At 43.5% G+C, this 72,089-nt stretch overlaps 1 protein-coding gene across 1 annotated transcript; it reads left to right on the top strand.

Moving 5' to 3' along the window:
• The first annotated feature begins 35,216 nt into the window (after nt 1-35,216).
• Nucleotides 35,217-65,970, top strand: LOC146189522 (carboxypeptidase B-like). The gene is made up of 11 exons (XM_084604308.1): nt 35,217-35,426; nt 38,608-38,683; nt 42,100-42,236; nt 43,625-43,712; nt 44,150-44,248; nt 47,331-47,429; nt 49,760-49,870; nt 53,905-54,001; nt 56,905-57,107; nt 64,088-64,172; nt 65,400-65,970. Exons 1-11 carry the CDS (start codon nt 35,323-35,325, stop codon nt 65,582-65,584), a joined length of 1,284 nt encoding a protein of 427 aa, XP_084460434.1. The 5' UTR covers nt 35,217-35,322; the 3' UTR covers nt 65,585-65,970.
• The last annotated feature ends 6,119 nt before the right edge of the window (nt 65,971-72,089 follow it).

The following is a 72,089-nucleotide window of genomic DNA, read 5'->3' as shown; positions in this document are numbered from 1 at the left end:
CATAGCGATTGAACCCCTCCTGCAAAAGATTGTTAGAGATGGCGGCATCCACAAAACACCTTTGCCAGCTGGCCCTCCCTGCACTCCAGTGTTCGCCTACGCGGATGACGTTTCTGTGGTGGTGCCAGACACAACATCACTGGAGAGACTACTTGAATTAACTACGGAGTACTGCCAAGCGAGTGGGGCTCGCCTCAATCACAAAAAATCCACTGTTATGGCCTTGAACGCGACCCCCTCCCCTACCACTATCCAATCGATCTCTGTTACTCGCGAGACACGAATCCTCGGATATTTCTTCGATTCGGCTGGGCCAGCGCCTAGAAATTGGAATAGGGCTGAAGAGCAACTGAGCATCAAAACCCACAACCTTGGTGCTCTAAAATGTCCCCTGACTGCGCAGGCCACCATCATCAAGACAATGCTGATTTCTACCCTCAGCTTTGTGGCCAGCATTCTTGACATCCCCCCAGACAAGAAAAAACAGCTCCAGAAACACATATACCGCTTTTTGTGGCAGGGAGCCCCCGATAAGGTAAAACGAGCCATTGTCTGCCTGCCCAGATTCAAAGGTGGCCTGGGGCTGCCCGATCTGGACATTCTCGCAAGGGCTCTGCACATCAAATGGACATTCAGAGCCGTCGAATGCGACATGCCGCTAACAAAAACTATGGCTTCGTACTATCTGTCGACACGGCTGCGAACATTCACTGAGAAGGCCCTACAACACAACACCCCGCATGCAGGGTCGCCCCTATCATTTTACCGAACCGCAGCCACAGACTTAGAGTACCTGAAAGAAAACTCGTCTGACGTTGACCCACGAACCATGCACCTGAAAGATATTATCAATATGATCACCCCTCCGCTCCCTGCCCGCCTATCAAGATACATGCTATGTGCAGAAAGACCCAGTTGGCAGTACATAACCGCCCATTTCCTCGACGCACGCCGAGCCTCCCTGATGTGGAGGTTCGCAAGAGGCATCTTACCTATCAGAAGGCGTGCCTTCGTCCCTGCGACGTCAGGAATGATTGACCTGTGTCCCTTCTGCTTGGCCCGAGAGACAGCGGAGCACATCTTTCTTGACTGCCTAATTCCCGCAGCACTCCTAGAGCGTCTGAGAGATATGTTCGGCCTCCCCGGGATCCCATACCCCACCGTGCGCTATTTCAACCCGCTTCCAAAGGAAGGGCGCAAACAGTTTGTCTTGACACTGGCAGAGGTCAACTATCAGGTGTGGTTGGCCCGCTGCAAAGCGGCCTACTCGAACAAGACTCCGAGCCTCCATGAAGTGAAGGCCAAAATCAGAAAAGAACTATGGTTCCACCTAGAGAGAGAGAGACGCCACTTAGGGAGAAAGAAGTTTTTTGAAGAATGGGGACACCCCATGGTGATCTTCAAAGAAGAAAACGGAAAACTCGAAGTGAGATATTAGAAGACTTGCTCGCGTCAGGCTTCGACCCACCGGGGTGGTGCGGACGTGGTGCATATGCACTGCGACCCCGCCCCGGTGGGAACAGGCCGGATTGCATGAGCCCCTTGGCTGGGAAAAGCCCGCTCCCCGAAACAAAAAAACCCCCAAACCTTATGGTGCGGGAGGCCTTGCCTGGGGTAGCCGTAGGATGATGATGGTCGCAGGTTGAGGTCTGTACCCTCACAGGAGGATCGCACCTAGTGCATCCTTCCTTCCATCTGACAAGGCAAGAATGAGTGTGAAGCCAGCGTGGCGGGTATAATATGTTCTGCGTGGGATTTCAATCTAATATGTTGAAAGCACAACCGGTAAATTATAGACGAGACATCAATAAATGCAGCCTCTGCTGTCGCCAGTAAGAATGAGTGTGAAGCCAGCGTGGCATGTATAATATGTTGTATGCAGCCTCTGCTGTCGTCAGTAAGAATGAGTGTGAAGCCAGCGTGGCAGGTATAATATGTTGTGCGTGGAATTTCAATCTAATATGTTGAAAGCGCAACCGGTAAATTATAGACGAGACGCGCCTTGTACGCATTTTGAGGTCAAATTATATCTCGTCCAGCTGAAAACCAGTGAGAAAATACCTCTTGTTATTCACACTCACTCAAGCAAGGGCGAGTGTTCTATCCCAACAAAAACTTATATCTTAGGCTTCGAAACCGGCAGCTATATTTCTGCAATTTTAAGGACTTATTATCAGCCTTGAAATTTGAAGGGAAAGATGCTGACATTTAGAAATTGAAACGTTTCTCGTTCAAATTCTACTTGCGCTGACTGCTGGTCAACTTCATAAATGTGTGGTAATAATCGCCATATTCCTATATTATTTACGATATATTTAACATCGTGTGTGCCCTGGCTGTCCTGATGCCATTTTTAGCTTGGGGTATGGTTCTTGCCCAGATCCTTGTCTCACCCTTGGGTCATGCTCGCCCTCTTACAGAAGGTAAACGTCTCGCCTATTGGACGCCATCTTTATTAGAAAGGAAAGAGTGAAGGGGCTCTTTCTGTTTTTAAAAGATTTGGGGTTGAGTTCTACGTATTAAGTGCACGCTCTCTGCCCGCATTTACTATTGATCTGCGGACATGTATTAGACTCATTTTTTTAGTGATCTTTCTTTCCTTTTTCTCTCTTTGTTCACCTCCCCCCATGTAGTGTAGCCTTGTTAATCTTCCTGCATAACTATTCTACCATCTCTCTCTTCTGACACTAGAGCAAAATGAAGCACTCTACTTATAATTCAGTGCACCAAAAGGGCTGATGATCACGTTTAAGTTTATGATATGTGCGGCATTAATAACTACCAACTTAAGTGCTGTATTAGAAAACCGCCGACGTAGCTACTGTAATAGGGAACCAAATGCAATGGTCGAGAGTGGTGGTTTACAGTTGCACCTGAGGGATGCAATCATATTTTTCTTCTTTGTAATCAATCATCATTTCGCTATAAAAGTTTCGCTTAATTTTTCACTGATCATATATCACATGTGCTTTTATTGATGAACCTCACAAATTAACAAAAACAACAATAGTACCAATTTCTAGTGTCTGTTACCGTTTTTGGAGAACGTAACCTTCGATAATTCATAGTTTCAAATTTATACGCACACGAAAAGCAGGGGCCAGAGCAAAATTCAACTTCGCCAAGAAACCGGCATTTCTAGGCAGGATCATTTCAGATGTACTTCAAAATAGTTTACGCCTACAGCGAGAAAGCCTGAAAGCTGCTGCTTTTAACACGCGCGAAACCTTTCTTCAAAGCAATAAAACGTAATCATGTGGCAGACTGCTAATTCACATCCTCATTTTTACGAGAATTGAACACCAGCTTTTTAATGTGCGTGTCTGTGTTGTTTTTTTCTTCGCATCATTTTGGGTTCTTTTTCTTCTAAATCCCAAAAAGAAGACGTGTCTGAAGTTATCCACGTCAGCGAAGGAACTAACTAGAAAAATCATTTTCCTGCTCGATTTTGAGCTCGAGAAGAAGTGTTTATCAAGGAAGTTGCACTTCTTTTTTTATCGAAAGCTGTATGCTCTGCTTAGAACTGCATAAAAAGGTAAGTCATTTTTACATGATGGATATATTTGGTCACTACCTTCATCCAGAACCAACGTCTGAGCTATATAAAACAAAAAAGTAAAACTAGAAAATAATATACCAATACAAGCCCACTTGACACAAACAGCTTTACATGGACCTGGCAGTGTGTAGAGGGAAACGTATTGCAGTTTGTTAGAATACTGTCAGAATGTTTTGGGCGCTTGTTACATAAAATCGGCCACTAATTGAGGATACACCACTCTGATATATTTGCTTCAGGCGTCAACAAAACTTAATTCGAATCTAAATTAATAAACTAAGTATTTTTCTAAAATGTTCCAAATGTGGCCTACTTTGCATTGAAAAAGACTGCGTGTTAGAACCCCGAGATATGAAATTAAAGCTGCTCAAAGTCAAGTAGACTAAGCATTTATCCTCTGTAGATACTCTTTGTTTTTTATTCACGTTTGTTCTGATTTGCAACCTGTAATACAATGGGAAGCAAGTAAAACTGTTAGCGAACTGTTCCCGTTATAACTTACAGCATAAAAATAAATGCAGAAATTAACCTTTCAAAGAGCTAGCTGTAACGCTTAGAGAGTCACCATTCATGTGAAGCGCCATGTCAATTGTATTCAAAGTATTTAAAGGGAACACACAGTACAAAAGCTTTTATTCGTATAAAGATGAAACGCCCCTTCCCGCAGCTAGCAGGTTGCCAAGTGGACAGGTGGAAAGTATTTCGATTCATGAAGAGAATATAGAAATAGTACAAGGCAAGTGTTTTGACAATGACTGCATAATGTGGATAGAGCTGTGGAAAGCGAACGGGAAGAACGAAAATTGCAGCAAAAGAAAGAGTAGAATATCACTAGGCTGAAGAAAGCCCAACACAAAAATGTTGGCAAACTAGTATCAAAGCAGGCGTTCGTGTTGAAAAATATTTTTCCCATATGAGCGGAGTTTATAGACGAGCAATAACCATTAACTTATGTGGACTCCTGATTCGGGGAAACTGCTGGACTATTTCGCTACTCACGGCCTTATCAGCGCTTAAGTTGTAAATACAGCGAATTGCAGCGGTGGAGCGTTCAGCAGCGCCTCCTCTGAAAATTGTGGGAAAGGCGCAGATTAAAGGGAGGAAGGCGTTGTTGTGGCTGTAGGAAGAAACAAAAGAAAATTAACGGGCCTGCTACCGGCTCTATTGCTGAGGGCAGCGCCCATCTGTATTTGGTAGAGGCTTGTCAGGTGTGCTGCTTCATGCCAAATTGTTTACTTTTTTGCCGTCTTTAAGTAAATTTGAAATCAGCTACACTTTGGCTACTTTTAGGCACATTTCAAAAGAGCAAAGAACGTTCACCACATCGACTTTTTTGAAGGAACTAGAAAAGCTTTTTTCACAGCGTGATGATTATGGTAATTAAGTCCTATGGGCTGTGGCAACACAATACAAACAGATTTTCGCTAAGTTTGCAAACCTCCAGCCTTTTATGTAGGAAAACCTACACTTGGCAAGTAGAAGCACATTTCCCGGATCCGGGCAGAGGCCACTAGTGCGCATGAGAAGTTACCATGGCAATCAGGTGTGACATTATAATTTAATTGGTTCACAGGAAGGGAAAGGCGCAGTATCTGTCACACTTGTGTCTGTGGACACCTGAACCACGCCGTAAGGGAAGAGAGGAAGGTGGGAGTTAAAGTGGAAGGAGAGAAAGAGGAGCCGTAGTGGAGGTCTACGGAGTAATTTCGACCACTTGGGGATCTTTAACGTGCGCTGACATCGCACAGCACACGGACGCCTCTTCGTTTCGCCTCCAGCGAAACGCAGCCGCCGAGGTCGGGTTCGAACCCGGGTACTCCGGCACAGCAGTCGGGCGTCTTACCGCTGCACCACCCCCGGCGGGGCAAACATTGCTGCTGTGTCTGTAGGAAGAAAGCACTGTAAGTTTGTCAATAATACCACGCCACGCCTGTGCACCGCTCGAAGAAATGACATGATAGTTGCAGCCTATCGATTCTCCCTTGAGGGGCGTGGACATGGAGACTTATCGAAAATTAATTGCGAACAGTGCAGCACCACCGGTATCAAATTGGTAAGAGTAGCTCTGAACAATAGAGAAATATAGTAGTAGTCAGGAAACAAAGGTGTTTATAGATACTCCACATTATTCTAGAACAATATGTGATCATATAGATCATATATAACGCCAAGAAATGACGGGACGTCAATCCTAAGGTTAAGTGGATTCTTAGGAAATTAACGCTTACATCGGAGCCTCGAAATAGTGTAAGTATAGTGTAAGTATAAGTAGTCGGGCGTCTTACCACTGTAACACCCCGGCGGGGCTGTGACATTTCAGAAGCCGCTGTGCTCGCTACAGAGAAGATGCGAAAGTAACGGTATCATACCAGGTGCGCGCGCCAGCGTGGAGGGAAGGGTAGTGTCCACACTGCGCATGCGCGCGCCGCCGTAGAGAGCGGACCGAGTTGAGCAGGATAGCGTCAGCTGGTATCGCAATTACAGAGCATGAAAGTGTATTTTGCCGAGAACGCAGGTGAACTTTCACGTGTTCAGCGAAACGCTGGTTATGTTCGATGCAGGGCTCAGTCGCTTGCTGCCAATGCTTCCGTTTCACATTTAGGTCAGCCGTGTGAACCTCTAATTTTTAACGTTCAAGACGTGGACCCGAAAAAAACGTTTTCCAAATTCTCCTTGCCCCGCCGGGGTCGTACAGTGGCAAGACGCCTGAATATTGTGCTGGAGTACCCGGGTTCGATCCCGACCGCGCCGGCTGCGTTTCGACTGAGACGAACAGAAGAGGCGTTGTTGTTGTGGCTGTAGGAAGAAGGAAAAGGAAATGCACGGGACTGCTACCGGCTCGGTAGCTAAGCCACCTCCGCTGCCTCGTACGGACAGAGGAGAGAAAGTAAAGAAGAAAATTACCGACGATTACGTTACTTCCTAATGGGAAATTTGAGCGCAGCAAAAGGGCTGTTTCACCTTTTCGATAGATTGAGGCAAAGAAATCGAGCAACACATGTATGCGCTATCACAGAATTTTTTTTTTATTTTTCACATGTATTCCTTTAACAAACACTCCACTAACAGTTCTTGACAGTCATGAAGGAAGCTTTGTGGTCGGAGAAATAGACTGATATATGTTCGACTTGGTACACCAATGCTTGATTCTCAAAGACGAGATCTATACAAGTGCCTCGCGAGGTTGTCACAGCCGTGGGACGCGTTACGAGCGAGAGGAACGGGATACGAAGAGGCGTCCGTGTGCTGTGCGATGTCAGCGCACGTTAAAGATCCCCAGGTGGTCGAAATTACTCCGTAACCCTCCACTACGACAACTTTTTCTCTCTTTCCACTTTCACTCTCGCCTTCCTCCCTTCCCTTACGGCTTGGTCGCGGTGTTCACAGAAAACAAGTGAGACAGTTACCGCGCCTTTCCCTTCCTATAAAAAATAAATCAGTTTTTCTACGCGGTCATGCCCCGCCGGGGTGGTACAGTGGTAAGACGCCCGACTACTGTCCGGAATACCCGGGTTCGAACCCGACCTCGGCGGCTGCGTTTCGATGGAGGCGAAACGAAGAGGCGTCCGTGTGCTGTGCGATGTCAGCGCATGTTAAAGATCCCCAAGTGGTCGAAATTACTCCGTAGCCCTCCACTACGGCTCCTCTTTCTCTCTTTACCCTTTAACTCCCACCTTCCTCCCTTCCCTTACGGCGCGGTTCAGGTGTCCACAAACTCGTGTGACAGATACTGCGCCTTTCCCTTCCTGTGAACCAGTTATTATTATTAGCTACGCGGTCACGTTGTCTTGACTCGCTGGCGGAAGCAGCGGCATCAGACAGTCGCTGCTAGCGCTTCCTCCGGCAACCCCTCCCCCCCCCCCCCCAAACCCCCTTCCTTTCCTTGTGTTCCCCCTTCCTTTCCTTGTGTTATCCGGCTGCTCCGCGCTTCCTGCGAGGCTTCGGTTGCCAAGCGCCGGCTCGAAAGGGGAGATGAAAGTGGGGAGGCGCTGGTTACGAGGCCGACGTCGACGCCGGCGCAAAACCCAGGAACGAGCGCCAAAGAGCTGCGCTCTAAAAAAGAAAAGAGATAGATAGACGCGCACTGCAACAGCCATCGTCCACCACCTAAGCGGGGGCCAGGTGCAATGACGGCCTACAACAGATAAATTTTTGGTGGCAGGCTCGCCCCAGCCACAAATCCCCAAGAGGTCGAAATTACTCCGTAGCCCTCAACTATGGCTTCTCTTTCTCTCTATCCACTTTAACGTCCACCTTCTTCCCTTCCCTTACGGCGCGGTTGAGGTATCCACAAAAAACAAGTGAGCCAGTTACCGCGCCATCCTACTCCTATAAATCAATCAATCAGTTTTGCCTTACGGTGCGGTCAGGTGTCCACAGAAACAAGTTTTGACAGATGCTACGCCTTTCCTTTCTTGCGTACCAATTATTATTAATATTAAATCGTCTTTTTTATTCACCTTTGACTACTGTGTCGGAGTACCCAGGTTCGACCCCGAACGCCTGCGGCTGCGTTTTGATGGAGGCGAAACGAATTGGCGTCCGTGTGCTGTGCGATGTCAGTGCACCCTAAAGATCCTGAGTTGGTAAAATTACTCCTGAGCCCTTCACTACGGCACCCCTTTCTCTTTCAATGCCATCAGCCCTGCCGCCTTCACTCCCAACTTCCTCCCTTCTGTTATGGCACGGTTCAGGTGTCACCAGAGCAAGTGTCAGGGGGCTGGAGGTGTGTGTCAAGGGGCTGGAGGTGGTGAAGGGAGGCAGTTCCTCCTGGTCCTGCAGGGCTAGGGCGGTGGGTCGGCGCCGCTTGGGACGGGGGCTGGCTAACCACCGAATTTTATCTGTTGTAAGCCGTCATTGCACCCGCCACTGCTTCGGTGGTGGACGGCGGCTGTGGTTGCGGCGCGCGTCTTTCTCTCTCTCTTCTTTTTCCTTTCTTGCCTATTTTTTTTTCTTCTCACGAGGCACCGGGGTGGCTCAGCTACAGACCCAGTAGCAGACCCGTACATTTTCTTTTCCTTCTTCCTACAGCCACAACTAGAGCAAGTGTGACAGATACTGCGCCTTTTCGTTCCTATGAACCAATAATAATTAACGTTTCATAATTATTATTTATTAATTATCAACCCACCTTTATCCCTTTACGACACGGTCAGGTGCCCACAGAAAGAAGTGGGACAAACAATGCGCCTTTCTCTTCCTTTCAACCAGCTATTAAATAACTCGAACGCTGGGAGCCAAAGTTATTACCGGGGTTTCCGTTTCTGCCAATTTTATATGTGACCTGGAGCGCGCTTACCAAAAGTTACTTATGAGCTGCTAAAATTGCAAGGCTGTCATTGAGCCATATGCCATGAAAGCGATCAATAAGATCACTTCAAATATTTGGATACTCTGAAAGCAAATTTGATTGAGGGCTCAGGTACTTGCAGCTATTTAAAAGAAATAGTTTTGAAGCTTATACCCTTGACTACACGAAAACTATTAACCATTTCAAAGATCTCTCAGGCACTATATCGAGTATAACCTTGCAGGATGCTTCATGGGTTTGGTACCCTGCATGAAATGACTACGCGGAGCAAGTATTTTCAACCTTCTCATCACCAAAAAATGAGCTGAGAAACAAGATTCCTGAATATCGCATTGTAGGATTTTTGAGAATAACGTTTCACTTGCATTTAAGGGTCATAAGCTCCGAGGTTACAATTCCACAAAAAAAAGATTGTGAATGTGAGAACAACATTCAAGGATGGCTCTTCGAACAACCCGTGATTCCTGCACGATTGCACGATTTGCTTTCAATGTCGACGCCATTTTCAGAGGTGGACCTTTTTTCTTGTGTATTTTTTTACCACCTGGGGATCTTTAACGTGCACTGACTTTGCACAGCACACGGACGCCTTGTTTTGCGCCGCCAGGGAACAGCGGCCGTCGAGACCGTGATGAATAGGTGCCACATTTTGATTTAAAAACTTTATTTTCCACCAGAAGAAGTCGATCACCCCCCCCCCCCCCCCCCACACACACACACACACACACACACGTAGGCCCTGAAGACGGGGGCTGCCGCGTTAAAGGCTGATTGGTAGGCCTTGGCCCATGGCAGCCATCTCCACCAGGTGGACGATGTTCCGCTGGAGCTCAGGGTCAGAACTTTGCACAGTGCTAAATAGATGTGCTAATTAAGATGATCTGCCAGTTTACTTTGCAGCTACAATTCATATCGGGGATTTGTTTGCATACGGATGTTGCAATAAAGACCAGATTGTAACGAATATTATTCACTTTCTTTTGCTATTGCATGGCTCCTTTCTGGCTACTTTCTATTCTTTCGGCGCTTGTTGCTACATGTAGGCTATTTTTCTTTCTATGGACCTGGCAATAATGAGAGGGTGAAATGTTTTTCTGCTGCAGTGTACATAGAATGTAGTGTGCAGACGCAAAGGAGGTCGCTTACTCGGTTTTCGCAGGTCCTTAGCAATGACAGGGAATAGCCGATACCTTTCACCACACTCTGAGAATTTCCTTGAGCAGCAAGGTCGGTTACTTGGTTTACGTATGCCCTTATCCAGGACCAGAAATAGCCGATGCATTTTACTAGTCTGTGAGAATTCTTGTGATTAGCAGAACAGGTGATTTGCAGAACAGCAGGCCCATGCCTAAATGCACGGGCCTGCTACTGGCTCTGTAGCAGAGCCACCTCTGCTGCCTCATGCGCACAGAGCAGAAAATAGAGAAGAAAGTGTTTGAAGTAGAGGGAGAGAGAAAGACGCTTGTCGCTACTGCCGTCATCTGGTACCGCAGTGGTGATGGATAATTGGGAACAATAAAACAAGAATTTAAAAGAAACTAGAAAAGACAAATAAAACCTATTAAAAAATCAACAATGATGACGTAAACCTAAATTATAAAACAAAACAATACAGCAAAAAGTACATTAAACTACAATCAGTACAGATTTATAATCGAAGCTCTTACTTTATCTCTATGCACTTCCTGCAGTGACTTCTAGTTTTTAAGACAACATGGTCAAATGAAGAACCAATTTCAGACATCGCATGTATTTTGAAAAAAATGGGAATACTGCGCCAAAGTATGATTGTGAGCGAAAATAGCGAAAGCCACTTCCGCGACCAAAACCATAACCTAAACAGGTCACAAAAGAAATTCGATGAGAAGTTATTTAGCAGTCATAGGCTACTATACCGTGGTGTCCGTGTAGAGTGCTGTCTTATGCTTCATTAGAACAGATAAAACACTAACCTAAAGACTGGGTTCCGTAAACAAAGTTTATGTCATTTAAATCCTGTCTCTTGACTTGTGATCAGCATCCCTTACTGAAACAAGTCCCTGCTCCCAGGTGGGTTTATACTGTGGGCAGCTTTAGCCATCAAAGCGTGAAAACATAATACTTAATGCCGCTAACAGCTCCATATTCCTTCCCATATACTGACTCAGGTTCATCTTACCTGAATATATTACCGCAGTGACATTGTTTTTCAGGTATACCAATATGATGGCCAACTGTTGTGCATGCTTGGCACTCATCTTTGTTTACCAAGGCAGCCTAGCAGCAGCCGCCAGAACAAGACCCACTCGCGGAAATAAAGACCCCCGTTACGTTTGCGCCGACTGTAAGTAGTGCTAGTTAGACCATTGTGCTTAATGGTCCCTGTCACAGTATTCTTGCAACAAAGTATTGCTGGGCATTTTAGGGATTTAACATCGTTAAGCACTTAAATTAGATACGCACGGAAGGAGTATACATAAAGGAGAGCTGCCTAACCACTGGTTGCATTTAATACATGAGCACGGTAATATGTCATGTTTAGCGCACCGTACAAACTGCAGCCTGTGTGCAGGAAAGTAAAGTTTTTAGCCGATGTAAATGTTGTGTGGAACAAGACGCTGAAAGTTGCTACAAGAAAACAGAAGCAACGAACAGCAGCATCCGTGCTTTCGCAATACTCAAATGCTGATTCTGCTGTGCTGCTTAATTTTTTTTTAATAAATCACCAGTCTGGCATATATGTAGGTTCTAAGAAGGTGACTGTATAACACATTATGTGGAGGCCACCATTGCCCGGTTATACCAATAACAATGGAAGAGAAAAGGTATGCATTAAAGCTAGAGAAAAGTCTAGGAAATGGTCGTGACATGACAGTAGTAGTTCATTGAAGAGCCAAAGGGAGAGGAAAGCTGTCACAGTTATGCGTTTACACAATCAATTTACGTTATGCAAAGGTGCCGTCTTAAATATTAGTCAGCTTTCGCTAAGGAACGTTGAAATGCGCTCCGTTCCCCTTATCAGCTTGCGCACAGAGGTGTCACTGTTAGCCAATATATTAGGCAACGACAGGCATACAAGGTTGTTGTGATAAAGAGAAAAACAGAAAAAAAAAGCCAGCGAGTGAGTCAGGGAGGCAATGCTTGTAGCCCGGAAGAGCGTATAAGGGCAAGAAGGCAGAGCAATTATTTTCTTATCATTATCGTACACGAAGGCAACGATATGGACGGCAAGCACAAGTGTGTGTTGCAGAGTGAATTTGCAGAAGACAGCCATTTTTGCTGCATAGTGCGAAAGCGTGTCGCAGTTTTAAAAGAGGCGTTATCTGCTGGCAATAATGCAGAGCTCTTGTGTGTTCGACATGGAATGTGGTGTGTTTTTCGTGGCGCGGGTTCGAACCCCAATTCTGGCAGTGATATCTCTTTAGTGGCACTTCGTGCAAAAACGTTATGATAACAGGCTATGCAGGCATATGACGAAGGCACATTCATTGTACGCACTGTGGTTTTCTTATTAATGAGAAAATAATCTTTTACCTTAAATATCCACTAAAGTCTTGTGTCTTAGTAGCACAAAACTCTCCTACAGAAATGAAAAAAAAAGTATTGTGTTGAAGGAGAAGAAGAAAAAGCCTTGTCGTCTTTCCTCGTGAAGCGACCACAATCGAGATTCTCACGGACGCTGCGGTAGCACTGTCTTTTAAATGTTCCCATCTTTCAATGGACTCTCCTTTTCTCGAGGGGCGAACGCTTTTGACTCGCAAGTCGCCACACTTCCTGTTGGAACTATGATGCCGATGCTATTTCACCAAGGAGTAGATTTCGCGCGAAATGTGCTGCGTGGCATACTCCTTGCAAAGCAACTGGGAAGTTTACGCCTTTAATATTTCCTTCCTTTATGGTTATTGACAAGTGAAGCTATCATACTGTTGCCGTCATGTTTATTGCGTTGTAACTGTCACATTGCTGCATCAACAACGACAGCAAGGTCTTACACGACAGAAACGAAAGAAGCAGCAGCATAACACTTTGTGGTCGGTAATTAAAATGCCTTGTTATAAAGCTCTCGTTGAGGTCACTCAATATGCGACATCTTTTTGTGAGGAACCAGTCAGACGCGCCTTCTAACAAAGCCTTATGAAAGTGCCTGCATGACTTTGCGTTAGCATGTCGTTCCAATATTAGTCGGTATTCAAGGCCACGGGATTTGTGCTACCATTGAATGCACGCTCCAGACCGAAATGACAATCTCAGATGGAGAGCTTCTGTCAGATCGTCATTGTCATGTGGCATCGCACAATCATGCCGCCAATTGCACCCGCCAATGTCACCAACCGTCACACATTAGACAACATCATGTCAGTTTTTTTTGCGCTCTGTAACTCAAAAACAAGAAGAGATTCAAGGCTGGTATCTAGTTTCGCAATAAAATGCATTCAGGTCATCCAGATGGCGATCGCTTGTTTAGCGGGTTTTATGGATGCAAACGGGCCTAAAAAGTGTCCGTCCTTTTCATCAAGCGGTGTTGTTTAGAGCATATGATGCCATTCGTTTAAGCACAGAAATATGAGGAGCCTTCCGGCACTCTTCTCGCAGTGTAGCAGTGAAGTGGGTGTCGCTGTGACGTCACACCCCACGTGACACTAGGGGGAGAGCTGGGCTACCAACTCAAGCGGTCGGCGTAGCGCGGCGGTAGCCACGGCACAGCGCGTGACGCCACACCCCACGTGAAACAAAAGTGCGATATGGACTGGCAGGAGCTACCAACTTGGGTCTTTCGTTTCACAAGGGACGGTTATGTCATAATCAGCCTTCTAGGACCCTGGCATTTACGTTACGCCTATAGGGAACTAAGGCACGCTCATATGGGTTGGTTAAAACGGGGCTTTATATGTGGGCTGAGGAAGAAGAAAAAGAGAAGAACGCTCGGTCACCCGCAGCTAATGCTTTCGCTCAATATTTGGTTCAGCAGCGTTGAACTCTTCTATTTTGTTTGCTCATGCGTCTGTATCAGTAATTATTGCGTGCTGTTGGCAGGTAGTGCGTTAGATCTGCTATCTTTATTACGTACGGAAACGATAAAAAGCCCAATAATTACTATTTGTTGTTTACATGTTATTATTCCGTCATTCCTCGATTTTCACAAATATATTCTGTCATTTCTACTCTAAGCTTTTGTTGCAACAGCATCATTACCTGGACGGCTAAAACGTCAATTGAACTAGACTTGTCTTTATTCTATGGATAAAAATTGAATCCTTTTATCTTTACTGGCACTTTCCAGTTAACCTGGACTACTTGCACTGCGTAAGGAACACGCCTGCGGAAGGACTTCCGTCCGACTTTCGTAAAATGGTGAGAAGACCCAAGTACTCTCCTTGCAATCCAAATCAGCAGTCTCGTTTCTCATAGCCTGAGTCGCTTTGGGACGTTAAAACCCACCAACCAAACTAAACTAGTCCTAGACAGAAAGGAAAGCTTGCTTGCAGGGAAAGATTTAATCAGTTTATTGTTTGTTAATTTTGAAACTTTTGCTTAAATTGTAAATATATAATTCACTTTTTTGTAGTGTACTCTATCCTATTTTATCATGTAGGCTCCAATGCGTGGCTGCGCATAACGATATTTGTTTTCTGGGCCACTTATAAAAGTATGAAACGTTTTGCTTTTCTCTGCGCAATTCTACCGGACGTGCGGAGTGGCCGAAACAACACGCAATTCTAGCATTGATATAGCCTCTTGTTCACAACAATTCGCTGTCGAAAGCGTCATCTGTTCAGTCACACTAAATCTACACCAAACGCGATTTCCGGGAATCACTCCTCGCCTTTTCAGTGCCGGAGAAACCCACATCCAGATATGCACCTAATTTATTACTTGTAACTAATTACATTTAAAAATAATTTTGTATTTCTTCATTATTTTTGAGCGCCAGAGTTTCCAATTATGCAATTATGTTTCTTTTATTGATTACCAGTTGTCAAATACTTCTCTGTAGAAAAGGCAGCTGGGGAGAAGAGTCTGCGGCGACGTAATTTGTTCAAATATTCGGCCGCAGCATAGAGCGCATGGCTGCTTGGCATGACGTCGTGCTTGCCAACGGTCTTGTTCGTTGGTCTATCTTTTGCTGACATCTGTTGCAATTTTTTCATTTAAGGCGTTTGTCTACAGAATGCCAACGTGAATGCCAACCTGTTGTAAGGAAAATAAATAACCAGGGCTTGGTTTCTCATGATCCATAAAAGAAACCGAGACGGTTTTGGCCTTTTTGCGACCTAATGTGCAATGCTTTCCCGCGGCACCAAACATTTCGAGTAAAGTTTCGCTAAGGATGTTTGGTTTGGTATGTAAGGTATGGCATAACATCCCGAAGCAACTCAGGCTACAAGATCATATAACCCTCGACTAGGGTGCCTAGTCGAGGGTTACAGAAATTTTGACAATCTGCGCTTCTTTATTGCGCACTGACATCGCACCTATAAGCTTTTCTCCTTCATCTGGAAGCGGTCGGCCCGAGAGGGATGAAATTCCAATTCTTGCTTCACCAGTCGAGCGCTCTAGCCGCCAGGGTGGGCCGTAGATGATGTTGAACATCGCTGGATGCGTTGCGCAACTACCGGGGAGCAGGGGGAGGGGGCTCAAGGTGTTCCTAAGCTAAAGCGTCGCTATACTGTCTAGCGCTTATATGCAGAGAGTATAGAGTGTGACGGCTGTTGTCTTCGCGCGGTGACATTTCAAGATCATAGACGACAACTTTGGAAAAAGACTCTCATCGAAAATTGACTTGTCGTAAATATGTTCAAGTCGGCCGCATTGGCTTACAATAGTTTGACCCAGTTTGTTTGTGAAAATATTGTTTTAGGAAAAAGGAACACAATTGTAATCTATTACTCCCGTGCACGTTATTCTTCGGGGCTGTAACTGACCGCTCGTATTTGTTGCATTTCACATAGAGAAGTATTGCTGACATATTTTATATAACATGTATTACACTGCCGACATCCTAATGCACATCCGAAATAAAACTTTGGCAGTGCTTCGAACACGCGACTGCAAAGATGATTTTTTTTCTGTGGCACAATACTTTCATGTCGCAACATTGATAAAGCATTGCCTAAGCGTGTGAGTACAGATATGGTTCAGGTCGGGTACGTAGTAAAAAATGGTTGGCCAGCGTAATATTGAAATGATATTATGAAGCCAAAATGAGAAAGAGCCAGGTAGATAATGCCGAGTAATTTGTCAGGTGTAGAGGGCAAAGGTGACCCCGGCTGCATTAAATTACGGGAGAGGTATTGTATCCAAAGTAGGTGAATGGAACAAAAGTGGAATATGATTGAAGTGGTTTTCCTCAAGCAAGATCTGAGGTTTCGAGCATCTACTCACCATACAGTCCCTGTTATGATATATCCCTGTGTCTGGATGACGATAATGCGTAAGCGGATAAGTTTCCTTTTCCAAAGGACGTTAGATGCATCTCTAGTCCAAGCAACACGCCTCCAGGCTGAGCGCTTGTGCACACTCTTCCAGGACTTTAAAATCTGCATTCAACATTCCGTGATTGAGTAATAAAAATAAATGAAAAACCTCCCAAATGAAAATACTTTCAAGGCTATGCGAAGCAGGAACACTGCAGTAGCCATACCTCCATTTAATTCGGTGAGGATTAGTAGCGTGGTTACAAATTGATTTCAAGAGGACAAGCTGTCGGGCTAGTTGGTTTTCCGTCGTTCTTGCAGGGCGTAGCCGGACAAGAACAAAGCACGGAGGAACAAGTAGGACACACAGGCGCTGAACTGCAACGTTTTTTTTTTTAATTTTTAAAAACGTTTGTAGAAAAAGCTGCAACTTAAAAAAACAATTGCAGTTCAGCGCCTGTGTGTCCTACTTGTTCCTCCGTGCTTTGTCCTTGTCCGGCTACGCGCTGCAAAAACGATACAAGTTGATGTTTAGAATGCGCATTGTACAACTTTAGACCCTCGTTGTTCCAGTGTGAACAAAATATGAGAGAGGATTGCTCTTGAGGAAGCTGCCTGTTGCTTAGTCACAACTGTTAACACTCGTGAATATGAAAGTTTGTATGGTCCCAAGTAGGCAAAGTGCTTCCCTGTAGAATGTGAATATACAACATAATATCCTCCAAACCCGTCACTGCCAAACTGTAGTGACTGTGTTGTGAAAGCCGTACACCAAACTACTCCATTATTTAACGAGCCGTCTCATTGCTCCCGCGCGTTGAAAAAATGCTAAACATCAGCATCAAAAGAGATTAAAGCCTCTATGAAGTGTACATTTGAGAGTCGGTAGTTAAATGAGTAGGAATGTTTCCGAACCTAAATCGTAAATCCGTAGAACAGAGGTTTTAAAAAGGTCTCTCTTGAAGGAACTTCAAATGCCATAAAAATGATCCACAATGGTAAATGCCCTTCCCCTCTTTCCCGTCACAACCTTGTTTCCTGTACACGGACCGCCCGGGATTTGTCCTTTAATTTATACTCTAAGCTTTATTATTCCTTTACAAAATTTCAATTTTTCGTAACTCTTGCGGGAGGATGCAGTCTCGATAGCAGAGGCCTCTTTTCTACGCAGGCGAAAAGCAAGGAATCCGTGTGATGCACAAATATCAACGAACGGTAGTGAAACCTAGGTCGCCAAAAGCTTTTAGAGACCTCCACTGAAGTCCCTCACACCTTGAGTCGATTTGAAACTTTAAGCCTCAAAACACCAACATAACGAGCTTTTTCGTAAAGCGTCTAGTCCTGGAGCATCAAGGGACGAGAAGTGGAAGCTGTGACAGATTTTCTCTTCTTGGGTTCCAAGATTACCCCGGAAGGAGACTGCAGCCATGAAATTAGGAGACGCCGGCTTCTGGGAAAGAGAGCCATGGCTAGCTCTGACCGCCTAGTAAAGAACAGAGACATTACACTGCCAACAAAGATCCGTATAACTCGTGCTATGATCTTTCCAGTTGTGATGTATGGATGCGAGAGTTGGGTTGTGAAGAAGGCTGACCACCTAAGAATTGACGCGTATGACTTGTGGTACTGGCGGAGACTCTTGAGAGTTCCTTGGACGGCCAGAAGATCAAATCAGTCGATATTGTCGACCATAAACCCTGACTTCTTAGTGTAGGACCGAATTCTAAAGTTAAAGCTCAGCTACTTTGGTCATCTGATGAGAAGAGAGGAGTCGCTGGAGAAAGATGGGATGTTAGGAATGGTTGAGGGTCACCGGAGAAGGGGTAGGAAGCGAACGCGATGGTTAGATGGCATCCTCGAGGCGCTGCAGATAAAGTTATGTGATGTTAGGAAGCTAGTGAGAGACCGGAAACCCTGGCGTGATATGGTTCATAGGGTCACGAAGAGTCGGACACGACTGAACGGAACTGAACTAAATATAAGAAATAGTGCAGAAATATCTAGTTGCAAGATCAACAACCAATCTCATCCGCTCACGTGGCCAGAGCTCGGCTGGGTGGTCTTTTCTTCCTAGCTTTTGTTCGCTAACTCGACTGCGCCCTACAACCACACATGCATTCCGTCACCACGTGCGCAAGTGCACTTGTGCGCACAAGCATCGCCTATTGATGTCCCTTCTGTATCACCAGTGTTCTAACATGATTATGTCGGAGCAACTTGACAGACGGTCTAGCTTTCCGGGAAAGCGAGCGATGTCGGCATGCACATCCTCATCCTTCACCGCGCAGCACCTTTCACGATGCCAAATATTGTGTTCCTGATAGCTCCTGCGCTAAAGGATATTCGCGAGTGCATATCGACTTCAAGCCCAGGGCTATCAGTTACTCATCGCCTTTGCTAAAGCTAATCAGGTAGAAGTTCACTGTGTTTCTCGCATATTATAATGCATTCTAGATAGCTTACCGCAAATACTTGTCTGCGAAAGGTAGCACGAACTTATATGTCTAGGTTCCAATACATGCCTAATATATGAAGTTCAAGCCAAGATACCTGCAGTTTACCTGAACAGATAAAAAAGACATTCGAATACGTTTATTTCACAACGCACGTTGTAAATAGATGTAGCAGGGAAAATGATTTTCATTTCCAGGACAAAACCTCGTAGAACAGAGGGACTAGAGCGAATATTATAAAGTGAGCATGCATGGGAGCGTTTATTATGCTTAACGCAATATAATCAAAATCGTATTCGAAAGGCCACTCACGTGATACTGCCCCTCTGTCTCCTCTCTGGATCAAGGAGCTGATCTCGCAATGCCAGCTTATCAATTATAGGTATTTCGGCCTGACTGCAAAGTAGGCATATCGCCGACTGCAAGAAGTTGTCAGGCTTCATGTGATATCTGCGGGAACGCTCATTCCATACAAACGAATAGTGAAACTTGAGGTAGATAAGGGAATTTAGTTTCTTTTCAGTATAAGGGCACGCTACGCACTCTCTCTCAATCTGGACCTGCCTGGCCACTTATAAAGACGAAAGCAATATTATACTTTGATGGTGAAGCACAACAGGCGCGCAAAAATTGGATGCAAGATGTGAAACCACATGACTTACCGTGCAGTAGTATGACTTCCCTAACGGTGCGTTGCTTGTGTCCAAAGAAAATGTATGAGAAATGCTGCGCCTTATTTGACTGTAAACTAGTTACTAATGCTAAAGCATCTGAATGTTATGTAGAAATATACAAAGATTGTTAGTGACGAGGGTTGTATAATACATATAAAATATCCAGACTATAACAAAGTATAAAGTAGAAAGGCGGCAGCAGCGCTAATACTTTCGCATTATCTCAATGTAGTTTCTGCAGTACTTAATGTTTATGGTAACGGTAAGCGAGAGCCTCAAGAATACGAAGAAGATTGTGTTATCTAATAATACAAAAAACGCCCCTATGGCTAAAAGAAGACTGTCTGAGGGTAAGCGGCAAGCAACAGGGATGCAGCTTCCTCGCTAGAGTGAAAAGTAGCGTTGAAAAGGGAACCTTTTTTCATAAATTAGGAGGAAATCCGCGCCACAAGGCTTTGCATTCAAACCGGGATTCTCTTAAAATTGAACTCAGAAATGTAATATCGCAAGTAACATTTTGAAGCACCAATAATTTTATATGCACTCAGGCTGGACCTTTGAAATAGATCGAAGATATAGACATATACCATGAACATCTACTACCGCCTTGCAGTGTGCTGATATAGTTCTGATGTCGTCATAAACACCGACACCTAAACAGGTTTGCGAAAAAAAGCTATTTTAAACTCCGAATTCTTCTTATTCATTGTACAATGTAGGAACTATAAGTCTTTATTTAGTAATTACCTTATACATACACGACAGTGCCAGTTAATACAATTATAAATAACATACATTCAGTCTGTTTGCATGAAGAAACCACAATTATTGACTGTTTCAAGTCTATACACTCAAGTTTCCTGATGATCTATTGGACTGATGTTAAATGACTTTTTGTGTGAATAGATCGAAACACGACCAGGCGAAGTAATAAATGTCTTAGTTTTATTGTTGCACTGCGCGTTCGCACGTGCAAGCATACGTTTAATTCATGCTTTGAAATGTCCCATTGTCTGCTCTTCAATGTGCAAGTCACAACTTTTTCTGCTTGCTTCCTACTTCAGTATAGTAGCAACGCATTTAATGAACGGGCTCTGCGCTGCTTCAACTCAAGCGTCGAAAACGCTGATCGGCACCGATTCGACTTCTGCAAAAGTCCCATGATGGTAAGTGAGAATAGATACATGTGAAAACACGTGCATTAGATAACAAGGACCAAGAGGCTTAGCGTCTTGCATTTACGATTATAGATGTAGCCTTCGTCATCTAAATGAATGTAGCGACGAAAATGGAGCGCCATGAAATCACAAAACCAATGCTCGATGACGCACCCTGCATTTTTATTTCATCTACCGCTCGTGCGCCCACTTTCCTCACTACTGTTTATCATTTTTTACCTGTACTCAGTTTAGAGAACATAAAATGAGAAATAAAATACGGAGGACGGGCATGCAAAGTTAAGCGTTATAAAAATATCGCATATGTTTTGTTTTCTCACCACGGTCGTGGAGGAATCAGTGAAGTCGCAAGAAGAGAAATTAAGCAAAAGCAATTGACCTTCAAAGCACCCTCCGCTCGCAACCGTAGTCTACACTAATCTGTTGGGAGCATTACTCTGAAATGTTGGTTGGTTGGTTTGTGGGGTTTAACTTCCCAAAGCAACTCAGGCTATGAGAGACGCCGTATTGGAGGACTTCGGAAATTTCGACCACCTGGGGTTCTTTAACGTGCACTGACATCGCACAGCACACGGGCGCCTTGCTTTTCGCCTCCATCGAAAAGCTGCCGCCGAGGCCGGGATTCGATCCCGCGTCCTTGGGAACAGTAGTCGAGCGCCGTAACCACTGCGCCACCCCGGCGGGGTACTCTGAAATGTAAAAGATCACTTAAATGTAAAAGATCACTTACTTATAAAAGAACGCTACTTTTTTATTATTTTGCGAAGTAAACACAAATAACGTGCATTAGTAATTCCAGAATGTCCGTAGGTGGGTATGTTTATGATGCAGTAAATGTTTTTATTTTCTTATTTTCTCTTCCAGGTAGCAATGTTGACAATATGTCTGCGTCTCCGCCCATTGTGGTCTTGCTTGAATGCTTAAATATTTACCCAGTTGTGAAGGAGGGGGCAGAGGTCGAGGCTGTGGGCTCCTGTCAGTTTTGGGACTCCAAGCCCGCTCCAGTGCAGATAACCCACATTCTTCCCTTCATTAGGGTGTTTGATATATGTAAAGCATATTTAGTGGGTGGTCCCAAATTTTCTCTCAACAAAGTTCACTCGTTGTTAGGTAATAAACAACTGTTTAATAGCAAGAGGCCATGAAAACGTCTGTTCAAAGAACAAGCTAAAATCTCCTTAACAAAAAGCTCAATCACCGCCGAGCTCTATCGACGGCCAGGCGGCATCATCTTATGTGCGCGTTGATGCTAAGGCATGCAATTGCTATTGATGTGAAAATCGTGCTTCTTTACAAAGCAAGCCTGAAGCAAACAAGGGACCATAGATTAGTTCTTCTTGAATACAGCTTTCCGAACGCATGATTAAAGTAGCGACCTTCTCACCTGGCCGTTTGTTAGCCAGTTTTCTTAAAATAAAAGTCAATACTCTAAACCATATAGGTTTTTCATGTGTATTTTTCGCGTCAGAATCCCGTCATCCGATCACCCGGTGTCACATTTCTCGTTTGACTCCTAACTAAGGCTTTAGCGACGAGTTACAGTGCGCCTGTACTGATATCAAAGTAAATATTTCCACACATTTCACTCCTCCGACGCCCTCAATTCGCGATTGCTACTATTACAGATTTATTGTTGTCAGCACAGTATCTTCCGCGTCACATATGTCTTACGAAGGAACACCAATTTATGTGCAAGCTCAAGTGACAGATTCTAGCAACCAATGCTTGTATGTGCTAAAGCTTCAGCAGTGCTATAATACAGTCCTGCGTTATATTCCCAGAGACAAGAGATTGGACTACCCTTCTAGTTTTCTAATTCGATGCATATGTTGCACACGGAAGGATCGCAAATAGGTTCAGCACATCTTCATTTGGGAGAAAAGTTGAATGTAAAAGAAACAGTCAGCTGAAGATGAGCAACGAGTAACTAATTTTGACTCAAAGATAAGAGCCGGCTAGCAATTTTAAGGAAAATGAGGGCTTATTATGAAATATATTAGAAGCAAGCTGAAAGCAACAAACACAAAGAAACTAATGAACTAATGAGGGATATTTTTATTGGTTAGTTGTTATTATTACTACATTCGTCTGAAAATTCATTAGAAAGTGTATGAAAGGGGAAAAGAATTGTGATAAATATCCGGTACAAATGCACCTGAAGAGAGTGGAAGCATTCATGGCTAATCATCGCCTCCTAATGCCGCCTAGGCGTCAAAATATTTATTTTTGCCAGGAAATGTAGGAAGCGGCAATATTCAGGATACTACATAAAATAGTAAGCTTGTGGCCAGTAGGTGGCAGCTTTAATTGCTCACGCGTGCACTGGCGCCATGTTATATCGCGAGATGTACACTTATGTATGCTCGTTTTCGAACCCACTATTTCCTACCCGACTAACCACTGCTGCCTTAATTCTTGCTTCTGTTATCTCAGCATATCGTTTACCATACAATCGTAAACTCCTATAATATATTTCAGTCCAGCTTACGCAATTATTGTACTGCGAAAACGAAGAACAGTTAACGTACCTGCATGGTCTTCAGCTGGCATGTCTCCCTCGAGATCCTTGGGTCCCAGGTTTTAGAAATACCAGAATACCGTAGCTGGCACCTCCTGCCAACTCTGATATTACGGATGAGTTCATAACGTAATTAAATCCACTAACCTATCGGAAGTGGCCATGTTGCCTTCCGCGTCTAACCTGTCAAAGGTAAGCATGAGAAAATGGCGACGCTGATAAAGACATCACCCAAGTTGCTGCGCAATGAAGTTGAACAGTGTCTCATTAATACCACAAAGCGGGAATCGAAAACGGCTTTTTAAGAATAGTCGATTGAATGACCTATGGCAAGGGGGATTTACGAAATGAAGCATTCTAACCATGATGTGTAACATATAATAAACTACTCTTACTAAGTACATTATGCCATCATGAGCACTTCGCATTACCATGCTTACCGCCAAAAAAATACCATCGTCCGTAGTGCCGGCATTCATAATTCGGAAGGTAACAAAAATAATAGCAAATGTTTCGGGCTTCATTTGGTGGTGGATGCTACGAGAACGAACTCTAGTGCTTTACCCACCAATTCCTAATATTACAATAATATGTGTCAAAGTGTACCTATATTTTTGTGTCTTGATCACAGTAATGTCAAGCGGTTGGCTGCTCTTCGAAAACTGCAGGATATCCCGACTCCCGCATTACTCCCACTATATCCATAAGTCTTCCTATTAAATAGACATTGAGCTAAAGCGTCGCGATAGCCAAAAAAGAATATTTTGTCTCCCAAATTTTTAATTGCTAATGCAAAAATCTGACAATCTGTGTAAAAAAAGCGCGGAATACATTATAAATAAGATACACTAAAGCAGTCTACGTCATTCAAAATAAGACAATGGAAACTAACAAAGCGATGCTGTGAGACGGAGACACAGTATTCTTGTCGCGCCTGCACTGATGAACGAGATTCTTCAGCCTAAGGTGCGATTTATACAACCTTATATTGCGCTATATGTTTTTTGGCTACCCCCCCCCCCCCCCCCCCGCCACCCATTCCTGTCCTCCACTGATTTTCTAGAACATAAATCATTTACCAGCGGCATAACAGTCAATTTGAAGTGAATACTCATGCTATGAAACAGTGGCTGTTCTTCCTATCAACTAAAAGGACTGCATAATTTTAGAATAAAGTTAGATTTACAGAGGCCTAAACAAGCTTATTCCGTATTTTTGATTTATTCTATTTTATAATATGAAATCTGTGCTGAAAGCACCGGGTTGATGTGCTGTAAATTTACAACGTTATTTGTTTTGGCTAGAGTTGTACATTCATTGGGATGAAGCGAGTGTGCACTAGAGTGCCTGTATTCTTCAAAATTGTTTTCCTGGCCAAGTTTACATTCTCATATATCCCAGGGTGCCCTGCGGTTGCGACTGAAGTTCTGGATTCAGGGCTCGACATGGCGGGTGTTTTTGAGTTTGATTATCGATCCTTGCATTTTTGCAGCACGGCTCTCCGCGCCGATATTTTTCAGGCGCGGGGAAAGCAGACGTATGGAGCTGAAATAACCTTGACAAAAGTAGGAAATGTATATGTTCTTTAAAATACATTACTCTTTCTTACACAGACTGCAATCGTGTTCACGTGCAATAGGATGGTAGCGTTCGAGCTTTCCGTAAGTCAAACTTTCATATCCTCCCACCTCAACCTAACTTAATTTTCGCTCCTTTTTGTGTAAAAACTTTGACTAGCAGGTATGTGACGTCGGTATGTGACAGCTAGCGAGTGGTACCTTTACCCAATGTCAAAAGACAAAATTTAGCTGTCTCACATTGTACTAATTTTAAACCGCGTTTTCTAGCACTACTGTGAATCATGTGGTAAAGATATAGCAGCGAGGCGGGACAACAAACACTCTTAGCTGTAAAAGAGCGACTGCGAAGACTGCATTATATGCTTAGTAGAAAAAGCAGCTGCTTTCAATAAGCGCGACTTTTCAGCCGCCTTTGCTCCTTGCCCGAATGACAGAAAACTCTCCTCCCGTCCAGCAACACCGTCAAACTTCCTGCGCCTATCTTAATATTTTCGAACATTGAGCCGTTTATGAAATGTATCAGTCAATGCATAAGTATTCCGTACCACAGAGGACTGTAATATTCATCGAGGGGAAACCATTTCATCATTTTTCTCGTCAGATAGTCGCTTGTGAAGTGTTTTCTATTGTTTTGGGATACGTGAATGAGACGTGAATTTCCCCGGGATAAATGCATGCGCATGACAAAATATTTATGTAGTTATCATGATCGTTCCTCTTGGGCTGTTAAGAAATTTTCTGGCTGGCAATTAACTATCTGCCTGGCAATTAACTCTCTGGCTGACAATTACGGCTCCATTACGCTATGTCGTGTGCATTGTGGTTCACGGGATTTATGTCAGTACGGAATTGACGTTTCTGGACTATTTGGCATAGGACGGAAAGAAAAAGCGACAAAACAACAAAGCACCAATTTACATAAGGTATTGCACGCCCTCTTGTGATTTTGGTGGTACTACACCACTGCTTAATGAAGAAAACGCACATTTTAGTAATGCAAGTGTTTTTTATGTCCTTCACGTTGCATCTATACGCAGTAATTCTACTAAAAACGCTTTGACTGCAGCCGTTAGCTTTCATTTTTTAGTTTTGCCGTCGCCTTGTTCCTAAGGTCGGCAACAGGAGCCGAACAGGAATTTCGATTACTATCCTCTTGTGTTTCGCCATTGATATAATTAACCTATTCGTTGCAGAAAAGCCCTCGTGAAAAACTTCGCCACGTAGAATTCTGCGACAAAGTAGTGGTAAGTATGTTTCACAAAAATATCTTGAGGAACAACATGTACCTCAAGTGGTCCGTAAGTGACTCGAGAGGAACGATATCTTGCAATGGTTTCCGATTGAAGCACAACGAGACACAAATATTAGCCGAAGTATGTGGCCAAGGACATACACATGAGCAGGAATATGCTAGATAAGTAAAATAAATTTGTTAGCAAGGGCTCACTAGCATCTGCAGTAATCAAAACTTCGAAATTCTTTTATTACGTTAGTTAGAAAGTAACGTAAACGCCAAATCGCGTAAAGGCCAATCCTCTGCATTATGATTACGACTGGGATTGCAATTCTTCTGTGTCTTTCCATAAGCCGGAGCTGCGAATTCTAAAAAAAAAAAAAAAGAGTTTGATCCTGAGGCACATATGCAATGGATGTATATGTGAACTTTGTCTTTGGAAAAAAGGCTTTTGAATATCCCGACCACCGATACAGAGGCGATAGTACACTATCGTTAGATGGCGCACACATTCGGTATGGTCCAAGGCCATTCATTAGTCGCAAAAAGGGGTGCGTTCAGAGAAGAACAATAACCGAGGTCAAACGACGATTTTGTTTTTTTAATGAAATTTTTATATATGGTGGAAAAATGTCTCCACACAAAGGAATGAACCTCATTTTTGCAAGAAATTCGGCAGCTTCATCGGAAAAAAAATCGTATATCACCATACTTGAAAAACGCCTTTTTTGGCGTTTCTAAAAGCTGAACGGGTGAAACCTTGGTGCTTGCATACTAAATAAAGTTTTGACGCATATTAGTTTTTACACAAATCTATGCAGCATTTATTGTAAGGACAGTTATTAAAAACGTTATTTCTTTGCAGGAGTTCTTTTATAAAAAATTGATTTTCAAGCCTGCATTCTAGCACAAAGAATTAGGTTCTTGACACTAGAACTTTCTGTCCTAATTGTTAATGTTATTTTCTTGATTTTAGGCAAAATTTTAATGTTCTACACACAACTCATAATATTGGGCAGAATTTCGAAAACATCGAAAAAGATACAACTTTGACTCCACTTACCGAAAAAAAATCTTCGATATTTATTAGACTCTCAGTGACGAACTCCAAATACCTCGGAAACATTAGCGACTAAAAGGTGTTGCACTATAATGTTAACATTATCAAAATTGGTATAAAACTAGACTTTTTACTGAAAATTGTCAATATATAGCCTTATTTTCTGGCATGATCCAATAAACTGTTACCATTGAATTTTTTTCTGAGTATTATTACGCAGGTGTTGTTCTTGATTCCTGAGAAAACTTTTGTGGAGTTGAGTTTTCGTTCTCCGTATTACTTCGAAATTAACAAATATTTAAGAATATCAAAAAGAGGACGACTGTGATTCAAATTTAATAAGCGCCACCATCTTAGATTTTCATTTACACCGCCTGCCTAAACATTTACTCAGTTCCTCATAAGTATCAGGCGCTAAAACGTATTACATTAAATATAAAAGATGTATAAAAGTAAATATGAAAATTATCGCATGCTTTTATTCTGTAAAATTGCTTAAGCCTCTTCCTTTGAGGGGAGTCGTCTGAAATTTGATTAATTATTTGCGGAATATAGGTAAATTCTATCTCATGAAATATCCAAAGACTTCTCAATTTTTATGAAGTCGTTTTATTTTTGTTGGCGGAGTTAATAATATCTTAAAATAGAATAAATTAGCTATTTCTTGCCACGTGCTTCATGAAAAAAAAACGCAAGTGACGATTAGTTTTTATTCTATCCTGTAATTCGTTTTATTATATGGTGCAGTGATATTCAGTCTAGCCCCTAGCGATCACAATAATGCCGAAAGAGAGCAAAAATCCCTCGTGTTACTCGTAATGCGAGCAGTCGTTGTGGATACAAAGCTGTAAACATTATAGCCCAGAAACTTTTGCAAGAGCACACCTGAATATCTCAGTGATTTGCTCTGTCAGCCCTCCTGTAACAATGCGTTTAATGTACACAGCGAAGGTGGGCTATGTACAGGATCATTGATGTCTATATTATAATTTTAATTTATTACTCACTTTCGCGATAGCCTTGCTGCTAGCTACTATAACGAACCGGTATCTAATGTCGGAATTAAGTTATAAAAGCTATAAAAAAGGGAAAGCAGCTAAGAAGGACCAAGTAACTAGAGATTTGATGCTTTAAAAATTGGCCGCCCTGTGTATGCAAAGCCTGATGACATCAAAGTTGCTGCAATATTGGAAAAATGCCATCATTATCTTAAACCATAAGAAAAGGGATGCTAAAGACTTGAAACGCAGGAAAAAGTGCTTATCCGCTACGCACAAGGTATTTAATAAGGGTATTGCATCTAGAAAAAATGCAGCGGTAGGCTTTAATAAAAAGAAGGGCAACGCAGGCTTTCCGAAAGGGAACACTAGAATTGTAACCTATACTGTCAACCAAATGATAGAAAAAAATTTCGTGTATATAGCCAGTCCTTACCCGTAGCATTCCTTTATTAAAAGAAGCATTTGACTTAGTCGGAACCTCAGCAGTCATATATGCATAGCGAAACCAGGGCGAGGGAAAACCGGAGGAGATTAAGAAGATAGCAGGGGTCAGGTTTATGCAGCTAGCACACTGCAGGGTAATTAGAAGTGTATGGGAGAGGCGATGGGTGTTGTCTCGCTGATGATAGTTACTTTATCGTACAAGGTAGGAAGGATTGAATTCTTTCGCTTTCAAGTTATAGGACGCATCGTATATTGAGGCTAGACACAGACAGCAACCGAAAACGTCTTCTGTGCAGAGTACAGCACATTGTGCATCAACCAATGAGCAAAAATGGAAAACAGTTGTCCTATGCGCTTTGAAGAAAATATATAGTGGTCAGCGCGCACCATGTCTAATATTGTTATGAGTTCTGGGTTTCTTTGTTTGATGCCACTGTTTTATTAAATTAGTTAGAACGAAGCGAAATTTTAGTGGCCAAGGGGGTTGAAAATTCCGTGGTGGCTCACCTAAATTTTTTAGTCACCACTGAGTGGGCAATACTGAAGTTAGGTTAGACAGTATTGTTAGTCAAACTGTGACAAAGTCAAATTTAGGGTGTTCAGGGAGCGCAAACTTTGAAGATGCATACATCGTTTTGAAGGTGATCAACTAATTTCATATGCTATAAATAGGTTAAAAAAAGGCTTTGATAAAATTTTGAACAGGTTAAATTTTTGTATCTGGAAAAAAATATCTGAGGGTGGCACGTCCCGATTGGTAGGCAATCAATGAATCTCATTCACTATGACTTATTAGGTTATACATCAATTATGGTGGAGTTTTGAGGAAGTTATAACTTGGAGGTCTTGAGGGCCAAATATTGGGTTTGGCCCTCGTGGTATGACTTCGGAAATGGTGATAGGCCAAACCCAATATTTAACCCATCGCCATTTAGGATGTCCCAATCTTATTACTAAAGACATCGACGTCGTTCACATCCCAACGGATAAATTTTGGAGTTGTATTGGGCCACATTTTGGATGCGCGCATTCCAATGTGAGGGCCACGACATAATTGACCGTACTCGAACTAGCCATTAATTTGGTCAATTTCTGCGAGGTTGAAATATGCAGGAACAAAGGTCAAATTTCGGACCTGGATCCATTCAAATTTGAAGGCCCCCATTTTATTGGCCGCATTCAATTTAGGTTAGAATAGGTTAGGTCAAATTCTGATAGGCCAGGTCTACGGGCCATAATTTGGAGCCGGTCTATCCCTATTCGGTGGTCACCCCTAAACCGGCCATACCAGTGTTATGGTCCCTGCTAATTTGGTAGAAGTCTGAGTAGGTCAATATAATTGGGTCCTTGGGCCCAGATTGTGTGTTTGGCTGATCCCAGTTTGGAGGGCAACATTCATTTGGGCGTACCAAAACTAATTTACACATTGAGTTTGGCCAAATTTGGACGATATAAAAATTCTTGTGATCCAAAAAAGTATACTTTAGGGGTGGCGCATTCAAATTTGAAAGTCACCATCAAGTTGCCCGTATTATAACTAGATCGGATGCCTAATTTGGTGCAGTCATATTAACCACCCGCGAAATGGATTATTACTGTTCATGCGGACACGATCCAGTGACAGGCTTTGTCCAAACACTACCAACGTGACTGCACGCCAGCTTTGTCCAGGCAACTCACGAGCCAATGCTTTCGCTTTAAAAGTGACGGGTGACAAAGAAGCAATGTGTCCAGAGGGAGACATTCAGAAAAGCAGGAGCAGCAAGAAATCGTACCAACCGTAACGCATAAAACACACCCAGCAAAACGCTGCGCTCAAGAACGTTACGAAAGAACCGATGGATACCAAAAAAAAGACAATAGCTGATGATTCAGATTGTGAGGAATTTATTGCATATCCTATCCTTCTGCAGGCCCCATATGATCGGTATGCAGATGGTTCGCAGCCTGAGAATTTTATGAGGAGCAATTCATATAGCAATCTGGTCTGCTTTAAGTTTAACCGATCTTCTCAACGATGCTTGTACTTGCAACTAAATGTGATCAAGAAAGGTGCCGCATTCAAACTTTCTTTTCTCGTACTTGCAGGAATGCATGGCCGCACGTAGGCGACAAGTGCTGCCGTACAGGCGGGCCGCCACTGAAAAACCTGGAACTGGTGTCTCCAAACTAATCTGAACGATCCCAATAAGAGCGGTAGTCAGCCGTGCCAGCTGCGCCATCTTCAAATCAAACCACAGACTAGCTAAGCTAATGCGATCAAAATGCAGAATGTTTTCCCTACTTTCATTTGCTTGAATAAAACAGCTAGCCCACCTGGAATTTCTCTCGGGTTTAGACGTTTGTTAACTCTGACTACTTGCATTTGCGATACGATGGCGCTTCCAGGTTTTATCTAGTTCCTGCCACCTCATAAGAAAAGGCGAACGATTTGACCCGCTTTTCTGTAAAAATAAAAAATGACATCCGTCATAAGTAGGTAACAATGTGCTTAGATAACTGGCAGCCATGGCGCGGCAAGAAATTATTCTGCCTGCGAAACATGTGGGAGGCTTAGGAATCACAGAAAAAAGTCTAATGTTTCAATGTGACGACCTCGTACCATCACTCGTTGTGGACATATTTCTCTCCAGTTAGCCCGGGTTTAGTGTCCACCGAACGGTACGGAAGCCACGAGCGACTTCCCATATCTATATCCGCCCCTAAGCAATGGGGACAGGCTTTTAAGGGCAGAGAGAGAGAATTATTGTGTTTTGAGGAACCCTTGTATGTGCGCTTTTTCGGCGCGAACTGCAACCAGGTGCGGCGGAATTTCTAAATCAAGGTTGCACCGCATCGCAGTTGACTTGCATGTTGTGCTTCAGCTCTGCTGTGGAGTAATAATGCTGTCAGACTTGCCTCAACAACGGAGCTGCGCCAGTCTTCGGAAAAGCCACATCTTCACTCTTTCGGGCTTCGGTCTACTTGAGTTTCCGCAGCTAACTTGGATGCTTCAGCCTCTGTAATATTGCATACCGTTGCTAACTATCTGTGTTTGGATGGTGACTCGTCTAGGTTTAGCTCAGCATAATGTAACACTATTGATGTTACTGCGTAAACCCTGAACCTCCACCAAATGTAACGCTATTGATGTTGCTGTGTAAACCAACGTTACTCACACAAAACAAGTGCACCCGAGCCAGATGGCACCCGAACGCCCACGCACTTCTTCTTCGTCCCTCTACACTCAACTCGTCTTCTTCATCCATCTGATCTGTAACAATATTTTGAACCGTTTCTTTGTGGACCGTGTGCATGGGTTCTAATTTTTACTCTCAAATTCTTCGACATTGCATCTCGCTGTGTAATGATTGTTTTGCTTAACACTAGCTACGACCCATTATCTGGCTTATAACTGGCGAAATCTTGGTACCAAACAGCCATCCCTTCGTGACTCAGTAGCTCGAATGCAACTTTGAGACTGGAGCAGCCAAACCCGCATGCTTTAAGGGTGTCTGGGAGTGCGCATGTCAACGACCAGCGCATCGCTATTTTTCTTATAATGACAGTGAAGGATCACCTTATTTATTCCTGACGTTTCCCAATCGGGATGTACGAAATCTCACATATAGGGACAACGTAAACTTGTATGCTAAAACGCTCAGAAGCAGCACTTTAAAGCTGAGCCACATTCAAGACTCTGATTAAAAGAGTTGCGAAACAGTATTCAATAACTTTGTGCCAACATACGGCGTGTTAGACCAATATTCGGGGCAAGTAGCGTACCACGTCATTTGGTTTAGTTAAATAGTCATTTAGGAGCTCATCAGAAGACGGTAAGAAGGACGAGGAGGAGGAGGAATAACTTTATTTGAGGTCCTGCAGGATTTAACGCGACCGGGCCTAGGCCTCCCACCTGAGAACGTCGAGATCTTGTCACTTCGCCGCCACGTGGGCCTGCTGGAAAGACGTTTTGTGAGGGCAGTTGAACCTGGTTGCCAGCTAATTGACGACGCCTCTGTTCATTTCTTGTTTAAATTAACGGTTATTAAAATGTCTCAATTTACATCCTCTTTTATGTGACATGGCTCTATATAAGATTCCAAACGACCAAGACAAGATATATAGATTATACACAGCATACCTACCTCCTTGAGTACAATATCGCAAAATCGTCGATGTCGATCATATGATTTTAAAATCGTTGTTTCATTTAGGTAATTTTTAGTTTGCTTCAAAATTCATTCAAATATAAAACGGCCAAATCTTCAATTCCTTAGTGATGAACGTCGATATCGATGCATGAACGACAGAACGGGAGGGACTTCAGATCTGCATGTTGAGAGCTAGTGAAGAGCGCGACGATTAATATATACACCAGACATTTACAATCATAAAAACATGATAGACTTTGAAGAGCAAACGAGGGCGAATCCTCCGGCGGCTTGTTACTGAAAGAAGCTGGCGTACGTTAGTTCACGCAAAAAAAAAAGAGGTCACTGCCTCTTTATTTTCGAAACCAACGTTGGTCACCCCACTAAAACGCAATTTAAGTTAGTTATTCGGTAAATCATTGTCGTGATGAAACTAAATATTGCTTCTTTCATGGGATCTCGGAATAAAAGCTAAAATTATAGGCCACATGAAAAAGCCCCTTGGGTCACATGCGGACAAAGAGCTGCTTATTTCACACTTAACCAGCCATCCTTTCCTGATTAGACAAATGTTTGCCTCGTGAGGTCTTTTATTGGGCCTCGCTTGTATGCAACCAGTGTTACTTATACTAGTACCTAGAATTGAAGATATTAGACAGAATACATAAACAGGGTGACGTGCAATCTTGAAGATCTGTCATTGAGAAAAAAAAAAGAAACTCGTTTACTTTTTTAACTCCAGTTTCAATGTCTGACTGCTCGGTAAGTCTAACGTAACATATGTATGCAACCGCTACGACAAAGCAGAAAACGTTTTTTGCTCCGAAAGCAGTCAGGTGTTTACGGGGTATTTGTCCGGTTAAAATATATACACCAACTGACTCGTATCAGAACCAGCACATTCAAACATTTTTGCGTGTTTCGTTTTGGATTAATTATTAATACGTGGACGCATTTCATATTTCAGGAACTGACCCCGTAAAACTTGCATCTTCACGTCTCACAAAAGAAAGCTTGCATTTTTATATTTATAAGCTAAGCACGCAAACAATATTTATGGAAGTTTTAATTATCCAGTGCAGGCGTCATTACACTTTCAAAGAAACATGATTTTTTCAGCGATGTACCTTAGGAAGAATCCCACTTATATACATACAATGGACCGTTAGAATATTTTGTAGTTGCATCACAATACCTGTCAGAAAACTCCAGTAGGCTGCCCATGGATTCTCACCTACTTATTGCTAGCGAGGCATTGTTATTTTCACACCCAACACTTTCCAAGGAGACCCATGGTCTCTCTCTGTAGGAAATGTCGAACATGTATCGCATAAAAGCGGACCTCCAGTTTCTTTATTGTGGCCAATGAAGCATTCTGAGTCTTGGGGCTACAGGTACTGAATTCTAAACGGCCGTTGAAGGCATTCAGCACAGCCGGAACAACTTTCCACTACACATTTTTAAAGATTTTACACGCAAGAGCTAGCTTATTTCTTGTTCGATATTTTATTTGATAGTGATTACCACTTCGAATACATACGTCAGTCTTTGTCGATAACACGATGCAGTGCTAAGATAGCCACATATTACGGCGCTGCTTTACGAGAAGCGGGGTCGTGTATTTGAAAGCTCGATAACAAAGGCTCACTTAACATATCGTATAGATATGTCCTAATGGTGTGAGCCATTGCTTGAGCCGCACGGCTGCCGTTTCTGCTAGCGTCGAAGCTAGTTCTCGCACTGATCCCTTGAAGAAAACCGGCTACTTCTTCATATCTTGAAGTAGTGAAGTTTTGTTAGATGATCTTTGTAGCATTCAAGAGGTGCAAGAGGTGCAGTGCCATCGGGTAATAAGTGCTTTTAGTTGCTTCCGGCCTTGTGCCATGTAGAAGCTCCAATGTTCTGCTTTGAAGGGTAGAGAAAGTAATCGTTGGCGAACCTCATCCTGATCATCATCATCCTCAGCCTGACTATACCCATCGCAGGGCGAAGGCCTCTCCCATCACCCATCGCTAAAAGAATAACAAGCTACGGAGTGCCTTATTTGGTTTTCCTTGGTACAGCCTATTCATAGTCCTACCGTACCGCAACGTGAAGCAAAATATTTTATTTTTTCGCTAGTATGGTATCCAACAAAATTTGATCACGGGTCACGCGAAAGGCCCTGGTATCACGAATGGATGCCCGGTGGCATGGGAATCGGGTTATAATGACCCCGCATGTGAGAAGGCGTTGGACCGGTGCATAACCGCACTTTTATGCCACAGGGCTTGGAATGTTTCTACTTTCTTACAGAAATGCTTTGTCGTTCGTTTCTTACACTTATTAACTTTTGCGAGGCGCCTTTACTCACATGTTATCGATGTGATAGCTAAAGGAGTTCTTTAGCGCGACATAATCCATAATTAAGAACAACTGCTCAAACAATAGCTTAAGCAATCCAGTGACGTGATTTTTATCGTTCACTGTCAGTGCCCTGTACTGTCACTTATGCAATGGCTCTCTCAGTGTCCCTCTTAAATGTTATCACAAACTGCCGCGTCAGAACGATGATTTCAAGTAGACGACCATGTGTTACACGCCTGCTTCGAAGCACTATTTCCAAATCACGAAATATGAGCCGCGTGATGCAGTTTCACGCCCACTATCGTAGCCATAAGATAATTGATCGACTTTATAAAGGGCTCCACCTCTACTTCATGGTGCTCTTCTTTTGACCAGTCGAGTACTAAGTCTGTAAAGGGAGGTAACACGATCGGCAGTCTTCAAAGTGGTGATCGGAGATGGCACAGTTGCGGTTATACATAACATCTGCTCTTTTGGCCACTCTAAGCTTGTCCTGGTGTCTACCAGCATCGAACAAGACACAGCGAGCACACTATACAGGGTAAGTCGCACTTTGCTGTTTTGAGCCGGAATATTTCATCCAATGGAGACGTATTACTGGCTTTTCATCGCTCGTACTGTTGATGCGCATCGTGTACAAGCATAAAGATGGTTCTTTGCAGTTTTTACTATTAGAGTTTCAGTTTTTTAGCGAAAGCTGCACTACGCTTCCCTCGAGCATTTCGCCGGTGTCTGAGAGCCTGAAAGAGCGGCAACTCGGGCATGTCCATTCAGGTAGGAGGGTGAAATTAGAATCAACCAGCCACGAAATTTCAATTCATGTTACCCCTATGAAACGCAGTCACGTTCATTGCGGGCATGAAAGTGGGTTCTGCATAGAACGCCAGTAAACTTTGATGCGTTAACTGAACGCTGGTAGTGCTCCATGCAACGCTTGGTCACCCGCAGCCAAAGCTCTCGCTCCGCACTCGTTTGAGCAGCTGGAATCGCTATAAATTTTTGGATAACTTCATAAATCATAACCTAGTAAACTATGCCTTGTTAGTAGCCAGTTTGAACGTTAAAGGGCACAATAGAAAATATTAAACTTCATTTGCTTGGAATATTTGTGACGAAAGAGCCCTCTTTCTAATATACATAAGGTTTATATTAAAAAGCCGAAGCGCGCCCTGTATTTGTCCTCTTACTGCCGTTTCTTCGTAAAACACAAAATCAAATAAATTGAAAGGGAAGAGAAACAGTAAAACTAATTTTTGTCGTACTAGTGCCAAAATTTGTATCTAGATAAGCTTCACGCCTAAAAGGCGGAATGGCTCTGCCCTTCTGGCGTCAGAGCCCCTGTTTCGTGAAGGCCGTTAGCGAACAGGTTGTAACTAATCTGTTAAATGGTTTGCCTTTTTACTCGTTTACTTCTTTACGTTTACTCTGCATCCGATGTTTACCAAAGGTGGCAAAGAGATCTTCAGCAAGCAATTATTGCAATTTACTGAACCGACAATTATTGTGCCGCTAATTTTTGCGAATCAAGGCTCCCAAGAATATATTCACAAAGCGCAGTTAACCGATAGAGGCCGGCACCTGCGTTCCAAATCGCGAGGAAGGAACATTTCTTCTTAGATGTATAAGCTGCCAACACGTGCGTAGAAAAAGAATATTCAGTTTCTCTGGAAATTAGAAATGTCACCTCTACTAAACCAGGAATACGGTCAGTGAGACAAAGACATAGCAACATCAGCGTACATAATATAGAGGTACCATTTCGGTTATTATATGATTTAAAACAAGTCAAAGAGTTCGCATCAGTTAATAAAATGCTCTATTTCCATCTCAGTCCTGCCTGGCTTCCCTATTGGTTATAAATATCTATATTTTTTTATGAAACCAATCTGTCATCTACTGCCAGCCTGCGCACACAAAGCTTCCTTTTCAGTTAGTCATCTCGAGACAATTGGTAAGAGGCTGTAGCGTGTTCATTTGTATTTGTTGTGAATGCACATTGACAAAACCTATACTCAGTTTCATACATCAAGTGCAACACTACCAAAGCTACAGCTCTTGTTTGCGCTCTGCGCATCCGCGATAAAAAATAGTGCCTGCTCTTGACAACAGAAAATAATAGTTGCTTAGTCTGCAAGCTTACATTTTACATTTGCCATCAACTTCATAAAAAGCACCTTTTTTAGGGAGAAAAGGTTGGATTCGGCTAATTTGTATGTTTTTTTACGTCGTTTTTGTTCGTGCCGCGTTTTGCTGCCCCGCAACCTTGCCAGCTGTGCCACCAGATGGCTCTGGCGGTGCCCTCCGCGCTGCGCATCTCTTTTTGAGAAAATGGTTCTTTGGTGCGCATTTTGTCTATAAGATCCGCTCTGTGAGGATGTCTAAGCATGCAAAGCATGTTATTTCAGACGTGTACGCTCGGAATCGAGCCCGTTTCGGCAGGAACCACTCGCCTACAGAACGAGCGCGTAGTGATACGCCTCCTGTTTTTTTTTTTCTTGAGGACTACTTGCGTAGCTTTCGCTGCGTTGCACCTGATGTAGGAAACGGAGTATAGGACAGCCATGTACTTCTATGTCAGCAATAATTCGGTTGGTCTGTGGGGTTTAACGTCCCAAAGCGACTCAGGCTATAGGAGACGCACCCATAATTCATACGATTTTTGTCTCATGCTAAATATTTTCTGGTAAAGCTATCACAAGTATATATAGGAATGCTAATCGATGAAAACTTTTGTAGAGCATGAGCCCCTGACGATGTTAAAACTGAAAATAATAATAACACAGATTTATTCATAAAAATGGTGAAATGGGCCGAGGAAAAAGGTTGAGCTGCTTGACGAGCTCTCGGCCCATTCATCTTCGATCTGAATGTTGGTTCAGCCCTTAATTACTAAATATTTTCTTTTGACCATCCTCCTTTTTATTGCATACCACTCTCTGAATCATAGAAAGTAAAAGGGCACACAACGATAACAAGATGTTTACAGGTCATCAGCCACAAGCTAACAGGCCGTGAGCCAGGCGCAGTCGTTTTGGAATTATTTCAGGGGAACAGACGCAATTTCGAATGCAGTAGTTCTTAGGAAGCCTCTAAGTGTAGCGGAAAAAAAGGTGCCACCAAAAGCGAGGTTGAAATGGAAAAAAAGAAGATAGAGTGGAAAGCCCAGAGGGCATTATAGCATAGGCAACATGAAGAACCTTGGGAAGGTAAAGTTCTCCCTTTAGAAGTGTTGGACCGCTGTCAACAATGCCGCTGTATATAATGAATAAATGAGTACAAAAAGAAAAGGCTGGCGTGCGACATGGGAAGGAGTGCAAGCAGACGTAATGTGACTCATCGTGCGCTGAACAATGTAAAAAGGAACATCCTAAGACTCGTGGTGGTCGTTTATAATCAGGTACTTATGCGACTCAGTGCTACGGCTAGCGTAACTCTTGACTTCACTGTAAAAATTTGTTGTAGTGAGGATGTAAATCACGCACAGATTTAGGAATTTGTTGCAATTTCGCATCGCACTGAGTCGAATCTTTAGCTGTACTGATACCCTACTACATTCTGATATTACCTGTGGATAAGAGCATATCCACATTGTTTAGTAGCTTAAGGGTGGAACATGTTTTCATTCCTCGATGTTACAGGCTATTCAATTCTCGTAGTCGCGGAGTACATGTTATGCCCCCCTTACAAAACTACAACCATAATCTGCTAAACTTCGTTTGCAGGCACCGGCTGTTATCTGTGACTCCAAAAACAGCGGCACAAGTTACCCTTCTAACGGCACTGGAGGAGCGGTTTCAGGTAAGATAAGCCACTTCAACGTCGCCGTCATGCCAGCAATGGTGTGCCCGTGGAAAAAGTAATACCAAAACGGTTAACCAGATATCTCCCAACCCTTTCAATCGCATTGAGCTGCTTCAATCTCCTTATTGGAATCGATTCCCAGTGCTATTTCTTTGCTGGATAGACATTTTAAAGCAATAATTTCAAAATTTGCTGTTCTGTTGAAAAGCCCATCATTTACCTGACTGACATCCGGCAGTCTAGCAAAAAAACTGATTAGTCGACTGGGTATTGGCATGATAGCTTTGTGACCCTGAATTATTATTGTTTTCGATGGTTTCTTCGTCTGCTTTAGCTAAGCTACGAAGCACGAGTGCAGAATATATTCTTGTAATTACAACTGCCAAATAAAGCTGCTCTCATCGGTATCCCATCTTAGCAATCCTTTTATTACACGTGCCACGGTAGCACTTTCGATGCACGGTACTTTTCGATAGAGGCGAAAAGCAAGGCGGCAGTGTTCTGTGCGATGTCAGTGCACGTTAGGGAACTCTCGGTGGTCTAAATTTCGGTAGCCCTCCAATACGGCTTCTCTAATAGCCTGAATCGATTTGAAAATTTACAAACCCACAAACCAAACCTTTATTTATCATGCCTGGTCTTTCGCTGAGGCCCGGTCCACCAGGAGCATCTCCTACAGATCCTAGTTGCCAGTTCCACCCCGCGAGGCGTGCCAAAAACTGGGTGGCCAGGTGCCTGCCCCGGACAAGAGCATTTGCGCAAAGAAACGCTCGCATCGCTACTCTCGCTTCACTCCCGCTTCACGCACTGTGCATGGCTCTCCGTGGCAAGTACGCTCACCATTTCTGCTATGCAATGCGCAGACTTCATTGCGAAGAAGCCTCTTACTCAACATGTCATCAGAGCGAGCACATTGCTTTCACGCTCTACGGGAAGCGGCGTTAGCCGCCTGCACTCTCAAACAACCGTTCGGATTATCTAAAAACAGGTGGAAAAGTCAATGGGCAGGGCTGCGGGCTAGATGAAGTATGTTAGCTTAAAGCACAGTGGCACCGTGAGAAAAAGCGCGAAAACTTGACTTGGTTTTTTAATTAAGGGGGGGGGGGGGGATGAGGAGGACAGAAGGTTTTATATATATGTATATGTCATGTCCCCCATTTTGAAACATTTTCAGGCTGTAAGCACATCCCTCCAGAGCTTCCGCTCCGTATTCTGTCTTCACGACCGCTGGAACGTGATACCTAAACTAGGCGAGGCGAATAGCCAGGACTGCCCTGATATAGAATACTTCTCTTTGGGAGCATAATTAAGCTATTCTTGCTGTAACCAAACCCACAATATATTAAGGAGAGAAGACGCAAGTATGAATCTGCAACGTTGGTCGAAGAAATGCGCGGGTCGATATTGCACACTCGATGCCATACCTCTGTCGGCTGAGCTCAGCTGAGAGATTGCTGTTGGCGACATGAAATCAATAATTAGGAGTATCGTAAATTTGTGTCACAATGATACAATTAGCCTACTGTCGAGTCTCCTGCATTGCCTTATCCATCAATGTTCGTCTACGACACGTCTCTCTGCGTTCGGAATCTGATTTGAAAAGTATGCAGCTTTATAATTCCTGATTGTTTGGAGTTCCACGCTTAATTAAATAAACCAGGTATCCTTTTATGCTGCCTTGTCGGCGCCCGATCAGTGTCGCTACAAGAGTTACCACTAGCGGCATAAACAAGTGGCCACTGCTTCTTCGTTCGCCAAGGCAGGCACGCGGTCGAATCACTTTTCTTTCTTGTACCGCGTCTAGAATAATATTATATTAGGAACAAACATTTGATCCAGTGGACTATCATCAGGCATTGGTAATATTCTCACATTGTCTTGTTCACACCATGGCAGCAATATAAGATGCTATGATCGAGACGGATATCTCCAATCATGGAAACAGCTGATTTCACTGGCGCCAGCCACGGTTGTACGAAGCACGAAGGTCGGCACGCCAGAATGCGTTTGTGGCATTTACGTATATATACATATATAAATAAGCAGATCAATTGAGGGGAAATGAGGGTGCTCGTTATAATACATGAAGGAAAGAAGCCAACAGTCGGCGAGGCCAAGGAAAGCGTAGGGGATGTTACTTTATGTTCTTTTTTTTTTAATGTTTACTTGGATAATCAAAGAAATTAGTAGTGTAATCTTGTTGAGGGGAAGATAATTAAACACAAAGTAGCAGAAAAAACAACGTGCCGATGGTGGGAACCGAACCCACGACCTCCGAATATCGCGTCCGGTGCTCTTCCAACTGAGCTACATCGGCCGCTGTCCCCCCTGCTATTGGCTTGGGTATTTATGTTGTCTGTATACGAACCTTGAGAGTGTTCACCAGCGCCACCTTCAACCATTCTTCTTCCTACATATATATATGCTTCTTTCCTATATATATATATATATATATATATATATATATATATATATATATATATATATATATATAGCGTTTTCTTGGCATGAAATACTGGAGTGGGTTGCCATTACCTTCTCCAGAGAATCACATTTTGTCAGAACTCGCTGCCGTGACCTGTCTATCTTGGGTGGCCATACACAGCAGAGATCACGACTTCATCGAGTTTCGCAAGCCCCTGCGCCGCGACAAGGCAGTGATCCATTATCCATATATATATATATATATATATATATACTATTAAGACTAAATGCTTGGCTAGTTGGCGCGTAGGCACATAAAGGAAAGGTTAATAACGCAACCAAAAGACACTCACAAATAGGCCCAAGTAGACACACAGGATAGGCGCTGACTCCAACTTCTTGCTCAGAACACCACATACAAAATTCTCCTTCAACGTCCAAATGCTCCCAAAAAGTCAGCAACATATGCATAGCAATTTAGGTCCACCCTACCTAGCAAGCAATTAACAGTCGACCATCACAACTTTACACAACTAATACAAAATGTATTAGTGAATCATCCCTCTCGCTGTATCGTTGTTTTCAATGTGCTGTTCTGACATCCGAAACTAATATAATATTTGAGGCCAATTATTATAACTTTGTATCGCTACCTTATAAACAGTTCGTGCAAGCTTAGACCTTTGCTAGGGTGTACACAGTGGTGGCCTGCAATATGCTTCCCTCTAATGTTTTAGTTTGATTTTTACATTTTAATCAAGTAATCTCGGAGATCCGGTATACGGATTAATTTATATAAAACACTTGTTTGAGGTAAGCGAAGCGTCACAGTGTGCAAATGGTGAATAGGTCAACTCCTTTTTTATATTTGGTATTTATCGAAATGACGTTGCTAGCCTTATAATGTTGCACCACAAAGAATTACTCACCTTCGCGTTCTGTTACAGTGGTTGAATGAATTTTCCTTTATCTTGACTTTTTCTTCTCAGGCAGATGTCTGGCAAGAGGCAAATGACTTGCGGCCATCTGAGATACTACGGCTTAGACCTGAAGTTGCCGAAGAATTCGTGTCAGCCGCTTCGCAGACAGGAATGGCCGTGACAACTTTGAGCAACGACGTCCAAGAGTAAGGCATTTTTGCACCTTCCTGAAGGATATTACCAAAACGCATACCTTCAGGTATATATCTTCATACCCCATGGCTTGTACTTGAGCCCCGATATGTTAAATGACTATTGATTTCCTACAGCTTAAAATTTGAGAGAAGTGGAAAGAGATCCCCCCCCCCCCCAGCCCCCATCAATTTTTAAGGAAGTAAAATTTACGGCGCCTCTGATGCTTAAATATATATCTCAGATAAATATGCAACAAAGGCTTCCATACACACCTTTACAAGAGTAAACGTCCATCCTTGCAAACACTTTGATCGGTTGATATAATAAATTCACTCCTGTTTGCTTTTTCTGGTAAGCAACACGCGTTATTTTGACACAAAAAAAATGCGAGTAAATGTTCAGATGAACGAAAATTGAACTGTACAACCCTTTACTCTCTTCCTCATTTTTGTCAAATCAAAGCGAAAAAAATATATTTGCGTACAGCCTTGCCTAAAAAAAAAAAAAGAAACGTTAACCTGCAAGCTGCAAAATCTCGCAGTTCGAATTTAAAAGGCAGTACGATAAGAAGAATGACCTGAAATATCTTTTTTTTTTTCTTTCCTTTTATATGTCTTTATAACCTGAGCATTTCTCTGAAGGCGCTCATATAAAATGATTTAAGACTTTTAGACCTTTACTGCAGCACCCTACACACCCTGCCAGATAAGACAGAAAAATTTAATTTCATCAGTGTTATGTAGGTATACACACTGGTAGGATGCCAAAAGGGGGTGCCGCAGCAGGTCGGCTTTCAATATGCCGAAGCAGTCCACTAAATGCCTCCCTTATGACATCAATAAGAGCCACATTGATCGCAAGACAGTAAGCAATGACATCCGAGCGTTCTGTGACACGCACATCGAAATCATCGAGAAGGAAAAATTAACGATTCGTCCTTGCGATCTGTTTGACCGGACGCAGACTCTGGCACTGCACATGCAATGTCCGTGTCCGAAGGCAGCTTGTTTCCAACGCCCGGCTATGCAACTGGATTTCCCCCCTCATCTACTCTTCTGTGTAACCAGCGGCCTTAATGCTGCGACAGCAGCACTTGCTGCCACTGGCTCATGCGCAGCGGAGATTACGAAATAACCAGTCATATTACTGTTACCGGTTCCACCGATGACAGTCTCTTCTGGTGTCCGTTTTCTTTAACACTCGGTGACGACAGAATATCACCCGTCATTTCGGTCGCAATCGACTTTGTAAGGAGCGATTAAAAATAATCTCCGAGACTTCTGAAACCCGTAGGCTACACCTTGTCTTTGCGCTCAGAAAAGGATTTTCATCGCAGGTATTTTCTTATGTCTTGTAACAACGTGAATTGGAGATAGTTTTTGTTTTTACTTTATTTCAGGCTCATTGACGCTGAGCTCAAAGAAACGCGCTTCACAACCTACTCGACAGAGAAGTCGCATTTCGAGAAGTACCTGAAGTATGACGAGGTAATTATAACGCGTTTCTCCCCGGTTTAATTGAATGCCATATCAGTTTGAATACGTTTTCTTTGAAAAGTTCGTTGAATTATTCGCTGCAAATGCGAGGCAACAAAAAAATTCTAGTCTTCTGTTAGTTTATTTATTTCTCCTATTATTTTCTCAGCTGCCTATGGATATTTTTATTTTGTCACCTACTATAACAATTCCCTTCCTGGCGAACGTTTACGCAACGGCCTGCTCAAAGCCTTTTGAAATAGTATTTTTCGTTTCACATGTGTGCCACATCGCTATAATCAGCCTTCTTTTTTTTTTTTAATACTGAAAACTAATTATCACCATACAGGCAAATTCCAAGTGTATTAAAAGTATGTTTCATTGAACGTTGGGGTCATAAAAAGGCCTTCTACTAATCCTATCCTATTCCTATCTCCTCCCCTATTCAGTTTAAGAGCGCACTCAAGGAGTATGCTGGGAACTACGACCACGTTACGTACACGTCTATCGGCAGGTCGTACGAAGGAAGGGACCTGATTGGTGTCCACGTGAGTGTTGCGACTGCAGTGCCTAATATTTATGTGCACTTTTATTATAAGCAAATGAATGGTGTCTTTGCGAGGTATTTGGGCATTTTAGGGCCACGAGGGAATGAATACAAAGATTGTCTATATTTATTTATGCAGGACTGTGTTGCCGTTTTGTGGAAACCTGCCTAAACTATTCAATATTTTCGACGGCAGAGAAAATGTTAAATTTTACGAGGAAAACGCACCTTTATCCACAACTGTTCTTTTACTCGTAGCTGATAGCATAGGACCATACATACATACATACATACATACATACATACATACATACATACATACATACATACATACATACATACATACATACATACATACATACATACATACATACATACATACATACATACATACATACATACATACATACATACATACATACATACATACATGCATGCATGCATGCATGCATGCATGCATGCATGCATACATACATACATACATACATACATACATACATACATACATACATACATACATACATACATACATACATACATGCATGCATGCATACATACATACATACATACATACATACATACATACATACATACATACATACATACATACATACATACATACATACATACATACATACATACATACATACATACATACATACATACATACATACATACATACATACATACATACATACATACATACATACATACATACATACATACATACATACATACATACATACATACATACATACATACATACATACATACATACATACATACATACATACAACAGAGACCGCGCAGTTAGCGACTCAAAACTGGCGATCCGCAATAACACGCCGGGACCACAAGTACCACGTATTCTGCAAAATTATCCCCACGACGCATTCTCTTAATCTAGAGACCCGCTCATGCTCCCCTTGCTGGTAATAAGGCGGCGCATACCTTCGCTCGAGAAATGTTCCGCCGAGCTGGGTTGCAGTCCACCCGCCAGATACTCCGTCAAGAACTGGTTGTCTTACAGAGAAATCATGCGCCTCTACAGGCTTACCACACTACAATTGCATCTACAGACAAAACGCTCTCCAAATCTCAAGTCGATAACTGGTGTTAACTTCAAATCAACGCCTTTCTAAATCCCCAGTTAGAAAGTTTATATTCGAAAGGTCTGTATTCCGACAAATGCAAAATTGTGGACCCAAAGCCGATCTAAATCATATGATATGGAACTGCCCACAGTCTTTACCAGCATGTCCCTACATATGCGACTGTGGTCACTGGGTGGCTCACTGGGTGGCCACTGGGTGGCACAGCCCCGACTTGGGGACCCAGATCAACACCCTCCAGACGGTAGACAACGCCGCCGTTACACAAGTAAAAGCGGCCCCCGTTTAATCAGGAGACGGTCATTCGGGACGCTCCGGTGTATCCGCTGGTAATAGAGTTTCACCGCGACGCATTTCTAATCCATTTGTTGCCAATGGTACAAGAGAGCAGATATCCGGATTTATGTTATGCAGAAGCGCCATTTGGCTGCGGTCTCAGCACATTGCAAATCTATTCATTTTTTTTACCAGATATAGATACGACAAAAGCTGTAAGGTGTCGTGCAACCGTGAATACCACATGATATAAAACAATACGTATGCAGTTACATGGCGAAATAGACCAATAAAATTGGCCTAAAATTTTTATGTAATCATAAGTTACCAGAAAAACTACGTATGGAGCCTAATCTTGAAATCTATCGCATGCGCTGAGCACTATCAAAATGCTCCTGTGTCAAAGTCGCAAGAAAGGGGCATCGGTTCAGGTATTTTGAATATTATAATTAGAATCAAACCATTAAACCCGAATCATAGTCATACCTCCAACTTACCTATGACCGAACTAGGCAGGCATATGAAATACATCGATAAAGAACAGCACCGGGAACGAGACGAAACAAGAACGAAGAGGAAAGAGACAGAGTTCAGTCGTTCAGTCGTGTCCAACTCATCGTGGCCCTATGAACCATATCACGCCACGCTTTCCGGTCTCTAACTATCTTACTAACATCACATAACTTCATCTGCAGCGTCTCGAGGATGCCATCTAACCATCGCGTTCGCTGCCTACCCCTTCTCCGGTCGCGGACTAATAACTGAAATTACGGACTTATAAGAGATTGCGGACTAATAAAGACTACAGTTGCGGACTAATAACACGAAATTTTCATTTCGGAGCAAACGCATTTAAACATACATAAAGACAGGCGTAGATGAATGGGGTGGAGCCATGGCAATGATACGCGATATCCGAAGCACAACGTAGTCATGTCAAAAGAAAGAACTTTGAAAACTCAATCCATAAAAACGGTGTGAAGGCCGGGACAAAAACAGGTGAGAACAGATAAAACCACAGTAGCTTAGCCAAAACGGCATGTAAAGCCGTTAAAAGACAACGTTCGCCGAAAGCCAGCTTAGTCACGTCAAAAAACACTTAAAAAAAAAACTAAAAGCTGTAATAGACGGTGTAAAGGCCGCGACAGAAACAGATGAAACCAGATAAAAGCACAGTAGCTTACCCAAAACTGCGTTAATACGCGCTAAAAGACGACGGTAGAAACCCGGATTAAACAAAGCCTGTTAAAGGCTGGTAAAATGACAGAAAGCGTGGGAAAGACTGAAGAGTAAATCCCGGGAGTGGAAATCGGAGGATGATCCGTCTCTTTGTACTTCTGATTTCAGTAATACGGGTGTAGGTTACAGCAATAGTAAAGAATTCTGTCGAGAGTTGGTTGAGGCATATTACATTGCTAAGGCTGAGGACAACTGTGTGGCTGGCTAAGGCATCGGTTAGCCTTCATGGTAAGGAATTCGCTCTATTAAAACAGTCGTTACTTAGACCTTGAGTTGAATTTTTCTCTTGCCACTTCCCCGGTTGTGTTGTGCGCGTGCTTTTCAAAACAAGTCTTCGTTGTCTTCTTTCATTCAATAAACACTCACTTGGTAGTCCAGCCTTGTCCTGTTCTCTTCTTCCCCGTGTCTCGTCCTTTGGCTGGTTTAAAATGAAATATTTTTACTCCGTGCTCCCAGATCAAAGCCAAAGAAAATTTGCCAATTGTGTTTTTCGAATGTGGAATTCATGCCAGAGAGTGGATCGCTCCAGCCACTTGCCTCTACATCATCGATCAGGTAAGTGAAATTTGTATTTTCGCTCGTATATACCACCCAAAATACTGGAGGCCATGAAACCAAGGTGAAGGTTATGGCAACTACTCTGCGAGAAGTTGATTATAGCAAGAATTAAGCTGTTCATTTTTAAGCAGATGACAGGGGACACTCTGAACGGTTGCATACGCGGTAAAGGTGATGTCGGCGTCTCACAGGCAATGTCATGGAATACTACCTTTTATGCCTGTTAACGTACTCGGCACCCACATTTTTTTTTTACTTTACATTTACATTACATCAGGTAAGTGAACACATGATATAAAACAATACGTATACAGTTACATGGAGAAATAGACCAATAAAATGGGCCTAAAATTTTTATGTAATCATAAGTTGCCAGAAAAACTACGTATGGAGCCTAATCTTGAAATCTATCACATGCGCTGAGCACTATCAAAATGCTCCTGTGTCAAAGTCGCAAGAAAGGGGCATCGGTTCAGGTATTTTGAATGTTATAATTAGACTCAAAGCATTAAACCCGAATCATAGTCATACCTCCAACTTACCTATGACCGAACTAGGCCAATAAATAGACAATCTGCTGGTTGCAAATTTTTCTTCCGATAACTTTGAAACACGTACGGCATTTTTTCCACAGACATAACGCTGAATATGTTTCAAATGATGCACCGAGTGAAAAAAACAAAACTGTCGAGATATCTGCGGACTGTTTCAGTTGGGAAAAATATCTATAACATGGGGGTAGGTTATAAATATGGAAATGCGAAAGAAACCTTCCCCCAGAAAACTCAGTCCACAAAGAGCTCTTAGTTTTGCATATTTCTAAAATATTTTCTTTCGGCTCTCTCTTCTTGAGAAATGACTCGTGTTTTATGTAGGTGGATATTTGACTCCCGTTACACCAGATAATTTGTGCTCCCTAGAACGCGCTTTGAGCAAACGTCAGTTGCACTGAGCCTAACTCTGTTCTGCGGGTGTTAGTAGGCAAGCCCCCATTTTTATGACGTCAATTCGCCACTGTATAGCAACAATTTTCTATCGTTGAACTTTACTTCCTCCAAGATGAAGGGGCAAATAAGATTCAGCAACTGCACTTTCTGTTCCTGTTTTGTGCCTCCGCATGAGGTTGATAGGAGCGAACGTGATACACGTGACGGTTACCGACATCCATCGTATTGTTGTGTTCTTATATTCGCACGTGGCGACTGTGAGGAGCAGACGTTCAATGCAAGCTTACTACAACCAAACCAACTTTACGCATTGTAATAATTTCTATACCTACACTTTTACAATGTATCCTTTCCTCAACTTTGCGGCACAGTAGGGCCGAGACAGGGACATTGTGGTTGCAAACACAACTGCCCTTCAACAATTTCCCCGCTCTTCTTGGTTTTTTGTTGTTTGGGTGTTCACCAAAGGCGTTTTGGTGTTTTTGTGGTAGTCGCATTCGAAAACGATTTCTTTACAAGCCACAAGACAAAGTAAACATCTTTAAATATCGCGGTTTGAGCCATATGGAGCTCACTGGCTGTCTTAACGGCAGCCTCAGTCATAAGTGAAGCGTTGTGACGAGTTTGGGCACAGTGCGAATATTTTGTTTCTTGCCAGAACTGCAATTACAAGAGGCCCCCTGACGGGACAATTCATAAAGCTCGAAGCTAGTGAATATTTTAAGTGGAAGACTCGAAGAATAGTAGAGATGTGGTGAACTGCCTTTAGATGACCGCTAACATAACACTTCCTCCGGATAAAATGTTAAAACCTCTAGACTTAAAGCTCTGAATGGCATAAATGATAATGAGGTTTACTCCTACAAGTATCGAAAATTTATTCAGGCTAACGAATGCCAAGCCAAATTTATTGATGCAGCGAAGCTCCATGTGCAACAAGAACTGTCCATTCAAACTCTTAACCCATATTTGATTATCCAACGATAGGAAGGTGAAGACATCTTAAGAGTCCACTGTAAATCGTGGTTTTGATGAAAATATTTTTGTGATAAAACTACACAAATGAATACTGGATTCGAGGATGGCTTAAGTACCCAATAGAAAAACCGCCTATTTTCAGTTTAAAAAAGGGTGAAGATGACCAAATTTATGTCTCCTAGCGAAGGTATGGAAGCACTAGCACCAATTTAAAAGGCAGTAAACATGCTCAGGCTGCCAAGTTTTAGCCTCCAAGAGAACGCGTTGTTCAACTTGAGCCTCGCTTCATTCGTACTTAAGGATTTTTTATTTATTTTCTCTCCGTGGTGTTGAAAACGATTTTAGCTAGATGACGAAATCCGGCATTAAATCAATGTTTCTCTTTTCGCCTGTCACTTGCAGCTGGCGACGCAGTACGACAAAGATGACGACATCAAGCGCCTGGTGTCAAAGTACGAATGGCGCATTCACCCACTCGTTAACCCAGACGGCTATGAATACTCGCACAACGAGGTGAGTGACCACCTTAACCAGTCACGATGCTCGCAAATAAGTTGCTTATGCGCCATAACACACAAGACGCTAACAAGCGATATAAACTGCTGCATGAAATGACAGTGAAAACGCCGTGGAACTGTCTCCTTCTCTTCTACGGTGCGCCATTCTTGATCCAGTCTACAGAACTCGTGGATCGGCTCCGAGCAACGTACGGTTTAATGTAAGAACGAATTATGGGCTCCAAATCACTTCGTTTAATTGAGTTTTTCGCCACAGAAAATGCTTATTTATACACTGATTTTTATTGTCTTGTACTAATGCTGAACTTTCAACGTACAATGTCAAGTAAGGAGCAATGGGAGTGCGTAGCAAAAGGGTAGGCATTATCGCTAAAGATGAGGGAAAGACGACGGAGTACCTTCCACAAACCCAGTGACTGCTACCGAGAGTGCCGGCAGCCTATCGCTCTGTCAACAGCAGTGTAGCCGGCTGTCGAAAGATTAAATAAACTGCGATTGCTCGTACTCAACCCTGAAATCACGATAACCCGCTGCAATGCGAAACTCTTTTTGACACAGTCGGAGACTGGGAGAGTGGATTGGAGCAGCTAAATCAGACTATTCTACCACTTTGAGGACACCTATATAAAAATATTGAGAAAACTAAAAGGAAGGTTCACTGGGGCAACACAGGCGTAAAGGCAACTGAAGAGTTTGTTTTGATCGATTAGCGTTAATTATCGTATGTTAGAACTGTTAGCCCGGGTATCTTATTTTTCCAGGATTTTGATTTATTTGAAATGTCTTACCTCCGTGGGACCTGTATCATTTATTATGCTTCCGAAGTTGGCAGGATCGGCATCGAGGGAGCGCCTGGCTTTACCTAAGCTCCACGAACGTGACCAACTGACCTAGATATAGATTATCTGATTCGAGGTCAAAGGGTCAAAATGGGGTCAAAATCAATTTTCAGTAGCATTGTGCGGCTCAAGTTGGCACCTTGTCCATTCGGCAATGGCATGTGGTGTCACGAGGTCGCACAAGCCGCCGGGTGATACAGATGCTTCACTGCCCCACTCGACTGAAGGTATCAGACAATCGCACAGAGAGCTGCAGTGCTATCAAGGGCGTCGCTAATTAAAGAGCCCAAGGTATTCGACAAATACAAACCATAGCTTAGTCAGATCGAGAACTTCACTCTTACCGATCTTACAATCCTGAAAATTATCTATGCTGATGGCAGAGCAGCATACATCCAGAGCAGTGGGACTGAACAGATCACAAACAGCGCCCTTACCGACAAGATGCTATAGTTTAGTTCCGATTATAGACCTAGAATTCCATCTTCACATTAAAGCAAGTTGTCATTGTGGATATGTTGTTTAAGCGACCATTATTTGAAGCTGTGTTGGTTGGAGGAAGTACCTCTTATGTTAACAAGCGTGGAAATGTCACCTGACGATGAAGATATATGCGCTTAACTACCAGTATAGACATGTCTAGTTCCTATCAGTGTGTTTATAGCAAGCCGCACTTTGCAGGAGCTGCCATCTTAGCCAGCACGTCTAAAATAGTAATCATGCCCTCTCGGGCCACTGGGCTCTAAGTTAGAGACGTTACTCCCAGCGCATGCAGGTATGAGTGGATGGTTTGGTTAAAGTGGAACTTATATCTAGCTGGTTGGAGTGGTCAGGTAGCAGATCACAACTCTATATTTAGGAGAATGTGCGAGCACCATCTGACTCCCTGCAGCCGGCGATATAACACTAATAATTGTATCTCATGAAATTAAAGGCGCAGTATCTGCCACATTTTTCTGCTGCGGACACCTAACCGCCTCGTAAGAAAGAGAAGTAATTTCGATCACCTGGGGATCTTTAACTTATTACCTGCAGCCCTCCACTATGGCTCCTCTTTCTCTCTTTCAACTTGTACTCCTACCAAGTGTCACAGATGCTGCGCCTTTCCCTTCCTGTGAACTAATTATTATTATCATTAAAAAAAGAAGCAAGGTGGAGTGAAAATGGAAAGAGAGAAAGCGCAGCCGCAGTGAAGGGCTACGAAGTAATTTCGACCACCGAATCTGTGAACATTTTTAGCTTTAGGATGAGAATTGATTCTCACGGAATACTTGAGTCTTTTTGCGAGAAGCTAATCTTCGGCTACTTACACACGTTGGTACGGAAGGATGAACGGTGTCTTTCGTAAATTGTCGCCACAGACAACTGTGCATTAATGCCTGTTTGTCATTTGATGCTCATATGAAAACCGCGGTATTACCAATCAAAACTGTTATTTAGACTAAATTTGAAATTTGTCCTTTTTTTCTGCGAAATTTTTAAAATATTACCTAAGTGTTTCGGAACTATGAAATATCGTGCACGAATTAAAATGTCTCTTGTAGTTACTTGGTGATGTCCCCGTCTATTAATTACATCCTTCGTGGTCCTCTTGCGTCTCGTGTTTAGTTGTTTTACCTCTAGGCACAAGAATTAGCTTTGTACCTTTCTTGTCGGGTAACTAATTTGTTTTATATTAATTTATTATCGGTCATGAATTGGCTACTGCTTCTTGAGGGTGCCAATAGTTTGCTGTGTTGTAAAATAATTTTTGAATTTATAACAAATGGCAATGTGAGCTTTGTTGATAGAAGACGTGATGCGAAATTTCCCTCCTGTCACAATAATTTTTCAGAGGTTGGATTTAGTAATTTGTTTGGTAGGGCAGCAGCCGGGTACAAAAGAGATTTTTAGACTTGAGATGCGTTCTACTGAGAACAAACAAACCAATATTTGGCGCTCTGGCCAATCAACATGATATCGTGATGATAGCCAAACAACATGGTAGCGTCGCCGTATAGTCGATTGTGACACCATGAACTTAATATGGCCAACATGGGTGACAGTATGGAACTCTCTGAAAATCGTCAATGAAGTTGGTCCATGCCACAAGTCGCGTGTACAAACAGAAAACTTGGTATCTGCTGCTTTAGGGGGTAGACTAGAGGGTAGAAAACGTGTCAAAGTTTCATTATAAAAACACTATATGATTCCCACTACAACCCGCAAATTGCAACAGATATGGTTGGAAGAGTGTGCTAATTTCTTAGTCACCATGAGTCTCAAATTGGCATTATATTTTACCTGAAACTGCCCGCTTACAAAACAAATTTATGGTGAAGTCCCGCTACAATTCATCTATTTTCTGGTAAACCTTTGTCTCCGCTGACATTACACAATATATACGTCATTATAACACAGCGAGGTGTCTAAGAACGAACTGCAGAAGTTAAGAGTACTGCGTATTTTATGGTGCTCAGGGAAGGATTGTTGTATACAGTAAACAATTTTGACTAATATTCTTATACATAAGTGAGACATTTACTTGCTGACATACAGTGGGCATATTATGATAAAGCGTTGACCTGGTACGAATATTGCTCGCTCCGCTTGCGATATTCCCGTTTTTAACTAAGGTACACAGTGATCGCGGCGATTGGGCAGAAATTTGGTTTAGCTGGAAAGGATTCGAAATCTTATTTGCTAACGCTTCCTTGCTCTCTTACTAGCATGTATCCTCTGCGTAGACGCTCTTTTGTTCCTTGTGCCCCAAAAAGCGCCAGCAAACCTGATTTCTGGGTACGAAAGAACAAAGAGAATAAAAAAGCAGATTAAGAAATTTTATCTTTTTAGCTTCCCACCTTTAGCATAAGTGTTGGAAAAACATGGAAGGGGCCCTTATGTGACCTCAAGTGAATTCAGGAGTCAGGATGTCAAGTTTGTGCCAAGCGAGTTTCGGTGGTCATCTTGGGTAAAAGCGTTTATTTTACCCACTTCCGCATGCTAGGTTAAACTGTTCATGTTTCTGAACAGATGTGGAAGAGACTCATGCTGGCCGCCCACAGAACTTACAAGTTGAGTGTAAATTTTAAACAAGCATTAAAAGAGACCCCCAAACTGAAGAAAACATTTGTATTGACGGCAGCCTTGATGAATCAGACGTTGGGAATATAAAGGTTAAATAAACGTTAACTAACCGTCTCTATTACAGGAGCGGCTGTGGAGGAAGACTCGTTCCAAGAGCAACACGGGCAGCGAGTGCCGAGGGACCGACGGCAACCGCAACTTTGACATCGGAGACTTCTGCCGTAAGTGAAAGTGTTTTGTTCAAAATACGCCTCCTTATTTACTGATGACAGTCGTTAAGTGCTTAGTCAAAATACAAGCAGCTCGTAGATAACTAAGCAGTCTTGTGATCGGATAAGAGAATATGTGTGCATTTTATACGACGCATTTCAAAACAGCAATACTCGTCATATTACTTTAACAACGCAGTTTAATATTCTATTCAATGCACAATCAACACTGCGGGATATCTGGCGCACATATATTGGTGGATGGTAACAATTTTTATTGCCACGAAATGAAAGGAATTATTTCGGGCTGGGGCGAGTCTAGGGTCGCCTCCAGTCGGGAACGACCTCTTGATCGCGCGGGACGAGGGCCAGTTGCGTAGTATATGGTCTTGAGTGGCCTGCTTCCCGTCACCGCAGTCGGAAACTTTTCCATTGTGTCAGTTGCTTTGTTAAGCTGTGGTATTAATTTCTGGATAGTTTCCTCCACCTTGGCTAGTCTTTGGTCTATTTTTGCAAATCTCTCTTCATAATTACTCTCTAAGTCATCTGTATCTGGCCGAGGTATCAAAGGTGCCTTTCGTTTGTTACGGCGGTTTTGATCTACTTCCATGTCCTCATTGCGGCTGACTTCAACGCGAGCGCAAGCCACAGACGACTGTTCATTTTTTGATTGCGCATTTGCAGTTTCTAGCTGTTTGATTTTTGCGTTAGACTGAGCTAACTGTTGTTGCAGTTGTCGGACTAACTCTGCCAGCTCCCTTACCTGTGGGTCGGGTGCTTGGCGTTGCTTGTCGTCTGTAAGTGGCGTCTTCCATCCCAACTGTTTGGCAGGTCTTCCTTCTTCTCCGGAGTTGGAGTTGATCCGCGAGCTGCGTCTCTGGGACGATGACCTGCTCCTATCTCTGCGCCCACTGCGTCCACGTAGAGGGGGAAAAGAGTCATCTCTTGGTTCCTGCAGCTGAAGTGGTTGACTTGTGGCGAGGTCAGTTGGGGGACTGCTGCTTTGCAGTGGCGGGAAGGATTCATCCCTTGGAGGTGGTTGTTGGTGGCCGCATTCAGATATGTGGCGCAAACAAAGACAAACACAGGAGAAGATCCACAACACACGCGCACAAAAATTAGCTGAATCACACCGAAAAAAACACTCACTTCTGCTGGAACCAAACCCTTTCGCAAACAGAAGGTGATGCATCTTGCCCGGCATGTCGAAGAAGCAATCCGAGCGATGAGCACATGTACCTGAGCGTAGTTAGGATGAGAACACATAAAAGGGCCCACAGTACAAGAAAGGTATCTCAAAATAACGGCTTGAGAGGCTAGTTGGTGCATCATCGTATTCAGATATGTGTTTGTCTTTGTTTGCGCCACATATCTGAATACGATGATGCACCAACTAGCCTCTCAAGCCGTTATGTTGGTGGCCGCGTTCTCGGGGACGGGACTGGCGGCCGCTTGGCGAACTGTCTGGGTCAGTGGCAGTGTCCGTGGGGGATTGTGAACATTTGCGCCTGTGGCTAGGCACGAAGCGGTATTTGCAGCTTCTGCTGCCTGTTGGATGTAAGCCTTTGCATACGATGCACATGGCTTGGCAGGTAGGTGGTTGGCCGGCTGGTGGGGAGTCGTGAGCGACGCCGCAGCGGCGGCAAGTAGGTATTCGTGGTTGGGGGCACACGTCCGCTCGGTGGCCCAGCTTGCGACAGTTGAAGCACGCCTCCGGGCGAGGCTTCAAAGGGAAGACTTCGAAAGTAAACCCCAAGTACCGCACGTATCGGGGCAGCTCGGTGTTGGCGAACGTAACGACGAAGTGCTGCGTCTTTCCCATACGACGCGCAGCAACGATGGGGAGATCGGAATTACGAGCGCGGAGCTCAGCCAGGATCTCGGCATCGTTTTAGTAACTGTAGGCTCGGTACAAAATCCCCCGTACGGAATTGTCCGGGGCTGGGGCGTAGGCGGCAACCGGGACTACTGTCTTGTCGATGGTGATGGTGCCGATCTTGGCGTAAGGCACTGCACGAGCATTGTCAGGCGTGCTCACTGTGATGGTGTTGTTAGTGGGGTGTATGCGGACTTGGTCGGCAGTAACCGCTAGGCGGTGGTCGACGTTGGCGGCTGCGTAGATAGCAAGTGCAAGTCGTGCGGGGACTACGATGTGAAGGTTCAGCGTGCCCTGTGGACGGAGGACGATCTTGAGGTGTTCCGAGGGCAGGCGGGGCAGAGGACGCTTTTTGGTCAAAGGTGGAGGGCGTCCACGTGGCCGCGGATTCGGTAGAGTCGATGTCGTGGCTGGCGTCTGGGCCTCGGCAGGTTGTTTCTTAGGCGGAGATGGTCTTCGGTACCGGCGTTGCATCTCGAACGCCGTCCATGAGCCATCGGATAACTCCGCGGCGGTAATGTCGGTGCCTTCCACAGTGTAAGGCATAGTCAAGGCGGTGTTGGGCTTGGCGGGACGCGACGTCGCCACCGCCGCTGCGCGCGAACGCGCCGATGTCGTGAGGCACCGATAGGCTTAGCTGTCGCAGCTGTTGCGGCCAAAAATATTTGGTCGAAAAATCATCAAACTGCTTGCCTTGGTCTGGAAATCACCACACCGGGTCCGGAGCGATAGACGACCGCCCAGGGCAAAGTTGGTAAACGCAAGTGGCAAGAAATACGAAATTTTGCTGTGAAATCTTGCACTTGAAACTACTTTCCACCAAACTCTTTCAATTACGGTTCGGTTCGAAAAGGCTACGATTATTTCTTGGCGGTTCTGTCCCTACCTTATGCTACTACCCTGACTTCTTATAACCGAGTTTCTATTATAGCCTACACGATGTGGCTTATTTGCTTAATATGGGTGTCGTTCTATACTGCCATTAGGCGGCATTCATAGCACCTATAAAAACGTATAATGTTGATCACACTTTATGCAGAGTACACCTCCAGCCGCGACCCTTGTTCGGACATGTACTGCGGCGATAGCCCTTTCTCGGAGCCCGAAGTGCGGGCCATTAGAGATACCCTGGAAAGTGTCAAGGGTCGCGCGGAGTTTTATTTCGCGATGCACAGCTACGGTCTACTCTGGATGTTCCCGTGGGCCAATACGAAAACGCCGTGTCCTGATTACGACCTTCTGGTAAGTGTACGCCTTGTTATTTCAGGGCAAGTTGATTTGAGGTCCGAAAAGGCGCAGTAAATTTATAACCTCAACCAGCACACAAACAGCACGCCGTGAAGGGAGTTGTTATACGAGATGACAACACGAAACGTTGTGAAAAAATACTGCTGGATAACATAACAGCGGACGGCCATGATTTAAAAGAAAAGAAATGCTGCCGATGACTAATTTGTTCAAAAGCGAAGCATATTCGAAAGCGCGACGCTTTCGTTTCGCTTTTTGTTCAGCTCTAGTTTCAAGATCACAAGTCTGGCAAAAATCGGCAAAATTGGTGGCTGGGTTCCTTAGTCTTAGAGGAATAAATTTGTTTAGGACAGTTTATTTTATGCTAAGAGCGCAATGAGATAGAGTTGTGGTTGCAACGTTATTGCGGGCCGATGAAGCGGATGACTAAGACCACATTCCATGCACAGCGCGGGAGTATGCTGCAGTTTACTTTAAGTGTACGCACTTACCCTCTTTACGTATAGATTTCTGAATATGTGACAGACTCCTTTCCTTGCCGCTCTTTCTTTCCTTTTTCTTAATTTGTTCCCCTCCCCACGTGTAGGGTAGCCAACTGTGCATCGCCTGGTTAACCTCTCTGCCTTTATATTCTATTTTCTCTCTCTCTCTCTCTCTCTGTATTACTGCTAGGGCTAATTGGCTACTGCGGGAGCTATAAGATTTCATGCAGACTTGGTACAAGACATTTTTAATTTCTTAATTTGAGTCATTTCCGATGGATGATTCTCATAAAATTTCAAAGCTCGATGCTTGCCTACTGAAAAAACTGTAAGGGGCAATAACCTCACATTTTCTCACCCAGTCTCACACAATTCACATAAGAAATCACGTACAATTCGCATATAATTGCATAAGCTCTCATAATTTCTTGTACATTATCATAAATTATGTACGATATTTTATGATAATGATGCGCATCGTATGAGACTCCATGCGATTAAATGAGATTTTATGGGTTTATTGCCCAGTAGAACTTTTGGTTTTTCAGTAGGGATAATTCCGAGATGCCTTTGGTTTCTTTGACTTGCCACGTCAAATTCCGGCTTCGCGTTAAAAGCGGTTTCAAACCACAGCCGATGGCCCGCAGTTCGTCTTTATTGTACCCTAATCAATTTCGGCTTATTCACTGCCCGCAGTAGTAACAGACCGAAACCGAATGACAATGCTTTATCTCACAATCTCCCAAGTTACCTAGTCCTGCTCCAAAGAAGGTAAACTTTTTCCCGCATATTGGTTGATAATATCGATTGCGCAGTCTGCCCCGCCTGCCACATAAGTATAACAACTATTTAAAACAGACAAGTGCATTTTGCGTTTCCACTAGATTGACCACGTGGGTGACGTGAAAATTCTCACAATGAAATATCTTTGTCGGATACAGTTGCAATGTATTCTGGAAATAAATACTGAACGAGCGTTTTTCATTGCCACGAACTAAGTACGTCTGCCAGGTATAGCTGTGTACGTAGGCACACTGTTAACCTGAACTTCATGCTACAATAGACAAGATCAAGCCCCGTAATAAATGTACTGAGTTCTTGCGATGTTGACTAACAAATGTCATAGATACGCGCGCCGGAATTATTTAGATTTCACTGCAGTCTACACATAGTTTGAGAGCATATTATCTAGTTTAAGAAGTCAACGTGAAAAAAAGAATAACGTTGAACATAACGAATTTTTGCAGTGCCCAATAAACTTTGACGGTCCTGCGGTCCTCTACATGTTCCATTAGGAACAGGAACAGGAATTCCTAGATGCGCTGACATCAGTCTAGGCACTCGTTTCCTGACTTAAAGGGACATGATTCGATCATCACGGTGCATCCTGGAAAGTTTTAGTTTTAACCAGTACTTGATTTCTCAACATCAGTGTGAAGGGATTTGACGAACATCATCATCATCATCAGCAGCAGCAGCCTGATTATGCAGGGCGAAGGCCTCTCCCATATTTCTCCACTTAACCCGGTTCTGTGCTAGCTGCATCCACTTGACCCCTGCGAACTTCTTAATCTCATTCGCCCACCTAACTTTCTGCCGCCCCCTGCTACGCTTTCCTTTCCTTGGAATCCAGTTTGTTACCCTCAGCGACCTCCTCTCTTCGCACTACATGTCCTGCCCATGTCCATTTCTTCTTCTTAATTTCTACTAGAATGTCGGTAACTTGAGTTATTTCTCTGACCCACTCTGTACGCTTTCTATCTCTTAATGTTACCCCTACCATTTTTCGTTCCATAGCCCTCTGGGTTGTCCTCAACTTAAGTAGAACTCTCTTGGTTAGCCTCCAAGTTTCAGCCCCATAGGTGAGTACAGGCAAGATGCAACTGTTGTATACTTTCCTCTTGAGCGATACCGGTAAGCTGCTAGTCATAATCTGCGAGTGCTTGCCAAATGCGCTCCATCCCAATCGTATTCTTCTTGTTATTTCCTTTTCGTGGTCCGGATCTGCGGTTACTACCTGTCCTAAGTAGACATATTCGCCTACTACTTCCAGTATTTCGCTACCTAATGTAAACTGCTGTTCCTTCCCGAGGCTGTTGAACATTACCTTAGTCTTCTGCATATTGGTTTTCAAGCCTACCTTTCTACTTTTCCTGTCTAGGTCATCAATCATTATTTGTAGTTCATCCCTCGAGTTGCTTAGCAAGGCAATGTCATCAGCAAATCGCAGATTACTGAGGTATTCTCCATCTACCCTTATCCCTAACTGCTCCCATTCCAAGTCTCTGAATACTTCCTCTAAGCAAGCTGTGAATAGTGCTGGGGAGATTGTGTCTCCTTGCCTAACACCTTTCTTTATGGAAATTTTGTTACTTTCTTTATGCAGAACTATGGTTGCTGTGCAGCCGCTATATATATCTTCCAGCACTTTCAAGTATGGCTCATCTACCCCTGATTTCGCAATGCCTGCATCACCGCCGAGGTTTCAACTGAGTCAAATGCTTTTTCGTAATCAAGGAACAAAGTTATTCAAGTTGAAAGCCAACACGAACTAAAGGTCAGACTCCACCAAAACCTTCCGGGCTCCCCCTCATTACCATACTAATTCTGCCCGGCTGAGAATGTTCTCCATGAAACAACCTTCCTTCTCTTCGCACAAATACAATCTGCAGTTAGGAAGGAAAATATTGCCCAAATAACTTAAGACCTTCTCTCTTTTTTTCTACCTTCTGAGTGTCAAATGTGAGATGGTATTAGAGTTTTGGAAGTCAAACAGTACATTTTTACGTCCACCAAAGGATACCTTTGGTAAGAAATTAGTTTTCCAAAATTTATCCCTTTTATTACGGATTTTAAAGCGCCTGCATATGTGGAGACCATATATGTCTAATTCGACATTATCATACATTTAAATCGCCCGATTGAAGTAACATGAAAGCTATGTCGAAATAATCCTGATCTTTTTGCGTTATAGACGCAACCATATTTAAATTGTTATCGTGTTGATCATACATTCTCGCTCTGTGTCGAAACCCTGTAAATAGGAGCAGTCACAATGCCCGCAACCATTCAGGAAATATGCGGTGGCAAGAGGGAAGCCAGGCAGACCAAGAATAAAATATCAGCTGGACATATGTATGACAAGAGCTAATCATTTTGCTTTTAACAAATCTGCTATCAAACATTATTCAGTAATGTTATGGTGTGCAGTATCAAGCTGATGACGACGTGCTGGTGTGACGCGGTGAAGAAGACGATGCTGCAGCTAAGCTGGATTCTTTCTGGTGGTGTGTGCCTGACAGTGAACTAGCGTTTACCGCTGCGTACTTTTTCTTATCATGCAGTAGAGGATTGCTGGGAGTACATAAATAGCCAAACCTGGATCTTTGTAGGGGTCGCCAGGTTGGTGCTATCATTACGCCATCCGACGCAATACCTTCGACAGCGGCACAACCAGCTCCCACCGTCGTCATGACGCAGCCTCGTGATCCGGACAATTTTTGCGACATCGATCATGTCGACGTAGAAGATTGGCTCGCTATGTATGAGCGTGTTCGTAAGCAGAACCATTGGGACGCGAGCCTCATGCTTGCAAATGTCATCTTTTATCAGGGAGGTACGGCGCGCAGCTGGTTTACAAGCATAAAGACGGTCTCACATTCTTGGATATATGGAAGGAGAAGCTCCGAGATTTATTTGGCAAGCCGATCGGACGCAATCTCGGCGCACAAAAAGACCTCTCATCCCGTGCCCAGTCTTCGACCAAATCATATCTGTCGTATATTCAAGACATTCTAGCTCTATGCCGAAAAGTGGACCATGCCATGTCCGATTCAGACAAGGTAGGCCACATACTAAAGGGAATCGCAGATTATGCTTTCAGTTTCCTGCTTTGCAAAGACGGTACGACAGTCGACTCAGTCATCCACGTTTGACGGCAGTTTGAGCAAGCAAAACACTGCCGTATTGCTCCCCGCTTCGACCGACCGCTTGGCAAACATAGCTAGTACGTCCTGTTGTGAAAATAATACAACGCTGCAGCAGCCATCTCATTCCTCCAACTTGACCAGGATTGTTCGTCGAGAGCTGAAACTATAACGCCCGTTGCCGTCATTCCTCAGCCGGCAGATGCTATTACATCCCTAATCCAAGCTGTAGTTCGGCTGGAGTTCACAAACGTGGGCCTCAACGCGAACCTGAGCTAGCCTTGGCTAGCCTTTCACACAGCCCTCGCTCCAACCTAACGTTCTAGTCGTAGTTGCTGAGGCTCCTACCACGCCCTTCCCGATGTGATATCGCTAACGCTATCATGACCCGATATCCCAACTGGATCCTGCTCAAAAAAGTTTGGTTTGAGGCGCGTGGTACGTCATCATCCGTCATCAACCTGGCCGGAGCTTCTGCGCCCTGTGTCTGCTTGCGCCTGCGGGCAGCGGGTTTCATGGCGCGCATCGCCTGGCTGTTCCCCAGCCTGTGGGACCCGAAGCGACCTTGCCGTTCCTCCGCCCCGTCCCGCCTCCCCGACCACAAGACACGACGAAGGAGACTGACCCGAGACGCCAGTCACACGACCACAAGACACAGCGAGAGCGCCGATGACTTTCTGACCCTACTGACCCGATATGCCGACCTCAGACCCCAACGACTCAAGACGCCACTACAAATGAACACATGACCCCTGCCCATGCCTGCGGTGCGTGCCTGGGCCTCGGCCATCGTATTTTGGAGACTAGTGATCCGATAGCCTCCTCTGCCAAGCTTCACCGGGAGTCATCGTGCCGGCAAGCCATTCTTTTCTTCCTTCTTCCTCTTCTTCTTAAGCCATCCAGACACACCCATCGTCATGCCATGGACTCATCAACATCGGCAAACTTCCTCGTCCGTAACCTATATCATCTATAGACGAGCCTATTGAATGCGAAATTTGCCAGCGCGTTGGTGCTTCATATCTTGGACAACAAGCATTTCCTCACTACACTGTCTTTTGCTTATACGTGTTCCTAGCAGATTCATAATTGCAAATCTGACGATGTCGTCAAATAAAGCGTTTTTTCTCAGTCATCTACAAAGACCCAATGGGTATATTTAACTTTCGCGCTCATAAGTTGTTGCTGACCGGTCAGCATATTTGTTTTTTTAGGAAACAGGATTATGGTCAGGGACGTATTATTGTCAGGGACTGCTAGCGAAATCCTCTCTTGCTATCGTACCTGTCAGCGGTTGCCTGCTAACAAGCGATACGAACATTTTCTCCACAACGCAGGTTCTTCGCGGTAACGCCGCGCGTACGGCTTATCTGTGATCGTTCCCCTAATACTATATATGGGAAAAGGTGCAAATATATATATTCTTTCTTTTGCGAACTCTGCTCGACAGGCTTGAATGTAAAGTATTTATTAGAACTAAGTTTGGCGGAGATTCATAGGCTAGCCAACATGAAGCATTCAAAACTTTTCCATTGCTTATTCGCGAGCTACGTATGTTACGTTAAAGTTTACCAGAACACCACATCGGCAAAAACATGAAATATACTTACAATAGGCGTAAATTCTAGCTCAGCAAGGTGCTTCACTTTCCAGAAACTTGACTGGCTGGCGGAAGTTATATGCTGTACATGAAAAATCAATAGCGGTTGATTGAGCCAGAACGTGGACCGCTATTGTGCGGGAAAGCAAACGGAATGTGCCAATCTGATTGCACGACTGTTTCTGTGACATACTGAGACCATGCGATGTAGTCGAGATGCCAGGAGCGCGCACACTTGGAAGTTTGAACACCTAATTTGGAAATAAATCGCTGCTTTTTGTGTTTTTTCTCGTGCCAAAACCTCCCATAGCTGATGGAGAAACAATCTGGTGGCCAGGGAGAAGGAGCGGTATAGGGTTGCGTCCAGTGAGTGAAAGAAAAACCGGATCAAAGTAGTAGCATGTAGCGATAACTTTCCAACACCAATGCATTCACTGCTCGGCGTTCTTCATCCGGAGTTCAATGATCATTTATTATTGCATTACGTGTGAAATATTATACTCCTTTAGCGGGCTGTAGAAAAGTCACATTCTTGTGTATGGTCATTGTAATATAAATTATGGCCTGTGAAGTTCTCTAGTTATCTGCGATGATCTATAGGTTACTCAAGAAACAAATACATATCTTGAAAAGGAAATTAATATGTATAACACTGAATTACAATAAAGTTTTGTGTAAACCTCATTCTTTTTCTGAATAGTTAGGAATGCGGTTCTCGCGAGCCTCAGCTATATGGTATTTCAATGACACGGGATTATAAGCGCAGAATACAGCACGATTCCAAAATAGACATGAATAAAGGAAGCGGAGCATAACTTTGGGTTGAGGTCGGCTAATAAATGGCATAAAGTGAATAAAAAAATTTCAATCAGGATATAACTATTTTTTCAAATAATGGCCCTCTTACACCTCCATTTTTCATAATACTTGTTGTACCTAATTGGGACTCAAGCTATTCTTTTACAGATGAACATCTCACAAAGGGCGACGGAGGCTATTAAAAACGTACGAAGGACTCACTTCGACTATGGAGCAATTTCGACGACCGTATGTAAGTGTCCTGCAAGATATCAACTGCACCTTGCTTTCACTCATACTGCTTACTAAATTTATTGCGCTATTTTCATCACGCAAAATGGATTTTCGAATAAAAACTCTTCATTGTATGCATGCAGACCACGAAGAATTAAAATACCGGTTGCGTAGCTAGTGAGTAGCTTCATTTTTTAGGGTTCACGTTCTGGTGATTTTTATCTGCGAAAGTTTCACGGTAAAGCCTGTGCTCACTAGGAGTGCACTGACCTGTTAGCAGGAATATTTTGACATTGTTTCAATCGGATTCTGATTTTGAGCATAAGAAAGCAGCTTTTTTAAAACCAGAAAACGATAACAATGTCATAGTATACATGAAATTCAAGCACTACAGGGAGGTCTCGTTCTCTCAGCACTGACACTCATATTAAAATCAGAAAAAAACTCGCAAAAATATTCAGGTGAAATAGGAATTTCTGCGCGAAATGCAAATGTAAAGCTGTTATGACAAAGGAACTTTCTGCAGTAACATCTGAAATTCCGTTGTTACAATGGAAATGGTATGCAAAATTACAGACAAGCACTGTAGAAAAGAGGTTATCAATATGTATATAAAGAAGCAATATTTAGAAGCTGAGGGGGAAATATAATGGTGTGATGTGTCTTATGTGAAAAAGCTCCACATAAACCGCGCTAAAGGCAGAGGACACCCTGCGTGGCGGTAATTTTTCAGAAGCTTTTACCGTACACATGGCACGATAAATAAATGAAAAAAGGTTTTAAAGATATAAACTTTATTTCCCAAAGAATGCTTCATGGTAATCTGAACCCCTAAAGAAGTGGCAACCCATACATTATTTCCTTCATGTAAGTAACAATTAAACGGGTCACCTTTACTGCCCGTATGTTAGTTCCACAGTAAAAAACGCTTTTATCGCTTCGAAAAATTGATTTAAGAAAACAGTGAACTCTATTACGTCGTTGGTACAGCCTAGCCTCACGTTTCCGCACATAAATGCCTGGTTTGAATTTACAGTGCCTTGCGCACAAACATGGCCGGTGGTAGCGACATCTCTTGCGAAAGCTTTTGAGGATGCCACTTGTCACCTTTTCATTGTATTGAGAGTTTAATTGATATCAAATAAGGCAATCGAAAATTCCCGCCAACCTTATTTTCCTCACCGCTTTTAATAACCGCGAATAAACGGGCGAACGGTGTACTGAGTGCTATTTTCGTGCATTGCAGACCGATCTTCAGGGCACAGTGTGGACTGGGCATATGATCATGCTGGAATCACGAAGGCATTCATCCTAGAGCTGGAGCCTCACCAGCAAACCTTCGACTGGAAGAAAGCCTTCATGCTTAGGCCGCAGGAAATTTTGGGCGCCGCCAAAGAGACCTGGGAGGGCATCAAGGCTGCAGTTGCCTAGACTCTGTGCTCCTACATGGATCTCCAGTGCTTTGGGAGAAAACCCTACAATGCTGATTATGCGGTATCGCAGGCGTCTGTAGCTTGACTCTTGAAGCTGATACGACTTTATAAACATCACGTGACTTATGATATTTGTCCTGCTCTATCATGGAGTCACCTCTTATGGATGCTCTTGAAGGCCTGCGCCTTCATTGCCGCCGATAATATTTTCCTTTTCAAATGTACGTCCAAAATTTTGTTTTTTAAAAATTCTTTATTATAATTGCTGCCAATAAAAATCAAATAAGAGCATCTTTTTATATCATTGTATATAATTTAGTGCAAGCTTTTGGTTTTAATAAAGAAAACGAAGGCAGTTCCGCCACGTAGAAGCTGCTAAGAACACTTTGGGCGATATTATTATTGGTTCTTCATTTTTAGCAGCGTGCTATGTTTTTAGTGGACCATGCTCTTATGATCGTACGGAGTGGTTAAGCGGCGCTTTATACGTTTCATGGGTGGTCTTTCTCACGATGCGGTAGCTCATTAGCCTATGTTATTTACCGCATGGATAATATTAGAGGTACACATTACGAGAAAGATGTTGAACTAAGATGTCGGTTAAATGTACGCGAACGAGGATCGAAATTGGAAGCTATTGTAGGGGCTTGTTAAGACAGTGGTGTAACTTCCTTATAAACGTGCCTAGTGCCTCCCCCTCCCCCCTCCTCCCCATCACAATGTGCGTAAAGCATCAGCATTGAAGTGTAAATAGGCAGGAAACGCTTATTTAATTCGAAAAATTCACGTCTCGATTAAAGTGGGGTAAAAAACCTAGCTGGCAACCACCACTTGACAAAAATGTTTGAAGCCAAAGATTTAATTGAGTTTCAATTTATTTGAAAACATTTTTCGGGCACTTCGCTTCCGCTATGTTGCTATGGAATAAAATCAGAATACCTCCACTCTGCGCACTCAATTCGGATCTTCATTCGCGTAAACGCTCTTTTCTACTCAATTAATCGCTATACCTTCATTTGTGCACGCCTTATAGAACATACACCAGCCATTGTACTGTCATAAATTCGCATATTATAGTAAAGTCCACGGGATGTGCAAAGCGCCCCGCCCGCTTTTAACGAGGCATACGAACGCGCCAAGCGTTGCCTATGGGGAGGCGTCTGACTCCGAATCAAAGTTACCTCGCTTTCATGCCCGTTTCCTTAAAGGCTGAGTAGATTATTGTGCGAGACTGTTGTTTATCATTTTAAGGCGATAGCGTTTAATGGCTCATGCGCGCGAATCCTGTCCATCCGTCCGTTCGTCCGTAACGCTTTCACTACGCGGGAGCCGGTAGCAGGCAGCTGACATGGCGAGTACTAACTGGACATAGGGCTTTCTGACATCACGCCTGAATGGAGCCGCCAACTCGGGCCTCTCCTTTTATACGGTGATATCTAAATCAGCCAGCCAAAATCTTTGCATTTACATTATCCATAAGCCGCGCAGGCATGTTCATATGGCTCAGTTAAAGCGGGGCTTTATTTAATGGCTGTGGGAAACATCCCTTAGCCAACATATAAAGTCCTGCTTTAACAGAGCCACATAAATTTGCCTGCGCGCAAGGGCTCTATCCCCGGCCCTTTGCTATTTAACATGGCCATGACCCACGTAGCAGAAGCGCTCGAGAGATACACTTCGTCCCGCTTCACCATCAATTCAGATAATGTCAGCATGTGGGCAGAAGCGGTGGATCATACAAATGAAGACATCATCCAGACCGAGCTGCAAGCAGCAATCTTCAGCCTTACTCAGAGCTTAGAAGCATTGGGACTGCCGCTGTCGCCTGAAAAAACACAACTAATAAGCATAATGGCAGGAATGCCACGAACAAAAAAAAAAAAAAAACAGATTACACTGCACATTGGAGAACAGAACATCACGTCTGCAAATGGGTAGACAAAAATCTTGGGGGCGCAGATTTCTAGTCGCAACTGTCCTCGTAAATAAATTCGTACATTGCAACGTAACTGGACTCCGATGTTGCATATCATCCACCGGGTTTCAAGCAAGTAGGGATGAGCTCAGTAAAAATCGTGCTAAATCCTGTCTAGAGCGATTGCTGTCGGCAGGATTCTGTACGCGACACCCGTGTATGTTTTCTGTTCGCTACCTGAAAGACATCGAAACGCGACACAGGGCCAATCTACAAGGCGGCTCTTCACCTCCCTCAGTTGACGCCGACCAACACATTCCTGACATTAGGGGTCAATAACATTGTACCAGAGCTCGTGCAAATTCATCTTAACTGTCAGTACGAGCGCCTCACTCACACCCTCACGGGACGTCGCATATTTGACAAGCTGGGAATAGGCTTCGATGCGACCATTTCTGACACGACAAGCTTCCACCTCGCAGCCACAATCACTTCATCGTTACCCCCCTCCCGAAAAACATGCACCCAATGTATCATATCGCTCTCCGCGAGGACAGGGCAAAATCCCTGCGCAAAAAATATTAGACAGATCGGACAAAAGTCTTTTTCGACGCCGCCGAATACTCCGACCACGTTGCTTTCTCGCTCGCCGTAGTAAACCACTGTGGACGGCCGTTGGTTGAGTGCTCCATGGCTGTTATATCACCTGAAAAGGCCTAGGAGGCTGCCAAAGCCTTGACGATAGCCTCCACCTCTGCAGAGATACCTTCAGGGATCCGAAAACTTCAATTCGTAACTTCACCAAAAGCCGGGTCTCCCCATTGTCCTACCCTCCTCCATTCCACAAATTTCCAACTCCGCCAGTTCTAATTGATCTGGGTCGCATCGCGCTCATCCCATTTAGAGAACGAGGCGGCCCGCAATTACGCCCGAGGATTCGTCGACCGAGCGGTGGTGTCACCCGTTCTGCGGACGGCGAGAGATCATATGGTTACTTTTCACGACGTCACCATGCGCTACCGCTGGTATGCTTATCTATCCTCAGCGCATATTTCTCTTACGAAACTCCAAGAGGTTGCGTGGAGCAAACCCCAAGCGAACACTTCTCTGAACTCTGCGATATATGCTCGCATATATCCTGGAGTCTACTCCTCATCCTGCATGCTATGTGTGCTCTGCCGTGGTGGTGCAGTGATAAGACGCCCGACTACTGTGCGGGAGTACCCGGGTTCCAACCCGACCTAGGCGGCTGCGTTTTGATAGAGGCGAAACGAAGAGGCGTTCGTGTGCTGACACCTCGAAAGTGAGCGAAGGAATGAATAAATGTGTGAAATGAAAAATTATTCACCATAAAGCAAAACATTTTGAAGGTTCGTTGAAACGTTTTAGAAGTATGCGTAGCTTGGAATGCGTTTCTCACTGGCTTCCTTCGGATGTATCAGCCGAAAAACAAGATACAAATTCACATGTGCCTACTTAAAAATAACCTGCCATCACTCGTGGTTAGACTGTCGCATACTTAACGTTGTAAACAGTGAACTGCAGATTTCTTTAAGGTTGAATTGTGTACTTAAAATATACGCACTGTTAAAGGTTCAAATACTGTGATATCTGCTTGGTTTATCTTAGCCTAAAATCTTTTTTTTTTTTTGCAGATGAGCACCTCATAAAGGAAAGCAAGGGCCAATAAAAATGTGCGAACGACAAAGTTTGACTATCGTTACATTTCTACGACAATATGTCAATATGCCCTTTTTATTTACGCTGATATATTTTTTCAACGCTAGTGCTTTGTTAAATGTTAGCCATTTTTTTGCCAAAACGGATATTATAAGTCTCTAAAGTATGAATGCAGACAACACTCCTAGGGGAAAAATTGTGATCTGAAAAGGTATTTGAGGAGTATTATATCTGTAACGTACTTTTTATATTATTTTGTCGCTGTACTTAAAGTATTAAATGAAGTACAAAGCGAGCTCTTTTTCAAATAAGTTAAAATACATTTTTTGCCCGCTCAGTATATTCCTAGCAGTATACAAGCGCACATTACAAAGTTCTCCTTGTTAATCAGGATTGAAAAATGTTCCACCAATAGACTGACAGTGTACTTTTAAAGCATTATAATGTACTCATTACTCTTTTGTCTACTTGCAGATAGTATGAAAATAATGTGCCAAAAGTCTGTATTTCTAGCTTGTTTCGAATGCACTGAAAATGTAGAACAGGATGCACTTTTCAAAACTAAAAAATATACAGTAAATGCACCATAAATACACCAAGCATACAAATACGCCTATCATTTTCAGAATGGGCAAACAAAAAGGCTTTTATTTACTAGTTCCCTGTAAGTGACCTTTTCTGTGTTTTCAAGCCCTTTACTGTTGAGCTCTGAAAAGTATACGCGAGCGGAAGGCGACTGTCAGCCTTGCTAGGCTCGGTCATTACAAATAAATCATCAGTCTTTATGCGTGCGTGTGGAACATAGAGGGAGCAGCAGGGTCATGTTGTTGTTGTTCTGGCTGTACGAAGAAGGAAAAGAAAATGCACGGGCCTGCTACTGGCTCTGTAGCTGAGCCACCTACGCTGCCTCGTGCGGACAGAAGATAAAATAGAGAAGAAAGAAATAGAAGAGGAGAGAAAAACGCGCGCCGCAACAACTGCCGTCGTCCACCAACAAAGCGGTGGCGGGTGCAATGACGGCCTACAACAGATCAAAATTTGGTGGCAGGCTAGCCACCGCCGCAAGCGGTGTTGACCTACCTGCCCCAGCACCATCAGGATAGTGTCACCGTGTAGCAACAGACGTCATTCCAGTGAATTTCAATAAGAGGCCAGTTACGAGAAATACGTATCAGATATTTGTTCCTCAGCCCTTCATAACGCAGTGTTCCGAGTACTGGTACACGATTATTCGTTTAGAGTGCATACAGCTGTTAGTCAAACTACACAATATTTCGACAGAGACTAGCCATATAAGGAACGCTGACTTTCATTGTTGGCGGCGCATCATCGTAATTTTGTTCGCCTATGGCTTAGATATAGAGCTTAGGTAAACCAAGAGCGCACTGACACATTTAACAGGAATAATTAAACAGAGCCGCTACGACCTTGAGCATCAGCAAGCAATTCCCCTCAACCATCCTCCCATCAATCCACCCGCCAAATGCTTGCTTTTGTCTAAAAGAGCCGATAAAACGTGTACCGTCGAGCACAAATGGGAGTTTGCTATCGGAAGCCGATTCCCGCTATGTTTGTTTCAAACGAACAGCGACAAGAGCGTTGCTGGTGTTGGCGCCCGTGAATGCAAGTATCCCGCAATCAGACAATGAAATACAGATTAAAACTGTCTCATATGAACCGCTGCCTTATATGTAGTAATGGTTTGCGTTTCTCTTGATAATGCGATAAAGTGAGATGGGGATTTCTTAACCTGGGGTTTTCAACGTGCACTGACATAGCACAGTACACTGGTGCCTTGCTTCTCGCCTGCGTCGAAAAGCGGCAACCACCGCCCGGATTCGATGCTGCAGTCGGGAAAGGATATTAATGCGTATATCGCTGATATTGTGGGAGTCAACCTTGCTGACTGATGGGCTGACATACTCTCGAGCTTTACTGTGTGTGAACTTGTCTCCACTATTCCCCCAGCGCACCGGCAGCAATGTTCCACCTTTCTTTGGTCCATCCTCCTGTCTCCGCGGAGATCCCACCCTTCGAGAACTTCTTCGTACTCACTTTGGACTCAGTAATAACGTTGACTGTTGTAGTGGTGTTAGCCGCCTCCTCCGCTGTCCCTGAGGTATTTGTTTTACGGCACCAGCCATTATTGTTCACCGGAAGCATTCACGCCCACGGCCGCAAGAGTTGTCTCATTCGCATTCAGCCGCTTTTACATAGGCAGTGCATTACAAGCCTTCTACAACTTGGGTTTAGGGGCCTGTGCTCTTGCTATCCTCCTGCCGTCGTGAAAAGAAGCTCAGGTGATGCAGCGCAACAGCAGGAGGCCAAGACGAGAGAAGGGTACACAAAGTGCTTTTTCAAGTATGTGATTATCTTCTCTATTTGCAATTTTTTCTCACATGGTCTCGGGGGCAGCAAGACTTCCACTCCACCGGAAATGCACCAGCTAACACACAGTGCTTTTTCAAGTATGTGATTATCTTCTCTATTTGCAATTTTTTCTCACATGGTCTCAGGGGCAGCAAGACTTCCACTCCACCGGAAATGCACCTGCTAACTTCAGGTTCCTTGGCTCGTCGGGAAACACGCATTACCATGATCAGCCGCTCAGGAGGCTACAAATTAGCTGTGCCTGAACAACTAGCTCTCCAGTGCCTGGTGAAACGAAGGGTTCGTGGTTTCGGTAGCGATTTAATTGTGCGTACGTCCCCCAATTCCAAATTCAGTTTTCCTTGTTCATTTCTTTCCGGATACTTGCATCAGGACCTTCGCCACGCAGGTGTGGTGGCGAGCCTCCTTATCCGGGTGATTAAATATGTGTCGGAAAGCTCACTGGAGATGTTTCAGACGATCTTTACGAAAAGTATTTCCGTAGGTCTTTAGTAGCGTAGCTCCAAGCCTGTTTCAT

This window comes from Amblyomma maculatum, chromosome 5 (genome assembly GCF_055883805.1).
Source record: "Amblyomma maculatum isolate TAMU_Amacu chromosome 5, ASM5588380v1, whole genome shotgun sequence".
Lineage (NCBI taxonomy): Eukaryota > Metazoa > Arthropoda > Arachnida > Ixodida > Ixodidae > Amblyomma > Amblyomma maculatum.
The sequence above is the reverse complement of the archived record's forward strand: the minus strand, read 5'-3'. Positions and strand labels throughout refer to the sequence as shown.

Coding starts and splice junctions, on each gene's coding strand:
- LOC146189522 (XM_084604308.1), top strand. CDS start 35,323: ATGGCACAGTTGCGGTTATACATAACATCTGCTCTTTTGGCCACTCTA. Junction 43,713..44,149: donor AGTACCTGAAGTATGACGAG/GTAATTATAACG, acceptor TCCCCTATTCAG/TTTAAGAGCGCACTCAAGGA. Junction 54,002..56,904: donor TGACATCGGAGACTTCTGCC/GTAAGTGAAAGT, acceptor CACTTTATGCAG/AGTACACCTCCAGCCGCGAC.